Genomic DNA, 72,089 nt, shown 5'->3' on the forward strand with positions numbered 1-72,089 from the left:
GGCACTACAAGCATGTAACAGCACAGAGTAAGACGCCAATGTGAAAGTGCATACCCACAACCAATCTGAACACAGTCACAGTCACATTATGGTAAACCTAAGTAATATTACAGTATATAGAATGTGTGAACAAAACCACCCTCATATGAGCCACTCACACAGTAACCCTACATATACTGGGCCAATACACAGTGTAGTCTGATGCCTGACTGTGGTATAGGACATGTGTCAGTCTGGTCCTACAAACATGTACGCTGATAGGGTACCATAAACTGGAGCAGCATGCAGCATCAGATAGAACAGGACCAAGAACAATGACATCTACCAGAGTTTGTACACAGGCCAAGTAACATATTCACAATACACACTCTGTCAACAATCACTGTAAGTACAAAGACCTCACTCCTGTACATACTACAAGAGAATGTCCAGGTTTTGTCCTCAAGTATAAGGCCTACTATACATAACATGTCTAGCAGTCTGATATCTCACTGGCTTGTTATCAGGTATGATGTCAGTAAATAATGATGTACTGTACATATGCACCTCTTACTGCATGACATATGGAAAAAAAGGGTGACAGATTTGGGGGACGGAGGCACAAGCACAGGGCCCCAATATTGACATATTTCTGTGATAAACAGAAATTTCCTCGTGTAACAGGGTCTGTTGTGACATATCTCTTCTGAGGGATATGAAGTCAGTAACTCAGATGGATGTCACCATGTACTGACTGCAATCATCAGAGTATGCTACTGCATATCTAAAGATAGCAAATGTGTGACTAACACAACACATGTAAGACTCAAAACTCTGGACAATCTGCAGATAGCCCTACAGGTGAGAGTTTCCTCATCCATATAACACTGTCATGCCAGACTTTAAATCATGTAGAGCAGCCATATCCACACAAACCCTGTTAAACCAACATTACTTCAAATGTAGAACAACAATACTTACATTCTATCCCCATGTCTGGAACATCCCCCTTTTGTTTGTTGGCCTGTCTCCACAGTGTATGTTGTAAGAGGTATTTCCAACTACCCTCTGTGATGCCGTTTGTCAAACACCTACATGACGTCCTGATCACAGTGAATGAAAAGGGCCAACATCCACATGAAGTGCTTAGTTATAGGAGTGTGTTTCCATGCAATTGCCTCTAGGAATTATACCACAGCTGTTCCACATGCAATTATCAAGTGGGGGACAGCAATTCATGCACACGTCATCAGCTGAGCATGAGCATTCCTTACAAAACTCAAGCTGCTGCCTATGCAAAACAGATGTACTTTTCCACATCCACCAGAGAAAGAGAGAGAGAGAAAGAGAGACAGAGACAAAGTAAGACAGGAGAGTAAGAGCCAAGCATGTTTGTGTATGATCTGTGGGTGGATAGTGGTATCTGGGTATTATAACAGTTCCCTATATTCCTTACTAATCCATACTTTCACATAGTAATTGCACTTGGCTGTACACATTTATGGCTGAGGATTGTCTACAACAACCTCCACAGTTTTGAAAATTGTTGACCTTGTAATGTGGACAATGGGACATATAGGTCCTCAATATAATGATGTAGCAAAACCCACACTGCAATGAATCCTATCAGTACACAATCACCCGAACACCCACACAGGATATTGATGACACACACACACAAACACACACTTACCAGTACTGAGTTTCAAACCCCTACCTGACTACGTATTGCTATTACAGTGTTATACAGTTGTTGCATGTGCCATGGAGCTTACATGGTAGAGAGCTGTGCAAAAGTATCTTTGAAGGTGAGTGACATCAGCAACAGTGCTAAAGGAGGGATAAGGGAAGTGTAGTATGTGTGAATGTCCACAAAAGCAAGTGTCAACAGAGACACACACACACACTCTCTCAGGGAAACAGACACATTATCACAGTTGACAGGATCAAGATTAGAACTCTTGCTTACCTAGTTTGCTACACTACAGTATTACACAGTTATCACAAGTGCCACACAGCTTATATGCCTGATACATGGTCAAAGGGTTATTTCAAGGTGAATGACATCAGCAGGCATGCTAAAGTAGAGCAATGGGAGGTGTAGTGATTGTGAATGGCTTTAACATCATTAATCTCCACACACACACACACACACACACACACACACACACACACACACACACACACACACACACACACACACACACACACACACACACTTGCCAGTAGTGAGATGCATAGGTTCATTGCTTCACAGGTGTGTAGTAGGTGAATGGGCCTGACAGCTGTACAAGGCTAGGCAAAGGGAATACCTTGGCATCAGGCCACATGACAATAGTCTTCAGTGTGACTCAGGGGTGTAGTCCCTGGAGTGGTCCACACAGGTGGGTATTGTATTCACCATCCACTCATCTGGGTTACTATTGTGGGTGGCCAGTGCTGTGCACTGCTTCCCATGTATGTGATCTATATTCCATAAATAGGACAGTGTCTGGGTTATGCACATGTCCCACACACATGTTCTTTGACATGTGGAAGTGTGCTTGAGGTCTCTGGGGCATGTTGTGTGTACAGATTGTTATCTTCTGATGTAGCATTCCTGACCTCATTTGGGGAGAACTGGCTATGGAACCGAGGTTATGCTTGCCCCTACATTGATAGCATGATACAGGTATTGAGTGGAGTTAGTGGCGTCTGTCCATACAGGGCATGTGTATAAGGCATGGTATTCGCTTTGTGGGTTACATTTGCAGACTCTGCAGTTGTTGCAGGAATCCAGTGAGGAACTTAGCAAAAGGTCCACTGTAAGCATTTATTTGCCTACTGTAGGGACATCATGTCCTTTTACTTGCTGGATAACACATAGTCAGGAGATGTAACACATCACAGTACTTTCTGATATCAGTGGCACTGTTGGGGTCAACAGGCAGGTAGTCCACTGCAATCACACCACGGTTACTATCTGTGAGGCAATATGCAGGGAACTAGCAGTATAGTGGTTGTTGCCTAGCCAAGTGTGTCTGTGTATGAGACATGGGTGGACAGTGTTCTCTGAGTAATACAAGGGTTGCCTATATTGTTCACCAATCCATAATGTCACATGTAGGGCTATGGATTGACACCAGCCTCTGTGGTGTTTGAAATCTGTTGTTTTTGTAAGGTGGACATTGTGACATATACTAGATCTTCAATATAATAATTTAGCAAAACCTGCTCCACAATGCATCTTGTTATTGCACAATCACAGCAACCTCCACATAAGATACTGATGACAGACACACACACATACACACACACACACACACACACACACACACACACACACACACACACACACACACACACACACACACACACACACACACAAACACACACTTGCCACTACTGAGATTCAACCCCCTACCCAGCTATGTATTGCTACTACAGTGTACCACATTTATCACATGCACCATGGAGCTTACAAGAAGGATGTTGTCCCAAGTTACTTCTAAGGTGAGAAACATCACCATCCCTTATAAATACTGGCATTGGGTGATGTAGTGGGTGAGATACCAAAAATAAGTTTACCCTAAACACACATTTACATTTTCCAGGGGTGAGGTTCAAACCTCTATCTACCAATCATTATGGACCATTATATTACATATTTCCCACATGCACCACTGACCTGAAATGGTTTAGGGTTGGCAACAGGTACTTGTAATGTGGATGATAGCTGCAGGACTGCTAAAGTCAAGCTCTGAGATGTGTACTGGGTGTAAATGGGACCATATCTTTGGGATACACCCATACATATGTACACACACACACACACACACACACACACACACACACACACACAAACTTGCCACAGATGAGATTGAAACCCATACTTGTGTAGCTACTGCTACTACATTGTTCTGCATTTATGGCATATGTCATGGAGCTTATAGTGATAGACCTTGTCCACAGGGGTATTTCAAGGTGACTGACATCAGCAGGTGAATGGCCTCAGAATCATTGATCTCTGTACACACAGACACACAGACACACACACACACACACACACACACACACACACACACACACACACACAGTTTCACAGTTGCCATGTCTGGGATTAGAACTACTACCTAACTAGTATGTTACACTATAGCATTCCACAGTTATCGCACACACCATGGAACTTATAGGGCTGGCTGTTCTCCAAAGGGGTGTTTCAAGGTGACTGACAGCAGGCTTGCTAAAGTAGGGCAATGGGAGGTGTAGTGACTGTGAACGGCTTCAAAATCATTAATCTGTACACACACACACACACACACACACACACACACACACACACAAAATTTCACAGTTTCCATGTCTGGGATTAAAACTCCTACCTAACTAGTCTGTTACATTATAGCATTACACAGTTATCACATGCACCACAGAGATTATGGGGCTGAGAATTGGCCAGAGGGTTATTTCAAGGTGACTGACATCAGCATGAGTGCTAACATGGGCTATGGGAAGTGCAATGTGTGTGAATGAGCCATAAACCATTCCTCTGGAAACACACACACAACTTTACATTTGACAGGACTGGGTATACAGATGCTAGATGAATACTGATTTGTGCTATCATGTTACACCATTTACATCCAATTGGTCGCGCGACCGAAGGTCGATCCAGTGGAATTCTGAACCGAATTTTCGAATCTTGGACTCGCGAATGCTCATAATGCCATGCGCAACATTGAATTCAAAAGTCCTGATCGCACACCCGCCACAACAAGTGCTACCATGGGTCGAGAGGGGGGGTATAGTAGCCTGGCTGGCAGTTGGTAATCTTGGGTTCGATGTCCGCAGCTTCAACATTTCGCAGTCCTGGCATTTTGCTTTCATCATTTTCCTGTTCGGTCATCAGCCATACGTGCAAATGCATGTACACCATGTTACACAGTTATCACAAGCACCGCAGATACTATAGGGCTGAAGGCTACCAAAAGCAAATTTCTACAGTGATTGACATTGGCGCATCATGTGATATTGGCCAATTGGGTGTGTGGTGGGTGGGACAGGCCTCATGATGGCAATCTCTTTGTCACTGTCTGCCTCTCTCTTCCTCACATCTCTGTGTGTGCACGTTTGACCTATTATAGTGGTTGGCCTTGGATATGTTTGAGTATTCCTATCCAATCTGTGTGCAAAGCATGAATGGTGTGCAATATGGTGTGTGTGCACAGACATCTGCGACTGACAAATATGTATAGTCCACTGTTGTTGTCAGACATGGGCTTCATTTCTCTATGTGAAGGAGCATGCCCAGTATGACTTTCTCTACTGACTGTGTGAATCTATTCCAGGTAGGTTGTACTCCAGTGCAATATTTTGTGTTCTACACCTACAGCTAGCAGCCTGTTTCTGCAGGATATCTGTAGATAGGTTGACAATATGGAGTCACAATGGGTGAAAGATAGTGGGATACTGTAACTATTGTGTCTGTGCTGCTTGTGTTACATGGTTGGTGTTAGCACAGATATTCAGACATATGTACTGTTTTACACTGTGATGTATTATGTCATCAGCTACTGACAGATATACTTATTTGCTCACAGTTATTTCCTGGGAAATACAAGATGAATGAAGCTGTGTCCAATATTGTGGTCTGTAGGCTATATATTCTTGCACATTCATGCCATTCTGAAGGGGTAGCTTCAGACACTGCTGATGGGTCTGTGTAAATGGTCCAACACCTTGGTACTGTGGTGGCTGAGGATCCCCTGCTTGTGCATCTATCGACATAACAGAATGGCAATATCCTGCTGTGGCCATACCTCTCAGCTGTACAGATTCACCCAGGTTACCCAGAGGCAGGGCTCATATATCTGGTCGGTTCTCCTTTACATTGTGGTTTACAAGTGGGTTTGTAGCCACCCATTACTGGGTTTACAGGCAGGAGTAGTATGGGCACACATCAGAGTTTCAGACTTCACACACTCCATAGCATCCATGCTTCTACAACCCCCACTCTGTTATTCTATACTTTTCCTAACATTATGCAAGTGATATCTGCAAAGTAGCCCTATAGTTGTCCCTTCATCCCAGCATTATTTAGGGGTTGGTCCACAGTTCATGTAGTAGGACATGGTGGACATGCTACTGGGATTTGATGACATGGCCTTGCATTTGTGTTCTGTTGACTGTGTTATGTTGTTAGTTGGGACCCCATGAGATAACATACATTGGCAGTATGAGTGAAGCACAGTCCTTTGACAGAGGACTGTAGGGCATTTGGTAGTGATGTAGGCCATCTGTAGCAGGCCAGTGCATTCTGTCACTCCTACAGTCCCAGGCTGTGAGCCACTGGATTCCCCTGGAGTGACAGGGTAAGTGTTCGAGGTGTTAAAGGCAATAATTCCTGTCCATGTTAATCCATTGTTCTGGATGCTGGCAGGGTGCTGCTTACAGGTAGGGACACACCTACATGAGACACCTCGTCAGCATGGTGCATTTTGTGGGTTCTCCCATACAGAAGTTGGGGTCATACTGTACTCATTCCCAACAGCAGGGATATGACCTGTGATAAACCTGTGGCTGATGGAGGGGTGAGCTGAGTGCATGTGTGATATGGAAGCTTCTTGCAACTGACTCATAGATATACCTGGGGAATTCCCCTTATGCTGCCTTGTGCGGGGACATAGGCAGTCTCTCATTACTTCATAACTGTGCCTTTTGTGGTCTGCCAATTAATGGCCAGAATACATCAGTATTCTATACTACACAGACAACTAATGTGCTGCTAACCTGTATGTACAATTCCAAAGGTGTGTGCAGTTGACAGTTACACTTTATATACTCTGTCTAGGGTACTTCCATCTATGTTCTGTGTGTTATGTCTGGGCCTGCATTCATGGCATGTCCATCTTTCAGATGGTGACACATATTGACATCTGAACAATGATGACTGCTGAACTGGATTTTGCTGGGATGCATTGTGGTTGGCACTGCAGTTGTCAGAACATGGCCCTGTCATCGACAGTACTGACCATAGGCCACTGGGGCACAACCCTCCATGCCTACATGCTGACCACTTCCACACAATATACAACACACAACAACCTAACACACAGAGCCCTACATATTGTACACATGCAACAATCTATCTTGTAAATTGGGCCAGTTCAGGTAATCTGTGCTCCACTGTTATTAACCCCACTCATACATGTTAATGCAGTTCTGCATAGGATTGTGGGGGGGGGCACACCTGACAACTATAAACATTTGCTATGACTGTACTGGTATTTCAGGTATTCTGTTGGCTTCCATTTCGTTTTGTATCCTGACCTATCATGCAGACTAGAGGCATATCATTAGAGTACAGATATTGGGTTTTATTGACCTACATTTCAGTTTCAGACTTCTTACCCTGCAGAACTAATATCCCACTACCGGACCTGTTGTAGTCTGTCTGTGTAGGTCTGGAGGGGGGGGTGTTCTCCATTGCCATTAATTGGAGGCCTTAGCACAGCCTTTATTTATGGTCATCTACACCTGGCCTGCCGGCTGAGGCTGTTGTTGGCTATGTGAGCCTCGCTGACATCCATGTGTGTGCCCTGTGGACACACATGTGGGCCACCACATGTATTGCAGTGGGATTTGTCACCTTGTCTAGTACTGCCTACTTTGTTGACACCAGTATTTGTTATGGATTTCATGCTGCCCATATAGGTGTCCACTATCTGCTGCCATCCCATTCAGCCACCCGATTCCCTTGCATGCTCACATCCATACCATAGCTACAACTAGCAGAACATACTATTCCATTCAGCAATTGATAGGAAGAGTGACTTATCTTGTGGCTGTGCCAGTATTGAGGATGGCTCTGGAGGGCTGATTATGCCGGATGCACATAGTACACTCCCTATACATGGGAAAGAACAGGTAGTGTCATGTTTGGCATCCCTTTTACTGTATTTGTGAGTCAAAGAGAGGTGTCATTCCCTGGGTTCCTACCATGTCAGTGTATGTGCTATGCATTGCCTCTTTACCAAAGCTTTGGCATACTGGGCATGCCTCCTTCTACCTACATGGGCAAGCTCAGCTTGTTCCTCCTCTGAGTCACTCTGTGCCTGTGCTGGCCTTGGCAATGGTGGGGGGTTGTATGGCCCTTCCCCATGCTGTTTCTGCTGCAGCTGTTTCCGCAGGATCATATTGTGTAGCATGGCACATACAATGACAATTTGTGTACATGTAGCTGGAGCGTACTGCAAGGCTCCACTGGATATGTCCAGGCATCAGAACCGTGAATTGAGCAACCCAAACACATGCTCTATTATGATTCTGGTTTGTACGCGTGCCTCATTATGGAGTTCTTGTTCAGGTGTGTGTGTATTTCTGATGGGTGTCATCAGCCACAGCTCCAGTGTGTAACCAGCATCCCCCACTAGGTAGCCATATGGGATGTTCCCACTGGCAAATCTCTGGTACAGCTGCATCATATGCCAGATGTGGGAGCCGTGATAGCTTCCAGGGCTGCCAGCACACACATTCATTATAATTCCCTGGGCATTGCACATGGCCTGGCAGTTGATGAAGGGGAAGCCCTTGTGGTTTATGTAGACCCTACGCCACTTGCCGGGTGGTGCCTTGATGTGTATGTGTGTGCAGTCTATAGCACCCACTACCTCAGGGTATTCTGCTATTTGGTGGAAGAGATGCATATTGCTGGTCAAAGCCTCATGGGTGTTGAGGAAATATATGTACTCACCGGCATGTGCTGACATGGCATCCAGGAACTGGTGGAGGACCCTGGATGCTGATGCCTGTGAGATCCCCATGATATCTCTAGTTGGCCTTTGGAAGGTACCTGTGGCTAGTATTCTTAAGCCTACACATACCTTGGCATCCACTGGGATGGGTTCCCCTCTGTTGGTTCTTTGTGTGAGGTGTGGCTGGCGCAGCTCAACAATTTGCTTTAGGATGTCCCTGTCCACCCTATAGCGCTCCACTATCTCCAGCTCATGTAGCTCCTACAAGGTTACCATGGGTCTGTACACTCTTCTCCTTCTCCTCACTGTGGGTTGGTCATCAGCATTCTCATCCTCACCACCCTCAGCCTCTTCCACATATTGATGTATGAGAGAGACAGCAGCCCCTATCATTTTGTTAGTTTTGTCAGGTAAAATTTCCTCATCTGTGTACACCGGTGGTGTAGAGTCTGTGGGAAAAACCAGAGTGAAAGGTGTTTGCATAGTTTATAGTAGTGTGTTGGGCTGGACTGCTGCATGAGTAATTGGCTGATTCTGAAACATTTCACCTGCCAACTATGCTAGTTCTCCTTGATTGCCTTCCTACTGCTGTTTTCCCTTCCCATTGCCTTCCCATTTAAGCCCCGAGGCGGACCGCACATACCCAGTGCTCAGATGTGAACAGAGCTGCTATTTACTGTTTTTTTTTGTTTTGTTTTGTTTTGTTTAAAACCCGGTGTGCACTATGCACACCCGTTTAGGCAATGTAAACACTGCTAGGCAGCCTCAGACACACACCCTTCCTTAGCTGTGCTTAGCTAAGGGCAAACATGGGCCACAGAGCTCCAATAAGCTTACAGCATCCATGACACTCCCCCTTATGAGGTCATCTACCTCTTATGTTTATACCATGGTGTTTTTGCACCTACACAGTTGGGTGCAAGCTAACAGTGAAGGGAAATCTGTGAGTCAGTATCAATCTCCTCATTTGCATAAAACTGTCTGCTAATGCATGGTTACAAAACTGACACTCAGCCTTCCCCCTTAGCAACCACTACTCCATGGTATTGTTGTCTTATGCATTCCATTGACTATTATGGCAAAATTAAAAAAGACAAACCTGCCACCAAAGCTTTAGAACTCACTTGTCCTCATAATAAGAAGCAAAACACCAGGACATGGAGATGGCTGTAAAATCCAGTATAAAAATCTTTATTCGACACGAGCACTTTCGTGGGTCATTCCACTATTTCGGATGTCTAATACATTTTAAAAAAACAGCTCTTGGTTTAAAAATACACTATCTTGGGACACATGATTAAAACCAACCAATACATTGAAAGTGCTTGTGCATTTCTCATGCCTCCATTTTGTAATTTGCAGAAATGTATTCGGTTAGTAGCCAAATACATTTCTGCAGGTTACCCTATTCCCGCACAGATGCCTGTCTGCTTTCTGGATCACTAATTCACCTCATTTGCATGGTTTTCACCTGCAAATGGGGTAATTAGCATGCAGAAGCTGTGTCCATGCAGCAATAGTGTAGGAGCGCTCGTGCACATCCCAGGAGCTCATTTCTGGATCGCTCGTTGGCCATATTGCATGCAGCAGCTCTTGTACTATTACTGCACACTGTGCAGAGATTGTTGAATCCTGGTGAAGATCTTAATGAGAAACAGAAAGATTAAGGGACATTTTTGATCATTTGGAATGGATGGATGAAGAAATGCAGGTGCATTATCAAGTAGATAATTTTGTGAGTAGTACAGCATGGTCATAGTATCTTTATGGTCATGACAGCCTGATGAAGTTTATATCATATGTCTGGACCAGCAATCGAAAAGGCATGGCAGTATTGTGTCATGATGAAAAAATGTCTTTGGACCAGTCTACCAACCTGATTAGCAAATACATAAGTAAGCAATAAATAAATAACTCCTGGGAAGACTTTATCATGGTACTGAAAAAGGAATGGTGGATAGTGAATGGGGCTGTTAACTTATCAAGAGTGAAAAGTAGAGAAAATCTGTTGACAAGTAGAGGACAAAAATTCATGTGAAGCAGTTTAAAGACCTGTTTAATAATAAAAAATTGCCTTCCTGTTGGGAGAGAAGAATGAATAATATGATTTTATGCTGCATGGTTTGTAAATGTGTACTATTAGTAGAAGTCAAAGCAATTTTAAGTAGCCCATATTACAGCTGCACAGTAAATATTTATTTGCAAGAGCAATTCATGCCTCAAATCAAGTGTAGCATCATGAGATGTTTATCAGATTTAGTTAGCATTTAATTATTATGGGTATTGAATGAGTTAATAATCTAATGAAAATCAATGTAATTTAATGATCAATTCAACTGTAAAATGCAATAGAAAGCAACATTACAATTTTGAGCTGCATTGCTTAGAAGTGGAGTTATGTTAAAAATGAAGTGTTCTAGTTTTACTAGTGAATAGGGATAGCTAGCCTGATGTAAATCAACCTTCTGTTGCACAAGGTCATATTATAGTTGCAAACAGATAGTGGGATGGTCTGGGCCAGATTAAAAGAGAGCAAAATCATGTATATAAAGGATAGCTTGCAATTTTGGAATCTGGATAAAAATACATTTCCAGTGAAAAGAGAATTAATACTAGTAGGTATTACAGAGACTTCTGGGCATGGTAAAATTAATGTTAAATTGAGAGAAACATATACTACTAGCATTTATGCTACACTGGAATTTTGATACACAGCCACTAAATTACTGTCTGCTTTCCTAATTAGGTTTTAAAAAAGGCTCTAGTGAGATTGAGGAAAAAGTACAGTTGGATAAGTAAAACTTACAATTACAGTAGATCTTCGAATTATCATTCCTCTAGTATCCTTAGGTATATGCCTTATATCTTGCCAAAGATATAACAGCTGGCCAGCTTCTAAATATTCAGGGTACCTTCCATGCACCCAAACTGTCAGGCAGCTCAAGCTGAGCTGACTATACGACAAGTTTCGGCCAAAGCCCCTCAGAGCTTTCCTGACAGCAAAGAGAGAGAGGGAGGCTAAGCCCTGAAAGGACAATTCTAGGAACAACAAAAATCAGTGTCCACAACCTGGCATTAAAAAAAACATAAAAAAGCAAGGGAGATGGAGGCAGGGATGGAGCTACTACTGCAACAGAGATCATTCAAACAACTACTGTTATAGTAAGTCACAACTGTACTATGGTCATCATACTGATCACCACTGCAGTAACATTATCTGCAGGGGTAAAGTAATTTAACTAACTGGGTTTGAGAGGTGGAAGGAGAAGAGTCCAGGAGCCCCTTGAGAATGTTCCCAGCAAAGCTTAATTTGGACTTAGTGAAGGAGTCAAGCGTATAGTGCTTTGTAAAAGTATATACAAAGGACCAAATAGCAGCTTCTAGAATATATATATATAATCCACTCCTTTCCAAAATGCCATAGATAAATCCAGGGCCCAGGTACAGTGAGTATTGACCCTGTCTGCAACAGTTTTGTTACAGTGATTATAAAAATGGTTCTAGCCTTAGACAGCCATTTAGAAATAATCTTGTTTTGACACAAGTTGTCCCTTCTTATTACCTTCACAAGAAATTAACAAGTGATCCAAAGATCTGAAAGATTTAGTTCTGTCAAGATAGTACCTGAGTTGTCTGTAGGCATCCAAGGTATGGAATATACTTTCACCCTTTCAGGAGAAAATGGGTAGATGGATAGTTTGGCTTAAAATTCATAGGTTCATAGGTAGGTATTAGGCTATCAGTCCTAGGGCCTATATAAGCCTAGCCAAAAAGGTACCCTGGCATTCACCACCCAAGAAAACTATTTTCCTGTGCCCCTGTTGAGCACAGCCACAGAGGTGATCCCTGGGGTGAATTTCCTATTTCCCATACAATCATCAAGATTTTTCTTGGAGAGTGCTAATGAGGAACTTTGTTTGATATAGATAGGTAGTTTGTTCCAGAGTATGTGAAGTCACTGGGACAGGAATCTATCCCTCCAGCATGTTCTGTTTATTGTGGTGAGAAGGTTTAGGTCCCTAGAACATGTAGCTCAGAGGGATTGAGATTTCTTTAAGTGGAGCATGCCCAACAGCTCTGGGTTTGACATAGCTTTGTATGTTAGGCAGAGATCGTCTCTGAGTAGACGATATGTGATGGAGTAAACCTGGAGTTTCTTGAGACGGTCTGAGTAGGGCATCTGTTTGAGGCTGGTAATCCTCGTTGTGAGGTATTTCTGTGGCCTTTCCAGGTGTTTTAGATGTCTTGTGAGGTAAAAACCAAAAGGGGCACTGTACTCTATAATGAGTCTAATGAGTGACAAGTAGAGGGGAACAATGACCTCTTTTTTCCTAGATGAGAAACCTTTTGTGATGCCACGTAGAAGGATTTCCTGACTACTGTGAAGATGTGATTATCAAAGGAGAGACTACTGTCCACCTGTGTCCCAAGGTCTCTTATCACACTTTCAGTGTTAAGTAGACTACCACCTATGTGGTAGCTCATGGGTACAGAGTTTTTACCAAAGGGGATGACAATGAACTTTTTGGCATTGAGCTTGAGGTCATGGCTTTGACACCAGGCATCTGTTTCAGTGAGGCTCTTTTGTAGGATATCCACATCGTTAGGAGTTTCAATTATGGCTCCTAGTTTGCAGTAATCTTCGAACTTCATTTGCCAAAGACCTTCTGTGTTAGCCTGTACTTCAGAAAAATAGATACCAAACAGCAGAGGACGCAGGACTGAACCATGTGGTACTCCACTTGTCACTGGTCTGAAGTCGGATTTGGAGTCTGCTACTTTCACAGTGTGGGTCCTGTCAGTAAGCCAGTTGGCAACCCATCTTGTGACATAGGGATTTATACCTAGTTTAGTGAGTTTATATATAATTCCAGAGTGGAGGATGGTGTCAAAAGCCTTGGCGAGATCTAGATAGGCTGTATAAAACACCTTATCCTTGTCTACGGCTTTGGTGACTGCTTCAAAGAAGTCTATCAGGTTTAGGAGACATGATCTGCCTTTTACAAACCTGAACTTGGTGGGTCCAGAGTTTGAAGATTACCAATGTCTTTGTTTATAAGTTCCATGATGATACATTCCATGGCCTTGCAGACCAGGCTCATTAGGCTAATGGGGCAGTAGTTCCCAGGGTCCGTGGTGGCTTCCCCTTTGTGGAGTGGGATAACCATCACTGTGTGCCATTCAGTGGGCACAAAGCCTGAGGTGAGGCTATGATTGAACATAGTGCTTAGGTGTGGTGCCAGTTCATTGTGTAGTTCATGTAGAATGCAGCCTGAGATGTCAGGTCCCATGGATGCTGTGTTCTTGGTTTGGAGAGTGCGGTTTTTACCTGTGCAGCCATGATTACGGAAACTTTGTATTCTTCCAGTATAGACATGGGGGTGAGGGGGGTAATGCAAGCACTGAATAAATCTGCCAGGATGTTGGCAATATCAGTTGGTTCTGTATATTTAGTGCCATTGTGCTGTAACTCAGAGCAGATCTGAGTGTTGCCATTGAGATTCTTGACATAGCTATAGAATGCTTTGTGGTTGTCTTTAGACTTAGTGGCGATTTTTTTTGTAACTAGCTTTGGAGGATTTCATGAGGGATCTCAGCTTCTTACTGAGGCTGACCAGGGAGTTCCTCCAATCATGGGATTTTACTCTTTTTTGCAACAGTTTCTTTCTTCTGTTATAGAGTTTGTTTATGGCAGGGGACCACCAGATTGGCTTCCTTTTTTTGGAGGATAGCAACTTGGTACTGCTAGGGATAACATGATCCATTCACTTCTGTAAGTGCTTATAAAGTGCATTTGTGTAGGATTCAGCAGTCGTACCTCTATTGTCCGTCTGCATGGGTGTTGTGATGTTTGCTACTTCTGTCTTAAGAAGTATGAAGTTGACTTTGGAGAAATGTTTTATGGCGGTTTCTCTAATGGTGGGTGGGGCTGGGATGTGGATGTCTAGACTGATTAGCCTGCGGTCGGATATGACCAACAAGGAATTGACCTCTGGTGTGGAACACTGGTCACCCATGTTGGTAATGACCAGGTCTAGGATATTGCTGCCCCTGGTAGGGGTGTGGATAAGTTGATCCAAGGCGTTGGAATTTATGAATTCCAGAAAACTTTGAGCAGAAGAGTTGGTACATGAGTAGTTTTCCCAGTTAATGGTGGGGTAGTTGAAATTGCCTATTACTGTGGTGTTGGGGTGAACCCTAATATTTTCCAGTGTATCAAGAAATGAGGAGTGGGAATCCTGGGGCATGGTGGGGGATCTGCAGCAAGTTACAATATGGATTGCGGTCTTGCCCAGAGTTAGTTGCACTTGGATAATCTCGGCTGCATTATGCTGAGCAACTAGCCTGGAGGTGTGGATATCCTTAATGAATATGGGCACACCTCCACCTTTAGTGTTTCCATCCAGGTTAGTTGGCTGAAAGGTGTGGTATGAATTATAGCCTGGTACTGCAGGGGTGCTCTCTGTAGCCTTGAACCTGGTCTCTGTCACTGTACAGATGTCGATGTTCTCCATTTTAAGGAGTACCTCGAGTGAATGCATTTTGAGGTTTAGACTTCTAGCACTGAGTAGCATTATCCTCAGATTTTGCTTGCTTGTACCTGTTACGGTGGTGAATTTGTCATTTGAACCTTGCCTAAAAAAGACACTATAGGAGTGGCAAGATCCTTAGCCAGTATCCAGAATCCCAAGAGCAACAGGTGCAGGCCATCTCTGGCAAAGCATCGTGGTCTGTCGATCATGTCATCCCAGGCAGACAGATACTGGATCCCCTTAGAATGACACCAGAAGCTTAGCCAATTGTTGAAGTCAATCATTTTGTCCTTGTACTGTGGTATCATTCTGGCTGTTGGCAGGTTGTTAGTCAGGGCTAGGGTCATACCTGCCTGGGCTACAAGATCAGAGAGCTCCTCCATGTCTCTTTTCTTGTAGTCCAGGGAGGTATGTCTCAGGTCATTCACACCAACATGGACAATGACAGAGTCGTATTTGTACTTGTTTTGGAGTGACCTGAGTGCATGCATTATGTGGCAGATCCTGGCACCCGACAAGTAGCTGACAGTAACTTTCTCCTTGTTTAGCCTGGTGAGTGGAACATCAGTGTGCCTGACTATAAAGTCACCTATGACTAGAGTGTTGGTTTCGTTGTTATGCCTTATGGGCTGTGGTTGAGTGGCAAGCTGAGTTTGTGGGCTATGTGTCATTTGGGTTGTGTCGGGGAGTAGAGGTTGCTTTCATTTCTGCTTTGGAGGTCTTTGTTGCTTGAGCTGATTCTTATTGAAAGCCTCTGTGAATGTAGGTGTGCGTTTTGTGTTCTTATGTGTGCATTTTGGATCCCACTTTAGGCATAAATGAAAAATTAGTTCTCAAAGAAACTCAGTCCCTACGGAAAATGAGATAGGGCTGACTCACCATAAGAGCCTGCAACTCAAGATGCCATTATTTCACAGGTCAAAGCAATCAGTAAAACTGTTTTCCATATCAATAACATCAAGTAAGCCAGATTAGCTGGTTCAAATGGAGCAAGTGTTAACTTCTCTAGTACAAAATTAAGATCCCAAGGAGGGGCCACCAGTTTTCTTGGAGGTCTCTTATGCAAACCCCCTTTCAAGAACATTTTGATATGAGACTGCATTAAAAGAGGAAGATCCATGGCTAGACAAGCTGAAATGGCTAATAAATGAACCTTGATAGTGGAATAAGAAAGGCCATAAGATGGCAATTCACACAAATATTATAGAAACAGAGGACAGCCAGCTCTGAATGTGTGCTGGTTATGTTGTTGGCACCAACAAGAAAACCTTTTCCGTTTGCTAATATGTAATTTTTTAGTTGGAGACATTCTTGCCTCCATTAGTACTTGCTGCCAGAGCAGGATGCAGCACTGGTGACCTAGGCAGTTGCCTAGATTCCACTGGCTGAGAGAGGTCCACTGGCCAAGGGGGCTGCCACAACATTTAATTTTTAATTAAAAAATAAACTACGTCTTCTTTAAGGGTGTTTTTCTTTAAGAATGCCTTCTGTGTCTGCACATCCTTGTATGTGTCAATGCACACACCTGCTGTTGCTTCCTTTTTCTTTTCTGCATCTGCACATTTTATTTAAACATGCCTGCTCTGCTTCTTCTGACAGTGGCAAAAACAAATGTTCTATAAGTAAGAGTATAAGCTGTGCTCTGTCATTGGATGAAACAAAAGTTCCATTGGTAAGAGTATAAACTGTGTGCTGTCCATAGGATGAAAGGAACATTCTATCAGGATGGTGGGGCAGTTAATTTGTTCAGGCTCAAACCCTGTACATTCATTACAGGAGACAAGCCTGAATCCTCTGCGCCAACTACCAGGCTACTCAATAATATGACTTTCAGTCCATTTTCAAAGAATTATGAGCATCAGTGCATTTTCAAGGAACTGTGAGCTTCAGTGTATTTTTCAAGAAATTGTGAGCTTCACGGGAACAGAAGTCTCTTTAATGAAGAATTATTTTTATGGCTTTTACTTTGCATTGATTGTGCATATTGACTGATATTGGTGGATTGTAATGACAGAAGTTTGATGGACTTTTATGGCTGAAATGTTCTGAAATGGGTAATTTTGTCATTATTGGTTCATGTGTTTTGTTTCATTGCTTACTGGAAGAAACATTCAAAACTACAAATTTAAAACAAACTGTAACAAGTGGGTGCTGTATTATATTAGGAATATAATCAGGAGCGGCCTTAGGTCAACTGGTGCCCTAGGCAAAAGGGCACCATGGCACCCCCCACCACACCACCCAGTGCCCCCATCCTGGTCTACCTACACCAAATAAATACTGGAAAAGTGCCCCTACTAAAGTGGCTCCCTAGGCAGCCGCCTAGTTGGCCTATGCTTAAGGCTGGCTATGAATATAATTTAATACATTTGGGAAGGTGAATCAAATAGCACTTGTATGTATGCATGGTGCTAAAAATGTGTGCAAGGGACCTATTTAATCTGCCACTGGCTAGATTCATTTTCTTTGAATGTGGGTTTCAATGCTGTTTCAGTGAATGTCAGTTTCAAGGGCAGAGACGTTGACTGTTAATGCTAACTGTGTTCTCATTGTGAGACTGTTTTGTTTTCTTTAGCAAATGTATATCAGTGTTTGTGCTATAAAATTTGAAATAAAAGTTTTAAATGAAATCCAAGTATTTGTAATCATTGTAGAAGTAAAGAAGAAAATCATGTGCATGCTAACAGGTTTGAACAGTTCTTATGGTAACTGGAGAGAAATAGCCAAGTAATGGGACACTCTGTGGGTGGAGGGAAGCTGCTTCTGGGAGGTGGATGCTGTGTGTGTGTGTGTGTGTGTGTGTGTGTGTGTGTGTGTGTGTGTGTGTGTGTGTGTGTGTGTGTGTGTGTGGGAGTGCCTTGATCCATTACCATGCCTAGTGCCCCATTTGACCATGATCCAGCTCCGCTTGCTGGAATCCTCAGTAAACAGGTCTCTAAAAGGAATTATACCATATCATTTATGCAGTCAATTGATGTCAGGGTATATCAAACACCCTGTTCATGTGTGAGTAGATCTAGTCTGCAAGGAAGTTTGTGACAGTTGAGGAAGTTTGGGCAGTTGCCCCTGGCCATTTCAAAAAAGGGAAACCACTATAGCCTGGGCAAAAAGGGAGTCAACACAGTGAACTTGGAGGATTCCTTCTGAATCTTCACAAGTACCCTGGATATTAGTGGAAAGGGTAGAAAAGCATACAAGAACATTTCTGTTCAAGGAACTGAAAATAAAAGAAAAGAAAAGGCATATGCTTTCCAGGCCTTCTTGAATGGAGTCCTGAAAAAGAATCTTGCCAGTTGATTGTTCACAGAGGAGGCAAAGAGGTATATTGGAGGAACTCTGCACAGAAACCTTGGAAGACATCCTGATCTGGATTCCATTTATAAAGGTCTGCCCTGGTCCTTCTCAGCTTGTTTGCCACACAGTTTTATTCTGTTGGAATGCAGGATGCCTGTAGAGTGAGATTGTGCTGTGAAGCGAAATCCCAAGCTAACATGGCTAGTCTGCAAAGGGGATATTACCTAGCTTCCCCTTGCTTATTGCTATACCATATGACTAAGGTATTGTCTGGTAACCACTTGAAGAGGTCCCAGGGATGGTTCACTGAGCTGACTAACTTCATCAGGGCAAGCATCTTTTTGATATTTATGTGCTTGCATCTGTCCTTGGTGTCCCACACCCCCTGCACTTTTACACTTTCTGAAAGTGCAATGAAAGCAAAGTCTGAAGCATCTGTGGTGACTGACTGCTTTGAAGCAGGGAGGGAGAAAGGGAGACCTGGATCTGAGCATATCTGTTGTCTCCACCAAAAGATTTCTCTTCTGACAAATGCCAGCACTGGGAGTTGAAAAGATAAAGGGTGTTGATTCTGAGACCAAAGATATTTCAAATACCACTGTATCTTTCTATTGTGGAGTCTTGCCAGGGTAGCACGAGAATTATAGATGCCATGAGACCCAAAATCCTGAGGTATTCAAATGCAATGTCCAAAGTCTCAGTGGAAAACAGACATAGGCCTAGATAAAGATCTATTTGTTTTTCCTGTGGAAGAAACCTCTTGGAACTGAGTGTCAAGCTGACATCCCAGGAACACAATCCTATGTGAAGGAGTCAAGAAAGACTACTGAATGTTGTTTTGGAATCCCAGAGTGTGTAAAGGATCTCTCGCCCAAGACAGATATTCTAAACACTTTGAAAAAAGAAGCTGAAAAGATAAGCAAGTCATATAAATATGGAAAAATATGGATACCCTGTAGCTTGCATATGGCTACAACTGGAGCTAGCCACTTTGTGAACCCTCTTTGTGCAGTGGATTGTCCAGTCGGTAAAGCAGAGAACTGATAATGTGAAACAAACTCACAAAACCTTGAAAAACATCTGAATTCTGGGTGACAGGGCATCTTTTAAATCTAGAATTCCCAGAAAACTTGAAAGAGGAAGAAGAGGTAACAGGTTGTAAAGTGACATCATTTTGAATCTGGGCACCATCACAAACAGGTTTAAGAAAAAAGATCCAGAACTGGCCTTCAAGAATTTTCCTTCTTTGGTGCTAGAAATATACTTAAATAAAAACCCTTCTCAGTTGGAAAGAAGGAACAGGCTCTATCCCTGCTTGGGACAGGATATGGTAAAGAACCAATGGATACAAAACAGCCTGATTTGGAGGACTGAAATGACCCACTGGAAAGGAGTAATTTTCTACCTCTGCCATCTGTAACATCGATGAATAATTTTCAGAACCCATTTGTCTGAAACTATCTGTTGCCAAAGGCAAAAATAGAGATTTATTTTTGAAGAAAAAAGAGGCCACAGTTGGAGGGGTTCATGACATTTCCCAAACAGTCATTCACACTTTTTGGACTGTCCTTGGTCTGGGGGGGGGTTTAGACTTTTTTTTTTGGAACCCCCTTGACATTTCTTCTTAAACATCTGTTTACCTGTATTTTACTGAGGCTGTTTATTCAAGTTTTTTTTTTTGTTTGTTTTTTTTTTGTCAAAATTGGAAGATGAGATAAAAATCTCTTGGAAAACTTGGAAAAGGAGGGCTGAACAATCTTAAGAGATTATATGAACCACTCGTACCAAGAAGAAAAACAAACCACAAAGACCAGAAACTCATGCCTCCTTGTTTCTGAAACTCAAATCCATTTATTGAGTAACAGTACTTTTATAAAAAAATAGCAGCAAAACAATTCCAAAAAGCACTGGATAGCAGCACAAAAGTCTCTTGCAATGTCTAATATGGTTAAAAATGAATAGCAGCAAACCAATCTTGCTTGAAAGAAACAATGAACAGCAACACTATAATCTCTTAGCACCTCGGCTTAAGCAGCCTTTACAGAGTAATTTCTATTTGAAAAAACACAGTTTCATATAAAACTCAAACATTAATTAATCTATTAATTACACACCTTTAAAAAAATGCAATCAATTAAGTTAAAACCTTACATTTTTTTAAAGTAACAGTTTTAAATAAAACTTCTCCAATTATATTCTTTATTCAAAACTCTCGGTTGTAGTGTATTGTATTTAATATAAAAATTGATTCTTTTTTCCTGAGTAGATATTTTATTCTTTCTTCACTTAGAAAACTAAAATTGATTTGTTCCAAAACAGAAACGTGTAAATTACTAAAATCTCCACCGTGTTTCTTGTTAAAGTGCTCTGCTACTGGACTTATTACTTTATTATTTCTAATATCTTGCATGTTCTTTTATTCTTTCCCCTAAACTTCTTTTAGTTTCACCAATATAAAAACTATTGAACCCACATTTGATGGCATAAACCATACCAATACTTCTATAAGTATAGTTTGCTTTTGTGTGAAATATTTTGCCATTTATCTGATCAAATGTACTTACTATATATTGACATATTGTGCATTTTCAACAAGGTACAGTGCTTAGTTCTGGTGTTATATCTGTTATTATTTCCATTGGTCTTTTTATGCACCAAAAAATCCTTTAAACTCCAACCCCTTTGATAAGAAAATTTAAGCTTAATTTCTGAAAGTGAAGAAACTTCCCTTCTAGTTGTGCCTTTCGGCTTTTCCTGGTTTGGGGTCGCCACTGTGAAACTCCGGTCCGCTAATGATTGGCAGTAGATTTTTACATGCCGAGTCTCCAGCCCCGATGCACAACTTTCAACGAAGGTACGCCCATTCACCCATGTCTCCAGACAGAAGACGCTCTAGCTCAGAATAGAACGGGACAACGTCTTACTGTGAGAAACGTCCCTTCTAGTAACATTCCAAAAATCTTCTAACAGTTTTTGTAACTTATTTGAAAATAATGTATATTTAGATACAAAGACTATTGTTTGTTCCAAATCCAATTCTTTTTCTTTCACTGTGTGATTGTTGCCATGTATTTTATTTCTAGAATTTGTCCGAGTATTCTCAAATATTCTCATATAACTATCCTTCACAGTTTTTTCTCCATATCCCCTATCTACAAACATATCCATTACTTTATTAGTCTCACTTTTAGCATCCTGCATGTCACTACACAATCTCTTGATCCTAAGGATCTCTCCATAAGGAATGGCAGTTAAAGTGTGTATTGGATGGCAGATAGACGCATGAAGCATATGACTAGGCTGCTCAAACTTTCTATAAATTTGAGTTTTTATTCTACCATTCTGAGAACCTTCTAGGGTCAAATCTAAGTAATTTACTCTTATGCCTTCATATAGTCCATCATATTTAATTTGAAATCTATTGTTATTCAAATACTTGACCAGATATGACCATACTTCATCTCTTCCCCCTTTAAAAATAAATACAAGGTCATCTATAAACCTGAAATATCCTCTTACAAAATTCCTATAAAATTTACTTATATATATATATATATATATATATATGGCTAAATTCTACAAGCCCTATAAACAAATTTGCATACATGAGGGCGAAAGCCACCCCCATGGCTGTACCTTGCAACTATCTATATAGTGTACCATTCACTAAGCAAAAATGTACTAACTCTTTTATATAGCATGCTTTAGGTTTATCACCCATAAACTCAATGCCTCCATACCAAAAGTTATGTTGTATGCTTGTGTACAAACTAGTAACATCTAGTACCAGAAAATACATATTTGTTTTCCAGTGTATACCTCCCAATTTTTTAACAAGTCAAATGAATCTTTGATATACGGAGGCAATTTCACCACTTATTTTAATAAACATTCATGTAGGAAACATCCCAAATTATGCGTAAAATAGCCACTAGCTGAAATTATAGTACGACCTGGGGGGTATGTAATATTTTTGTGTATTTTTGAAACACAGTAAAATTTAGCCATTCTACTTTCTTTACTAGAAAGTGCCTTCACTGAAGGTTGGGCGTCGGGCTGGCAACTCGGCACCATAAAAATCGACTGCCAATCATTAGCGGACCGGAGTTCTGCTGTGGCGACCCCTAACCAGGAGAAGCTGAAAAGACAAACAAACAAACAACTTTCTTTACTAGAAAATTTATCAGTAATATCTGATTTAGATAAATAATTTAGGCGTACTCCTTTATTTAATAGTTGTTCATTTTCTCTAATAGCTTGAAAGTATCTCTGCTCATTGACCATGCAATAAACTTCTTTATTAGCTAAATGTTCCATACACATTTTATGGTAATCCAAAGATTTCATAATCACCAACTTTCCCCTCTTATCAGAAGGTTTGAAAATTAACTGGCCATTTTCACTGAGATGTTTCAATGTTAACCATTCCTGCTTAGATAAATTATACAATTTTGTTTCTTTATTAAAGTCATACAATTCTTTTTCTAATATTAGATTAAACGCTGTGTGAAATCATTGAATATTTTTCATTTCTAAATGGAGGCATAAATGTGCTTTTCACTGTTATTTTACTAGTATCTAATTTACTATAGGCATTACTCTCCATATCAGACTCACAAGAATAAAAACTGTAACCTGTAGAAGAATCCATAGCATCATTTAACATACTACTTTCTACTTTGTTTAAGTTATAAAAGTACTCTTTAATATACATTGTACATACCAGTTTGAAAATTTAACATTTTAATTCATATGATTTAGGCAAAACTGAGGGTATAAATATCACACCCTTTGGTAACACATACATTTCAGTATCATTCAACACATAACCTGACAAATTTACTACATAAGAGTCTTTATCAATTGTATGTACCTTATCAATTTGTCCATTTGCTTAGTTTATTATACGGCCCATAACTTTGTTCCCTGGTTGTTCCATGCCCATACCAAGTATGTTTTTTGGTTCCATTTTTTGGCCCTGTCTGTTCTCAAAATGTTTTCCGAAAGGATTCCCCATTTTTCGGACATGGCAGTCTAGGAAAATGCTCCTTTTCTTTGCCTTCGTCCATTGAGGACTCCGCGCTTTCCCCCGATGTGTAATAGCTGGACTGCTGTCCCAACACTTCCTAATCTCTCTAAAACCTTATGCGATTACATGGAAGTTGATGATTGGTAGATACCTGGAATGCCTTCTTCCTATCATAATCACGCAGGTCTCTTTGAAGTTTGTTTTTTTTTCTCGGTTGAGTAATTCTTTTTCGTAGAATGAAAGTCTTTCATTCATACTGCCCAAAAAGGACTCAAGGGCAGTATTAGATGTTTGTTTCACTACATCTACACATACCTTTTTAGTTTCTTCTTTGAGTTGGTTCCTTTTAAGCATATCCCTTTCAATCAGAATCATAACTCATTCACTGCTGCAATGGTGAGCTGCAGCTACCCATCTATCATGAAATAAGTGATCATGCTCCTCTGTTAATTTGAAAGGGGTAGATGGACTTTTGATAGCCTGGAGTCCTCGGGGTGTAATTTTTAGCTCTTGATATCTTTGTAAACTATGTAAATTATAAAATACAGCTGTTTCTTTGAATATCAATTTCTCCATTTGGTTACAAAGTTCTTGTACTGCTGGCAAGGTTGACAATTCTGTCTGTTTACCCACAGCAGCAAATAAATTGGAGGTAATTTGTGTTCTATCCTCCTCCCATTTCTTGAATACACTGGATTGTGTATCCAATGAATTACTTACAGATGCACCCAAGTTTTCCATATCAGGGTTTAGCACAGTCTTAGTCCCCTGTTGCACATTAACTTTGCCAGTACATTGTGATAAATCCATCCCCACTTCCTGAAAAATGTGAGGTAAGGAGATAAATGAGTCACTGGTCATGAATACTACATGCACCACTCATACCAAGAAGAAAAATAAACCACAAAGACCAGAAACTCATGCCTCCTTGTTTCTGAAACTCAAATCCATTTATTGAGTAACAGTACTTTTATAAACAAATAGCAGCAAAGCAATTCCAAAAGCACTGGATAGCAGCACAAAAGTCTCTTGCAATGTCAAATATGGTTAAAAATGAATTGCAGCAAACCAATCTTGCTTGAAAGAAACAACGAACAGCAACACAAAAATCTCTTAGCGGCTCGGCTTAAGCAGCCTTTACAGAGTAATTTCTATTGGAAAAAACACATCTTTTTATATAAAACACAAACACCAATTAATCTATTAATTACACACCTTTTAAAAAATGCAATCAGTTAAGTAAAACTTTACATTTTTTAAAGTAACAGTTTTCAATAAAATATCTCCAATTTATTTATCTTTATTCAACCTTCTCGGTTGTAGTGTATTGTATTTTAATATATATTTTTTTCCTGAGTAGATATTTTATTCTTTCTTCACTTAGAAAACTAAAATTGATTTGTTCCAAAATGGAAACTTGTAAATTACTAAAATTTCCACCGTGTTTCTTGTTAAAGTGCTCTGCTACTGGACTTATTACTTTATTATTTCTAATATGTCTTACATGTTCTTTTATTCTTTCCCCTAAACTTCTTTTAGTTTCACCAATATAAAAACTATTGCACCCACATTTGATGGCATAAACTATACCAACATCTCTACAAGTATAGTTTCCTTTTGTTTGAAATATTTTGCCATTTATTTGATCAAATGTACTTACTATATATTGACATATTGTGTATTTTCCACAAGGTACAGTACCTAGTGTTGATGTTATATCTGTTATTATTTCCATTGGTCTGGACGTCTTAAGAGATTCCCTGGATCAGCTTGTCCCTTTTATCACATGTTTGATCACCTCTGTAGCACAGGGGCCAAACACTAAATCACTATCCGAGGTAGAATTTAAAAATCTCATTTTTAACATAATCCGGAAGGTTCTGAGAATGCAGCCATGCAAACCTCCTCAAAACAGTACCAGTGGCCACAACTCTGGAAGAAGTATCAACAGAGCCATATACACACTGTAATCAATGAGTGATGACCTGTGCAATAGAAGAAACTAGGTTATTTAAAGCAGATTTTCCTCACAAGAAGAAACTGCAGATAAAAAATTCCTCATACTTTCATAATCTGACAGATCAAAATTCTAAAAATCAAAGTTGCAGAAGTATACACTTTTCCAATACCTATCAATAACTTTTCTATCCTTACCAGAAATAGTAGAATTGGAATTAATTGCATGCTTAGCAGCAGTGGGATAAACTAATAGGTGCTGGCTCAGGTTCAGGAGTAGTGTATAAAATTTAAAAAACTGAGTAACTTTATTCATCCTAGCTACTTATTTAGGGCCAGCTGGCTGACTATCAGGAAAATTGCAGGCAGTAACATATACACCCTCTAATGCCGACAGAATAGAAGTATGAGTTTGGGTTCTGGAAAATCCCTCTGTATCTACTCATAGTATTTTCTGAGGGATTGAGAAAACTCATTATGTTCTCACTGAAAACATTGACAGATTCTAGAGACAGACTCGGAGAAAGATAAACAATAACATGGGGAAGCAGAGAATGAGCTCTCATCTGAATCCGAATCAGAAATCTGAAGAAAAAAATGCTATAGCCTTCCCTGCATCTTCCTACTCAGATTCATAATTTTGAATCTTTTCAGGAAAAGACAAATCCATATTTCCTTTACCAGAAACTACTTTACAAGAAGGATCAATAGTCTGAGTTAAGCCCTGATCCAGACCCAATAAACCACTTCTATCCAAAGAAAATTGAGAAGGAGTAAATACGTGCTTGGTTTTCCGTTTCTTTTTGACAGTAAAAATTGGTCCAGCCATGTTACTAATGGTAGCAGCAACTTCCCCAAGGACGGATACAGCATCCTGTCAGAACAGAGAAATCTTCCCTGTTCCTTCTTCAAGGACTGACAGAAGTGGCTCTTCCTTGCCCACTGAGAGGACCCAAACAGCAACAGAGGACATGACTAACCCCAGTCCATAGTGGCCATAGGTGCTACACCACAGGATCCAGGGTAAAAGATGAGTGGTCTGAGGTACAATAAATGGCCACATTCACCCTCCGGTGGCAGAAGCAAATTGCTAGCCTGCTGTGGTGGCAAAAGTTGTTTCCTTATTATTTTTTTCTTTTTGTGGCTAGAAGAAGGACCAACAAAGGACCGGTAGCATGTTCCAGGATCAAGCATCAAATGCTAATAAATACTTCCAGTCCATAAAAGTTACTTTTCTGACAGAAAATGTAGTACAAAAAAGCACTTTAAAACACTATAGTAGCCCCCACAAAAGGAAAATAAACACAATTTATTCACAGAAAGAAAATATTCAGTTACTTTACACCACTTTAAAACTGACAGAAAAAATGCATGCTCCATTTAAAAAATGTTACAGTCTCGAAACAGTCCATTAAAAATACAACTACCTTTTAAATAACTTTGCAAAAGAAGAAACTAATAAAACATCAATAAAATTAAGAAAATGGAATTTTTTTCCCAAAAGAAACTTGTCTGCCTAGGAAAGGAAAGCACAAACCAACCGTCAATGCTTGAAATCCTAAGAGGAGCATAATCTTAAGTGGCAGTAAAGCTCTGAAGGGCTTTGCACCCAAACTTGTGTTTAGTCAGCTCAGCTTGAGATACCTGACAATTTGGATGTGTAGATGGTACCCTGAAGCTTTGGAAGCCAACAGTGTGTTATATTCTTGGCAGAATATGAGGCTACTGCAACAGTGATCAATATGATGAACATCTGTTATTTTACTGAATTCTAGTTTATAATTTGCAGTATTGTTGGTAGTTATGAAAACTGTAACACAATTAGAACATTCCCAGAGGTCGTGCTATAGTGAGATAAGAAGGTTGAACATATTTAAATGTAATTTTAGTTCTATGGAAGTAAACGATCTGAGCATTTTAGATTGTGGAATATATTGAGATTGTCCGGTAGTTATTAAAAGGTGGAATAATTCCACTCTTTTGGAATGTGAGATAAGATGTATGACTTCCATAAGCATAGGTTTATAGGTGTTTACTGGGCCAATGATCACAAGGGACTTTTTTAGCCATGCATCCCGAATTTCTGACAAGTTCTGATACCCTTAATAAATGTAAGCACAGGCATGGGAGATGAACCATTTACAGGTTACCTGTGTCAGTTAGAGACATAGATGCCAAACCAGGGATGAATTTCTGTTTTTTCATCCAATTGTCCAAGTTGCACTTGAACTGGGTTAGGGAGGAACTCTGCTTCACATGGATGGGGAGCCTGTTCCATAGATGGAGTAGTCTTTGGGATACATACCTATCTCTCCAGCATGTCCTATTTATATCACAGGCAAGTTTAAGTCTTTAGAATGGGTAATTCTGGTGCTGCTTGTTTTGTGGATATGCAGGAGGTCAATCAGAGTGGGGTCGGACAATGCCCTGTATGCCAGGCATAGATCTTCCCTCAAAAGCCTGTAGGAGACAAAATACAGGGATAGGACCTTGAGGCAGTCTGCAAAGGACATTTTACTTATGCCCTGTATTCTTTTAGTGAGGAACCTCTGTGGACGTTCCAGTTGTTGGATATGCCTTGTTAGGTACATACCACAGGGGGCATTGTACTCAGTGATAGGTCTGATGAAGGCCAAATACAGTAGTACAATTGACTTCCATGGACTTAGATGCCATAACTTTGCTTATAAGTTGTGTAATATAGAATGTTTTCCTCACCACCGTAGATGCATGATGGTCAACGGCTAGATTACTATCTATGTGTGTCCCTAAGTCCCTGACTATTGGGTCAACTCTAAGGGGTGCATTGTCAATATGATAGTTACCATGGATGGATGACTTCTGAAAGGATACTATTATGCATTTATTGGCATTTAGTTTTAGTCCACAGCTCTGACACTAGTTGTTTGTGTGAGCTACTGCTTGAGAACATTTGTGTCAGTGTGAGATTCAATGACAGGTGCTAATTTGCAATCATCTGCAAATTTAGTCAGCCAGAGACCACTGATATTGGCCTTGACTTCTGAGAAGTAAATTCCAAAAAGAACTGGTCCAAGGACTGATTCCTGAGGGACTCCACTTGTGACTGGCCTCTTTGTAGAACTCCCCAGTTCTAACTTCCTGTGTCCTGTCTATGAGCCAGTTGGATATCCACCGGGTGGCATATGGGTTTGTCCCTAACCTCTCAAGTTGGTGAACAATGCTCTAGTGAGGTATTGTGTCAAATGCCTTGACCAGGTCAAGGTAGGCAGTTTGAATGATTTTGCCCTCATCCATTGCTTTGGTGACCTTCTCAAAGAAGTCCACTAGGTTGAGTAGGCATGATCTGCCCTTGACGAAACCAAATAGGGTTGGGTCCAGTGTCTTGCATGGCCTTGAAATTAAGAATTTTCTAGACCATATACTACATGATGACTAAATTACCATTTTGTCATGACGGTTTAGTGTAGGCCTTCACTTTATCTTCAGGTTGGTCCCAATAGAGCTAGAGTTACTCTTAATCACTTGTTTCTAAGTATTCCAAGAAGGGGCAGTTCCACCACAGTGAAGTACTAATATCTCATTATATTTTGAGGGCTGTGAAGGAAATGTATGCACAGAAATGTATAGTAAGTCCTCATTATTCAGAAGACATGAGTGCATAGTAAACAGGATATAGGGGTGGCAGAACTCATACCAAATGTATTGTGGCATAACTACAGTTTTACCTTATCCCAGCTCTGTCCACCATGCAAACAATTACAGAGATTACAGCAATCTTGGAATCATGGTGTGTGCCATAACCTATGAGTAGCTAAGCTGTGTAGAAAAGGTTCTGAAATACACTTTAAGAAGACACATGATGCAAGATCTCAAATGCTATGTTAAGTGTTATATATTGATTTGTAGATATTATTTTTCTGAGAATGGGCTTGCTACTGCCATTTATGTCTGACAGTAATCAGGGTATTTGTACTGTGACATGGGACACTAATATGACTGAGTCCCTCCTCTTGAAAGGAATACTCACTCTGCCACTCTCCTTGCAAAATTCCTAATGCAAGTCATGCTGAAGCATATGTTTCCTTCCTTACCTTTCACGACTTTATTATTAATGATCAGCATTAGAGTCGGGCTAGGCACTGAAAATAATATTGCCTTGATTAAGTTACAGCTCATACTTTGAGGACTAGGAATGCAAGAAAAGCTACTGGACACCTATTTTTAATGTAGCTCACTCTATCAGTACATATCTCCATTAGACACTGTTAACTAATATTGACTAGATATGTAATTTTTCTCAAAATCTGAGGCCAAAGGATCTTGCATGGCTGTACTACCATTAATTCCTACTTCAAGTTCAGAAGGGCTTCTCCTGAGGGTACATTACCATAAACAGTCTGTTCTCCAATTACAGTAATACCTTAGGGACAAAACTCTAAATCAAATGTTACCCGACACATGCACAATACTATGCCCTTTTTCTCCTGTGAGATTGTCAGTATTCTGGGAAAATTACATGCAATTTTGCTATCCCTGGAAGGTTATGTGGCAGAAAATCCAGCAAGCTCAAATCTGCCTTATCTGATACTGAGAAGAAGGACACTGAAACGCCTACAAACCTAAACACTGACAACAGGGAAAGAGTTCATTACTGATACCCTACAATATCCTGACCCTGAATCTGGACTACTCTAACTACACCATTCAGTTGCTCAGCAAGAGCAATACAGAGTTTGGTGCATTTTGATGTCTGATAATGTTTTGCCCACTAGAAGGTGTTAAAGAGCCAGTGTTCTGCTACCTACTCTTTTCCTGAATGGCGATGTGTCCCTTATGAATGTGTCTAAACAACACAATCTGAAAATCCCATCAAAGGACTGCCAGATACATTGCTAACTTTGACAGAACAGACCACCAATGGAACTCACTAAGGGCCCTCCACTGTCTGAAATCAGTAATGCATTTACCATTCACTTCTCACCTGCAGCCTATTAGCAAATGCGCAAATACCTATCTGGCATAACAAATTGCTGTTAAAGTACTACAGATGTCCAATTCTTAAATTCAATTTTGCTGTCAGCCCCCACAATGCATAACATCAGTACTTTCAGCAATGCCTTTCCCAGCTCTAAAATTCCCTAACTTCAACACAGGCTACTTTCCGAACAAACAAACCTTTCAAAATAGCCCTCAACTCCTAACTCAGAGCAACTACCATGTGAATATGCTTCAGAGTAATTTAACAATTTTACTAGGTATCACAGAGGTTCTTTAACATACTGCACCGACATGCCTAATCTGCTTCCAGGGAAGTCAACCAGTGAGTATACTGAATTATTATTCCATTTATGAATGAACAAATTAAAAACAGAGTGCATTCCTGTACTGTACATATTCCTATATCTCCTATTTAATCACTGTCAATATATGCAGTACCTTGTCTTTGCAATCAGTTTATGTCACATCATGACCTGTGCTTCATGTTTCTTGATATTATGTCAATTTCCTACCTCATCTCAGTCATTGCTAAATGCTATGTCATTAATCCAATGCTCACGTTTCTCTTCTTCTTCTTCTCCCTGATTAAGGGATAGATAGGATTTGGTTTTCCATATATAAATTAATTAATTCTAAAAAACTGAATGAAGATATATTTTTTGTCACTAATTCATCCTGATGAGTAGCTGTCTATTAGAATATCTATGAATCTGTATTTTTCTGAGGTTGCTGTATAACTTGCAACTTTGCAAACCTGTGTTTGTTACATTAAGTATGAGAGATGGATGGGCACTAACCTATATGCATGGGAATGTGAAAGGGAGAGTGAAGTCCCATACAGATCTCAATGAAGTGCTCTATAGTCAATCAAACTTTACCATGCAATTTGATATGGTTTATTTTTACCCACACACGGTTTCTTTCAGTTGCTCATATCTGGCCTCTCATTTTAATTTGCTCAAGTGTGCACTGTTTTTCTTATTGGTTTACTCAATACTCATTGAAGCGATGTATAAGCCTTCAAATTTTTGCTGTACAGTTTACACCAAGATTACAATATCTTGAAGAAAAAGCAAGACATTGCTTTTTGTGTTTTAAGTGATCCCTTGATCCCTCTTTATCTGAAATGGTGTGATCTTGAAATGCGAATTATAAACTAATTGAGGTAAAGGGTGGATTAAACATTTTATTTAATTCTATACTTTTCATATTTGAACAAAACTAGTTTACTAAAGAATACATGTGTGTTAAGATGCTATGTGTACTCAAGGAATTAGTAGTATGCAATATTCGCCAAATATTTCTGATAAGAGAAATGTTGTTTAGAGGTATAATAGTGGAAACTATATTGATACCATATACTGCGGTGGTGGTGCTGAGGTAGCGTTGTCGCCTCACAGTAAGACACTGTCCTGTTCGATTCTCAGTTAGAGCGTCTTCTGCGTGGAGACATGCGTGAACAGGCGTAACTTCGTTGAAGGTTGTGTGTCAGAGCTGGCAACTCAGCGCATAAAAATCTATTGCCAATCATTAGCGGACCGGAGTTCCACAGTGGCGACCCCTAACCGGGAAAAGCCAAAAGACACAAAAACAACATATTGATACCATGTCTCTCTTGTAAAATGTACTAGATTATTGAGATAACAAGAACAGCAAGTGAAATACAGTAAACTCTCAGTTAACCAGAACTCTCAGGCAACCTGAAAAAAAATGGAAGAAATACAGTACAGTATGAACAATTCAGTTTTTCATGTGTTGCACTTTGTCCACCCCCAGAAAAATACCTTACGTTTTTAGAGTTTTAGAGTTTTAAAAAGGAAGATACAAATAAATTACCTGTATCCCCAACCTGAGAACAAGTCAAACCAAACAAGTCAAATCACTAAAATCTCAACACTCACTCCATACTCACTCAGTCAGTTTGCATCATATGGCACATTTTTCTCTAATCTCTCACACACAGAGACTCTTCAGCTTTCATACATCTCTCTTCAGCTTTCATACATCTCTTTGATCTCTCACACACTTTCGCTTCTGCTTTCATACATGCATTCACTCACTCTTTCTGTCTCTGATCTCTCATACGCACTCTCTTCAGCTATCATGTATCTCTCCGATCTCTCACACACAGTCACTTCTGCTTTCATACAAGCATTCAGTCTCTCTCTCTGTGTCTATATTCAATTCATTTAATTCCAATCCACTCAGTGTGCCACTGAAAACCATTCCGCATACCATGCTTTCTAATGGAAATATAAGTTTAAAATATTATTATTCCAGCCAGGCTTTTAATTATTGTATTTCAGTATTAAAATCAAATCAATACAATTCTTATGGCATGGTATAGTATAGGATGCAGTATTTGTCAAGTCTACTGATGTAAATAGTAACTCTCAAGCAACTAGAAAATACATTTATCCAGCATCCACCAATCCCCATGGTTGCCGGTTAACTGAGAGTTTACTGTATATAAGTTCATTCAAACTGCATCAAATTTACAAGGTACAAGGCAGAAATTGAAGAGCTTTTGGTGTGAGTAATTAGATTCATCACTTCTGAAAGAGTGCACTTAAAGAAAAGCTTAATTATCTTATTTAGTAAGATTACAGCATGCAATATTCTTTTAGAAAGAGGATTAGCAGGATATACAGCAATTTATTTTCAGTAATCCAGTCAAATAAAGAGTGCTTGCTTAAGGTAGGGTTTGGTCTTCCCTAAGTCATTTCGCAAGTTTAATCCTACAATGTGAACTATGCCAGGCAGATTAGATACCTCCCTCAAAAGGTCTGCTCACAGCTGCAGATACACTGTAGTTAAGAGTACACATTATATTCCACATCTTAAAAGCAAAGATGACTACTAGAGAATATAAAAATTTGAAATTCAATCCAGAGTGTGAAAATGACCACTTCTGCTTCTGAATCACGCATCTAGTTTACTTTGAATGTGTAACACTGGATATCCTTTTTTTTTTTAGTATTGGCTTACAAGTACAGCACTCTGGGTATCACAAGAGCTTGAGTGACCACTGCTTGAGCAGAACAGCTTCAGCTGGCAGTTACTAATGTGGTATTGCATGCTTTCCATGGGAGCAAGATCATATTACTTGAAAAGCAGTACTTAGTGGATAGTCTGATAATTTGGTCTTACAGCCTCACACAAAAAGAGAGACAGGTTTTGTATTGCTTTCAATTATTACTCTTTCTCCAAGGTATTGTGATCACAGATTGAGACCAATAAGCTATGGGAGTATAAGGTTGAAATCTCCCACACTGGGCAGTGGAGCTTGCTCCACTTCAAAAAACGTTTTGCTTTTTTTTATATTTTTATTTTCTTGTAACTTGACATATTACAGCAAATGTGCTATGATCACTGCTTGCTTTTGAATTCTGTTATGAGCATTTCTTACTGGGCAATTGTGTTTCAAGGTCTGATACCCTGATAATTTGTGGTGCTGCTGATCACACATGAATGCAAAAGATACCTGCTACACTCTATGTCTATGTCCTGAGCCATCAAATTGAAGTCACATGATGCTCTACTTTCACACAGCTAGTCCTTAATAAAAAAGCAAATCCACTGCCCAGAGACAAAACAATATAATTATCCTTTTTTATAATAAAAAGTTCCAGCTTAGGATACACAAAACCTGCAGCAGTTTCAAGAACATTGCACAATAAGTATGAGTCCAGTGTCATGATTCCCGAATTCTAGCCACTCCATGGCATCAAGGGATAAAGCCCTTACTATGTCACTGACATCTTGAATGTGAATACTAGTTTGGATGGCTGTAGGAGCTTGAAGAAGAAGATTTGAGTGACAGTCCACTGCCTACTCATCTATATTAATATAATGGAGGCGGCTGTAGCTTGCCACATGGGTGACACCTAGTGACAGCACCAGGTGTCTAATCCATGAAGCTCAAGTCCATTGAGCCTATGTTGCCATATGCAAGTTACAGTGGTAGCTGACAGGAAAACACAGAGGACAATGCCAAAGAGCAGCCACAGGGGATGAGGGTGCTATGAAGGGGAAGAGGGTTGTCCACCCAAAGCTGGCCCAGTCCCTATCACCTGTCTCTTGACACAAGTGAATAAACTAATGGGAAATTCACACAGAGCAGCAAGTAGGTTGTAGGGCTGTCACCTACCTGGGAATCTTTGGCTCCCTTAACTCCAGAACGAATGGGCAGATTTAATTCAGGAAAGAGTCAATGGTCCTGGTCCTAAATGGATGCAAAAAAAAATATATATATATATATATATATATATATATATATATATATATATATATATATATGTGTGTGTGTGTGTGTGTGTGTGTGTGTGTATATATGAGTTCCCTTCAGAAATTTGAGTATTCAGAAACTCAAAATTCATATAATCAAGATGATATGATCGAATTTCTGAAAACTCAAACCTTTTGAAGGGAGAATTCGGAACAGTGCAGATCATAAAGTTTACCCTTTTACCCAATGTACTGCAATCTCGGATTTGGTATTTATCATATGCAGGGGGTGTGGGGGCACAGCCCCCCACATGGAAGGGTGCAGAGGGACTTTCCCCCCTGCAAAAACATAAAAATGTAGATGTGTGTTGTTTTTTGACATTCTAGTTTTCGAAAACCTGATCATGTCATGTCAAAAATATCAGTTTCAAGTTTCTGAGAACTCTAAGCTTCTGACATAGACCCATATGTATGTATGTATATGTGTATATATATATATATATATATATATATATATATATATATATATATATATATATATATGTGTGTGGTTTACTATCACAATTATGGGTGAAGGTTCGGAGACCACGAGATGTCAAATTCCGCTTGGGTGACTCTTGTGTCACTGAATCTTCATGTGTGTGAGGTCACGGTCAGCGAATCCACTGTGCATTCTCTTATATGTGGTTGATGTTGTAAGTAGAGATCACAGCATAGTGTGGATCAGGAAATTTCCCCCTTTCTCCACTGTAGTGCAATCTCAGAGTTGGAATATATAATTTGCAGGGGGTCTGGTGGGCCCAGCTCGGGGGCTGGATAGGGGCTTGTTACCTGAAAAAACATGTAGTCTAGTGTTGTGCAGTACATTCATACTGCTCCCAGACAGAACTACAGTTACTATTCTTACAGGTGTGGGGTGAACGGTATGTCGAATTATACCAATTCAAATTATCAGCATGTTATTCGACATACTGACTTGATTAGTGTTCCATGCTTGGTCATGTTTTTCAGTGTATTGGACTTGTTTGTTTTGTTTGTTGCTCATATGATAGTAAACCTATATATATATATATATATATATATATATATATATATATATATATATATCATCGAACTGTCATTACATCGACGCCACCTCTTTGACCACGAAAACATTCATATCACAACACATACACTTCAAATCAACGGGTAAACGATTCTCCCCTCACCCCTGGTAGCACACCCCTTGGTGTTACTTTTGTATGGTTGGTTCACGTACCTACAATTAATTTCCCACAACAATTTAATTTTTAATTTAAATAATAATACGAGTGCCACCATGGTCCCATGTAGGGGGAGGGGGAGGATCGTCATTTCGATGATATGAAGAGTCGATGTTTTCGTGTTGAAGAGGGTGTGAGGTGATGTAATAACACAGTGATGATGAACTCATAGGAACCCATATATATATATATATATATATATATATATATAGATAGATAGATATATTTATTTAGTTATTTCCTGAATGCTGATTGGATGACTGTTTCACATCCTTCAAGTAAGAAAATATAAGCATTTTAAAATAAAATATTATGTGACATTGCAGAAAAACACTCAACTTGCTGATATAACATGAAGATGTAATTTGAAAATGGGCATTTATCAATATGTGTTGATGGGGAAGACTGGAAGACTTTAGAGGCATGCAGTGTTTGAAGATGGATTCCTCTACAAAATCATGATGCACACCCCAGAGCTCACAGCACATTGTGCACAAAATTCATCACAACTAAGTATGACAAACCAAATTCAAATAACATAAAAGCAAATACAAACACAAAGCAAAATATAAACAATTTATGTAAACATACTAAAAATTACAAAACAGATATTTTTGCAGCTGTTGGTCTCTTGCACTTTGTGCGAAGGGGGCCTCAAATCCACCCACCCCATTACTCTATTCTTTTCACTCTGAGATCATTCCCCTTCAGAAAAAGAACAATAATAGAAAAAAATAAAAAAATATGTCGAAGTCCACAACACCAAATAAAAAGAAAAAAAGGCTTATGAACTGCTATTCAATGAAGAAAAATAGAAAAAAAATATATAGGGATTTCATTAAATAATTAAATTAAATAAAAGCTAATGTGCTCCAGGAAATGTGAAATGAGAAATCCCACCTTAGGCACTAGTGGGAATCTCAACTTCATCTTTATTATATAATTTATAATCTAAGATCTTTACTCAAAAGAAGAAGCAAGCTGTACAAAAAATTAATAAAATTAAATATGAAAATAATAAGAATAAGAAATGCTTTACATTATGCCAATAACCTAAGCAATTTAAATGTATTAAATATATATAAATAAATTACAAAGAAGAGGGTTTTTTTACAAAAATTAAAGTGCTACATTATTAACTATAAAATTTTAAAAACTGATTAATAAATATCAGTCCAACAATTATCTAGAAAGATTGACAATATCATATCATTAAACGGCAACAGATCCTCAGGAGAAAACTCCAAACAATTTATAAAACTCATAAACCAAGAGTTTTATGAATCATGCAACAGCCCTGCAATGATCTTGAAGACTGTGTAATGCATAAAACAGCAAAATAAATTTCACATTTATAGCATAATAAAATACCCTTGCTGATGAAATAGGCATCCAAACTCTAAATCAGAAATGAAGTAAGGGACTTGCATGAGTCAATCAGAAAATGTCACCAAAAAACCCTCAACAAAATAAAATTACAAAAAGCTGCATTCCTCAGAGTATGGTATACAATAACATTTCACAAAATCAAAGAAACAAAGCCACTGGTTGATTTCAGTTACATCTCAGAATACATGGCCCAACAACAACATCCACTCCATATCAATCGTAAGTATATCGGTCCATCTCCTTCCCTAAAATTCTCCATTTCTCAAATTTGACCAAATATTTCACTCATTAAAAGAGTGCTGTTTCAAAAAATATTGCTCATATTGGAGGAAATAAAATAGAGAAAACATGGACCACAATCTGTCCACTGTCAGGAACACTGCCGCCATCTTCAGACATACATAGGAAAAGAAAATATGATTTTCCTTAAAGTTTGTCTAACAAAGGTTAACATCAGAATGGTATAAACAATCTAATGGTTAGAATGCATTTTATTTAAATGTTGATCAACATCAAATTAATTTTACAGAGTGTGATGCACTGGTGTTCCAGACTGTGACAAGCAAATAATCTACAATCTTAACTGAGACATATTTGAAACTTAATATAAGTTTTTGCCAGACTTTGCTTTTATGGATAGAATCCAGTAAAGTGTCAGTATTAGGGTAGAGGTAGCTATAGGAGCATCATGTTCTCTTTTTAATATAAGTAACTTTGAGGTCACATAACCACAAGCAATTTGAAAATGATATTGATGGGTGTGGAAGTGGATTAATACCACTGCCACTAAATGTGATGCTGCACTAGTATTGCTGCTACCAACTGTCAGGAGGAGCCGAAACCACTGGCCCTAAATGTGATGGCATGAATGCGCCACTGCCAGCAATGTGGCAAGGATGGCAAGATGCCACTCACTGACATCAAGGTATCTGGAAATGATAGGGTTTAAACCCCACTACTACCAACAATATATGAAGTAAAAGAAAGAAACTTCACAAAAGTCTGTTTCAATAACTAGTTTACAAAGTACAACCTGGCCTCAAAAGCATAAAGAGAATATTCTTTTCTGTCTAGGGTATCTGCTTCCAACATCTGAACACACACTGCACTGCATACAGGCCACTTACAGAGCTATATAGATTCAACATATCTACTTTAGATACTTCTAAGATACTATTAAATTATAACATAAATAATTCCTAAGTTTTTGTAGTCACCTCAAAACCCTAGACTGAGCCTGTGGCATCATGTAAGACATTCTAAACCATGTGTGCTTAGCATCCTAGGTATGTTCCTGTATTGTGAAGTGGTACCTGTTAAGCAATTTCACATTAGTTAGATACACACTACTATACTGTATGAAAGTTTATAAGTGAAGAAGTCAGAATTAAACTATCTGCATGACCAGAGCACACACTGCCAACTTTTCCTGATGCTTAATGCAGGTGCTTCTCAAGCAATTCAGTTTCCAAACATTCCAAAGTGACTTATTTTTATGTGAATCTATTTTAAAAAATAAATCTGTTTTTTTTATAATATTTTGGTCACTGTTCTTCATTTGATGACTGCAAAGTCCCCAGCTTCTCTGTGTGGAGTGATTCCTCAGAGTCTTGCCACCCCAAGACACCAAGAAAGGGAAGTTAGAACAATTGGTCACAAAAGTCGCCCATTGGAATTACAAGATTTTTTGAATGCTCCTAACACACTCCCTGTTAGACAGAAAGTGGAGTACAATGTCTGCTATCTTTGGGTTTTAAAAGTGAATATTTCATTACACTCATGCCCCAGCTAAAGAAATTGCACTCCTTAGAAGGCTAATGCCCTCCATGTCTGCAGTGCAAGACTTGCAAACTCAATCCTTCCCATAGGTGGAGCTCTTATGTTGAGACTCCACCATCACCCTTCACCCAGCATGGACATGCCATCATTGGCCACTCAGTTTCATGGTTGAAATGGGAATTATTACCTACCAGGTAAAATTATGAAGTTCTAGTCAATGTCTGATATGTGGGAGCTGTGGAGACTTGGTAATGATGGCTTACTGGATTCAGTATGTGAAATTATCAGTGGCTAAGAGAGAATGCTCTACAAAATACAGTTGATGTGGGCAATTTTAGGACGTTAATGTAACCCACCACAAACTTCAGACATAAAGAGCAAGCAGTAGTCTTAACAGTTGAGTGATGCTGAATGCATATAGAACAGACATTTGTAAGAATGAATGGCTGACTTTATGCAATGACTCTTGCACTATGTGGTGTGATGTAATAATAAAGCATGTTGCAGTTCATCATTTTGTCTCTTCTTAGACTTACAGACCACCACCACCCCAAACACTTTATTGTCCTATTAATTCCTCTCCAGGGTGACATTTAGGCTCATTTATTCTCCAAGTGATGCAAGAGCCCCTTTGCCCAATTGTTACCATAGGGTAACAGCTAGCAGCTTAGATGCTTCCCTTAGAGGTTATGATCAGTCATGACTACTGAGCTGTTATATATGCAGGGCACTACTTTAGAACTGGATATTGGCACTAGTATAATCAGACCTCAGTGAGATAGTTTCTCTGATGTATTGCAAGGGGTTTTCTCAGTGCTGTGATTCAGGTTTTATTTTTTCATTTGTTGGCTGGTTAAGGGAACTGGTCCATGGACCTTTTCAGCTATGACCCAGGTACATTTATATAATTTTGAAATAATTATAGAAGAGTTAGCTTACATGTCATGAACTATTGCATACATAATTTAGAAACGATTGTGAAATAAGTTTACATCTCATAGTAATAAAGTTATATACTGTAGAAAGATTTACATGGTAAAATAATTTTCTTAGAGTTGCAGAGATTGAATATTTTATGTAATGTACATTGCTAACGATTCATAAGAGTAATAACGTTTTACATGCTCATTCATGATATGTTTCCATGTATATTGCTAACAATTCATAAGAGTAATAGAGTTTTATATACTTATTCATAATATAGTCATTGTATTTTAATTTTGTACTTGTATCTGAGATTGAATCAATATTTGTATCTGTACGTTGTATATCTTATCGTTATTTATAAATGTGGAGCTTTTCTCCCCAGGCCTCTGCTGAAAAAGGGCATTTTGTTCAGTTGGATTTTCCTGGTAAACAAATTTTAAATAAATAAACAAATACATAAATATTTCTATGTGTACTTGTATAAATTGTTTTGTTGTAAAGCACACAGAAAGGTAGCTGAGCTATAGTAAAGGGACATCTTGATATTCTAATAAGGACGATACACTGTTTGTTTTTGAATTAAGCGATGGAGAAGAAGATGAAAAGAGTGAAAGACTGACACTTGTAAAGAAGCTTAGAACAGGGAGAATTTGATTGTTGTAGAGGGGGGAAGATGAGAGGGTGGATTTGCTTGGAAACAAAAGTGAGATTCCCAGATTTGTGCTTAGATTCTTACTTCTCCATATTTTTTTATTGTTGCAGTAGAGCATTCTAATGAAATGTCAGTCAGGAGTTTATTGGATGAAATATTACAAAAATTAGTCTGTCTGTTGGTCTTGTATAATCCATTTTGGTGTTGGTGGAGTGTCAGTGGGACTGCATCAGTTAGACATTTAAATTACTAGATAGAAACCTGTTTCTCTTTTCCCTGTCTTACTCCTTAGCATGAAGTTATTTACTATGCATACTTGATAGGGTATATGTTGTGTGTTTTATGGAATGAAGCTTTAAATAATTCAGTAGAACAGCTTCAAAAAGGAATTGCACCATATTTTATTTATATTTAATATGTCACTCAGAATTAAAAACTGTATAAAATTATTTTACTATGCCATGCGAATGACTGCAGTCACTTTTCATATCTCAAACTACTGCTTCTTTACACTTCAAATACAGGATGTAAATTTGCTGTATCATGTCACCTTTTATTTACCACATAAATAATTCATTAGCACCATCATACAGTGATAATGGGCAGGATTCACGAAGCCTCCATGTAAGAGATACATGGCTTACATGGAGGCTGCAGTTAAACGGTGTGACATCAGCATGTCATGCATATGCATGAGGGCATGCTGAATCATACCGAAGGCTAAGACAGTCCGTGGAAGACAGTAGGGGGCGTGTTCGTAGGCCGAGCCCTGCAAGCGGACATGCCCCCAGAAGAGTAAAATTGCCCAAAGTAAACACCCACGACAGAGGCCATGGAAATGTGAATAAACACAACACAACACATGCCCCCACAGACTATGAACATAAAATATATAAATGAACATGTTATATATTTTTTTTAAATCATAAAGATGTTTGCCCGTGAGTGCGCTCGTTTGCGCGGGCGTGGCCGTAGCTTAGCCACAGTTAGCAGTCAGTGGAAAAGCATATAAGAACTAAATATGCAAAGTAAGCCAAGAAGCAATAGCGTAGGGAAGGCATTCATGGTTCAAGCCCCAACAACACCAATTTTTATTTTTAGTAAAATAAGCACTAAACAAGTCCCTGACAAACATGTACACATATAAAATCATAGTTTATGTAAAATGTAATGAAATAGTCCATTTAATTTGAAGAAATGTGAGATAACAAAACAATAAAAAATGCGAGATGTGCCTATAGCTGAGCTACAGTTTAACAAGGTGAGTGCATCTGCCCGTAGGTGAGCAGTGGTTTAACAGGTTTAAAATGAGTGCCCGTAGGTGAGCAGTGGTTTAACATGCTGAAACTGTGTGCCCCTAGCTGACCTGAGCATAATATGCATGTTAACAGCCAAATGAAGCGTAAACCAGCGTACCCCGTTTGCGCGAAGCTGCGCACCGCGCCAACAAGCTAACCGACAGGCAACGTTGAGCAAGCCGTATCAAAACTGCCTTTACACAGACACACCCCTCAGCCTGTCTAGACAGTCATAAAAAATAAAAAGCAGTGGCCAGGTTCGAACCAAGCATACTATGCACCATAGTCAAGGTACTGAACCACTAAGCCATGACAGCAGTACCTATAAATGCAGTAATAGCAAATATATAGGAATGAATACAAAGTGGAGCATGACAAAGCAGGTTTTGTGAAGTTGATACAATTCCAAAATGGCCAATCACAGATATGTGCGGGAAAAACGGCATATATAAGCCCCATAGGCGGGAATACACAGCATAAACAATTGTAGAACTAACTTGCAGCCAGAATGTCAGGAGTAGGTGAGGGTAGTTGCTTTCGAGCACAGAGGTGGGGCGTTGAGGAGTCCAGATACATGGTCTGGCTCCTAGTCCACAATCATGAGGCCCAACTCAGCAGGGCCAGATCCTGTGAGGAGCATATAGGGCTGAGGCGTGGGACCGGTTGGCTCATGATCTCACCAGTGCCACAGGGATTCCAAGGACTGGTGAGCAGGTTCGGCACCACCATGCGGACCTGAAGAGACGCAAGCAGGACCAATTGAACCTTTGGATCCAGGAGGCCCAGCAAATGCCCAACGCCCCACTGCTGAGTAAGTTACATTTAATTATGTATGTAAGAAATTAAACTAGCTGATATTATGGAGATGTGTATTCCAATATTACTTCATTTATATTACAGCTGCAGGTGTCCGTTCTGCGAACCGCAGAGCCTATGGCGATAGGCTGGTGCGGTTGCACCACCAGGCAGGTCAGTAATCCTCTCCCAGTAACTGTAAAGAAATATAAAAGTATGGCAGTTAGCAAAATAATGCAGTGTAGTCACTAAGTAATAGAATGAGCAAGTAACAGTGTAAGAGTGTTTGCAAGTATTGCTTGATTACAAAAGTGTGTTGCAGTCTGTAATCCAAACAGTAAATGAAAATGTCTGAAATAAAGTCTGAAATAATGATGCCCCACCTGTAATATAATAATACACAACCTGCAGCAGGCTGAAAAGTACTGCTGCAGAAGATGAGCAAATCACATGTGTGAAATATACCCCTGTTGAAATACTGAAACATGGCAGAAGTGAGATTGCTGGAAAGGATTGTAATAACTACAGGTAAAACATGTCAATAAAGCCTAGAAGTAAGTACCATCCTGAATAGTAAAATGAAGACAAGTGAGAGACTGTGAGAAAGAGTTATGAATCCACCAATAAAGTAGTAATAACCCCTGAATAAAGTATACTGCAGTCAGTACAGAATGAAATGAATGTGAGAAGCAAAACCAAACAGCGAAATCTGTTCAAAGTGTTGCTGTAGCTGGAATGTGTATCCCAAAATCAGGATATGTTGCTCTCAGTCTGCAATATGCAGATAGTATGATTGTCTGACATACCAAACATCCACAGTTGTCTATAGCTATATAAAGCAAATGTAGCAGGATGATGTAGCTGAACAAAGCCAGATATGAATGTGTATGAAGAACAACACAATGTATATTGATGTAGCAGTAACAGTCCTATCATCAAATTGAAGTAGTTATCATATAGGAAACTGTAGTTAGAACAGTAGTGTGTATATAACTGTAGCTATTAGAAATGTACAGCATATGTATTGGTATTCGAAGGTGTTAATATTATTTTCTTCACCCCACCCTATAACCACATATAACCCATTCCACATGAAAATGGTATGTGCAATCACAATTAACACCCCTGGACATTTGTCCTGTTGGGTCATAAATATTTGCATGTCCATTGATGCATCTGCCTTGTTCATATATCCAAACCTGATGGCCTGTTGCCATCAATCAACCCAGCATGTTGTTGGACTGTGTATTGCTGTTCAGATTATGCATGTGTTATGCTCGCTGTTCAATGGTGTGAATATCTGGGTGTTTGGTTAATGGGAATACTAATGCATGCTGTTACAACTAATTGCGAATGGTATTATATGTTACTAACCCAAACTGTCATGACATAATGCAAAACATTGGACGACAGGGAAGGAGGGTTCCAGCGGACCCACCTCTCCCACCTCAGCTGGCGAGTGCACCTGGCACTAGTGCCCAGTCTGGACCCTCCTCCAGTGGCCCTGTGCCACCTGTGGGTGGAAGCACGGCAGGGGATGGGGCCCACCCCCCTCTGCAAGTGTGGCCGGAGGAGAACCACCACTCACCCTCCGTAACGTCCGGACTGTGGTGTGTAGGGAGATCCGGGACTCTGTTCTTGGGCCCCTACGCCAGCTTGAGGCACATATGGCACAACTTACGGGCATGCCTGTTGCCTGGCCTACACAGCCCCCAGCACAGCCCCATCCTGGGCAGTGAAGGAACAGTGGCAACTGCCCATGGGTGGGGATATCAGTTCCACTGTTGCCATCTGTGGGCTCATGGGCTCTGGATATCCAAACATCTGTCCCCGTCAATTGTGTAACCCCCCCACACGTGTCATACACCGCCCCTGTATGTGACTTGTTTGTCTTGTCTGTTGACATACCCAACCTACCTCCCCAGCTATACTGACTTCCTTCACCTGACATACCACTCTCACCTGAAAAAAAAAAAAAAAAAAAGGGCACTCTGTACCCACAAAAAAATTACGCCCCATACATAGCTGCCCATTCCGCACACATGTCTGCTGGACATGGAAACTATCAATTACAATTGGCTGTACAACAAGTATTATTGTTGTCCTGACACCTCTCTCAGGGGTGGAAGGTTTCAAATGTCACAACAAATTAGATACATATGCACAGCTGTTGCTGATGATGAAATGGGCAGCTATGGGCCTTACCTACATCCCTCCTGCAAAACCCAAGCTTGTTTTCCTACTGTCTTACCCTCTTTGTGACCCCTTTTTCACCACTCTCCTGTCTCCCCATTTTCATTTCTTTCAAAGAAAATAGTGCGGGTGTGCGCCAGAGTAAGCACTGTTAAGCGGTTGTAAGTGGGTGTGCGCGGAGCTGAATGCCAGTGCGCATGCAGGAGCTTCACGCAAACCAGCGCTAACCCGGTTACAACTGCTTAAAAGTGCCTTAGTCACTATGATTGACAGGTACTTTAGTCAGTTTAAAAGCAAAATAAAATCCCACTGTCAGTCCCGAACCCAGGACCTTGGAAACAGTAGTCTGTATGACCTACCACTAAGCCATGACTGACTTTTATACAAGAACATTGTGCTAAAATCAATATATCATGTAATAGTAGGAATGAATGTAAAGGGAATATAGGATGTGTAGTACACAAAGCATGTCATTTAGAATTACTGTCAAAACTAGTGGATTTCCATAATAGTAGTGTGTGAACAGAAACAGCCATGCTAGCTGTTAGCTAGTAGGTAATAATGTCAGTTAATGTACATATATAAATGTATGTATATTTACATATATATATATATATATATATATATATATATATATATATATATATATATATAGTTGTAGGTGTCAGTGTGCATACACACTTACTACAGGAAACAGGAGAGAGGAATGGAGAAATGTGAATCTACAACACAGTCTGAATCATGAGAGAGACACTAACCTTTACACTCAGAGAACAGTGTCCACAGCATACCAGCATGGTCCTCGTCCTTACAATCTGAAAGGGCAACACCTATCTCACATACCCTTTTATAGCACTGTCCTGAAATCACAGTGAGAACTGCAATCAGTACACAACTGGCTGCATGCAATTAGCAAATGCTGGCTTACAACTGGTGCAGAGGCCATCACATGGACTTATGCAGATACCTACAAAATCATCCTGTACTCACACTCCACACATGCAATACGTTCATTGCACTGTCTGGAGGCAGACAGAGAGAGAGAGAGAGACAGACAGAGACAGAGAGAGAGAGAGAAAAAAAAAACACACGGTACACACACTGAGTCTAAGCTGTCAGCAGTGACAGTAGCAAGCCGTGCCAGCAGCAGCAGGAAGCAGTAGTAGTGGTAACGCAACCAGCTGTGACAAACACAGGTAATGTAAAGTAGCAGGTTAATAGTCTGCATACTGTGAACCCTCCATATGTGTCATAGGTCTGTATCTATAGGTATGTCCATGTGATATGCTGTGTGCACGTAGTTCCACCAAAAGGGGATGACTATACATTACATGTCAGTCAGTGTTAGGCCATGATCCTGGCAGAAGTTTTCTGTTGCAGTGTGGCCTGTCTGTAAGATGTGTGTGTCAGCTGGTGTAATGACTATGGCGCTTAGTTAGCAGTCATCTGGGAACATTGTCATCCACAACCCACACATGTTCGCTTTTACATCTGAGAAATAAATGCCAAACAAGAGGGGTCCTAGGACAGAGGCCTGTGGGATACCACATGGGACTGGCATTGAGTTTGACATGGCTCCTACAATATCGATATTATGGATTCTGTATGTCAACCAGTGTGCAACCCATCATGTGACATATGTAGTAACATGTAAGCTAATGAGCTTGTCTATGATGCCTGAGTGGAGTACTGTGTTGAAGGCCTTAGGCAAGTCCAGGTAGGCTGTATGGATTGCGTTGCCCTCATCAATGGCTGTAGTGACTGTTTTGAAAGGTCAACCAGGTTCAAAAGGTTCAAGTGTTCAGGTACATATCCTGTAGTACGGCCAAGGTTAAATATCAGTCTTATATGCGGTTGTATGTCCTCTTGGAGTTCACGTAGCACACATCGACGGATACCATCAGGTCACATTGATGCTATGTGTTCTGCTTTGCTAAGGGCGGCCCTCACCTGGACATGTGAGATGATAGGGAGGTGGACACATGCACACAGCAATGCTGGGTCTGTGCTGTCATTGGAACGCCCCAGGAGACCACGTGCACATGGCTCTAGACAGTTCCAACAGGGACCTGTGTCCAGTCAACACACTCCCGCTTCTGATGACAGTACCCAGTCTGGCTTAGTACTGGATACGGTCCATAGCACCCCTGCCAGGCACAGGTACTGTGTCTGTGCCCACAGACACTGATCTGCATGACCTGCCAGGTGCAGTCTGTGGCTGTCCACAAACCCCTGTATACGGCAGCCATGAGGTAGAACTCTGTGCGTGCATACACACTTGCGAAATGTTAACACCTAGGGCTACCACATACATGCACACAGTGCACCAACAGTGCCCCACCCTGTACTGCTGTCCCTCACCAACACACATACACACACATGTCAATTGGTGGTATCAGTAGCAGACACAGGCATACCTAATACACACCCTGTGCATATGATGAAACTGTGCCACCTCCTGCAATCTCCAACATCAGTGCAGGAACAGGTAAACACGTTGCTGATGCACAGGGGGACTACATAGAAGTGTATTAGTAGTATCATGTTGGTAACAGTACAGTGTGCTGATATGACTGTGTGTATATCCCAGCATGCCTGTTGCAGTAACCGTATGACTGTCCTGAATTGTTTTCTGCACCCATAGTACGTACCAAAGTGTAACAGCTGCACATTATTGCATACCGGTGGTAAGGATGTCAACAGATAGCCACATACATGGGTAGCACAGGGGGGAAACTAATGCAAGTAATGATACGCAATGATGGACATGTACAGTAATGGTGGCAAGTTGCCCACAACGACTATGCAATGTGGATGTTTGCGCATGTTGATATGTGTGCAGTACCAATGTAATCCAAATCACAATTAACTAGGACATAATATAATCTACCATGGGCATCTGCGCTGTGCATTCCTGGGTACATGTTGATAGTGCCTACATATTTGCACTGTTACCTACTGTTAGTGTTACCCCTTCTTTGTTGTACAATGGACTACTTCCAGCCCTGCTTACTGTAGCTTTGTTTGCATGCATGTTTGCTTGGGGTTCCCTGGAACACTGCTTCCACCTGCAATGCAGAGTTACAGTGCTTCTGTGGACTCCTAGTGACATCTGCATAGCGTACGATACATATGTCAAGTTTACACATGACAGAACGTCACTGTCTGTCCTGTTCGCATGCACGTTGCCTGTGACACATTGCACATGTCTTACCTGGCATTTCCCATGTGTGCAGTCATATATGCCAGTGCTATGAAATCAGTAGCAGTACACCCACACATACACACCTTCAGTATGTTGTTCCCCATTGGCCCTATGTGTTGGTAATCACCATGGCAATCACACTACTAGGGTAGTATGTGCAAAGGTAACCTGTGAATCTCCTCTATGGTCCAGTTGTGGTTTATGTGAGTCATGTGGCAATGTCACAGCTGCCACATGTATGCAGTCAACCATCACCCCTGGCCAGGAATGTACAACACATGTGTGGGATTCCACCACATAGCCAATCTGGGGACTGAGCACTCTGAACCCAGTAATGCCATACCCTGTCAGGTGGCATGACATACTACAGTGACTACAATACCAGTCAGACATAGACCCACACTGACAGCAATCTGAACACACTGGGGCATACTTGGAGACTCAGAATAGCATCCTGCCTGAGCATCACACACCTCCACAGCTGGCACACAGGCATACGTTACATCGGAACAGAGCACATGCCACACATGGCACACACATCCCATGTGCCACACACTCACAGCCTGTAGGGCTACACAACACACCTGCTACCAATGTGTCAGGTACCTCTCTTGGCCACTGCAGTGGGGTCCTGCTCAACAGGCTGTACATGGTGAAAGTCACAGTGATATGCCTGTGGGGCACTATGGTCCACCACAAAACACATGCATACAGGTCAAGTCAGAGGCATGGACACATATGACTCAGTCATTCACCATGCCACTATGGATGACCCGAGACATACCTCCCTGGACTACATGATAGGGAACATAGAAGGGATCTCTCAGCATGTGGCATGGGCCAGTATGAGCCTAATCTTGGTTGCCATCATACCATCACCAGGTATGCTACCACTATATGTAGGAAGGGTGTTCCATGTCTACATTCTGCTCAATCTCCAATGTCATTCATAGGGTACACACTGGCTGTCAATGTGTGCTTACATGCTAGGGAAGCCACAATGATTGGTGAGGGGCAGCTTGCACGTGACACCCATGGGCCAATGTATATTGGTGAAGCCCCTTGATACACACATAGTGCCTTATGCTGCAGTACACGGATTACATAGCCACCTCCGCGGGTATCACACAGGATAGGACACTAACAGTGATGCTACACAACACCAGCAGTGTACACCGCAAGATGCATGCACTGGACACTGTCCTCAGCACGGTGAACTGCAATGTCTGTGCAGTACCAGAGTCCTGATTCACAGCTCACAGGTGCAACCCATCACTGCCAGGTTATACCTCATACCATGCTGTTCGTCCCCTACACATGTAACACACATGGGCAGGGGGGTGGTATCCCAAGGCACCACAGATACACATACCTCCAGGTTGTTGGCACAGCACAAAGCATCAGGGCCTATTCATGTGCAGCTAACAGTGTGTTGGACTGCCTTCTGGTTCATAGCCTGGCACACACAACCATCCCATATACAGGAAACCCACCTATCCTCCATAACAACAATGGCAATATGACAGTCTCAAGAACTGTCTTTATATGGCTGGACTGCATCCAGCCAAACATTGTGCGTGAGCATTACTGTAGCTACAACACACTAGTTGAAGGGTTCCCAGCATGTGGTCACTGAATTGCAGTGGAATAACATGTTACCATTCCCACAACAGGTGGGAACATGCAGCACCTGTACATCGACTACATGTAGACTATATGGCCCAGACCAGATGTGTATCCCCTGCTGTAGGTATTTTACCATATACATCCACACTGTATAGACACATACTGCGTGCAGCCCCTTCACAGTAAGACACAATCATATTGTTATGCATTGCAAATACCATTTATCCACTCAAGGCATGTGTCAGACATGGTAACTACAGCAGGTCACAGGTATTTATGTGTATGTGTCACACACATACATCATGTGTGCATTGCCATTGCTGGTTTAGGCAATGGCATGCATTGTTATGCACAAAGACCCACACAAGGTCATAATGTGTGACACAACCACAAGTGGCAGTTGTGGGTTTGCAAAACATACCTATCTGTACTCTGACAATGGTAATAGACCCAGTAGCAGAGCGCACTATTGGCATTACTGGCCAACTAGCCCTGTTTGGCTGTGCTGATAGTGTGGTGACATCCCCTGTGTTTACTGGGGGAATATGCAGCATCTGGTGTATTGTAGTATTTGCCAAAAGGATATGTTCTCTCACACTTGCAATTACACACACCCTACTACCCCCCCACACGCACACACACACTTGCCATTTGCAGGATTCTTACCCCTACCTAACTATGCCATGACACGTGAGAGAGACGCATTAGTGAAGCACATTATTCGGATTACTAGGAGGTTCCTCTTCTCTGGCTGTACTTATAGGGTGCTGACATCATCAGTGTTTGGAAAGGGTAATGTGCACCATGTAGTGTGATTTCCTGATTGCCAAAACTAACATGTTTTTCATACAGAATTACACACACACAAACTCCCCACATCCAAGAACACACACTTGCCATTTACAGGTTTCAAACTCCTACCTAACTATGTTATGAACCTTGAGAAAGACGCATTAGCAGAGTGCGCTATTCAAATTACTGGGAAGTTTCTCTTCTCCGCTGTACTTATATGGTGCTGACATCATCCGTGCCTCAGCCCAGGACACCATCACATACCTTTGCTGCTGTGTGTTTTGCTTTGCAGATGATGGCTGTTACCTCAGCATCTGCAATGGCAGGTGACCAGCAGTCTGCTGGGATAGATATTTTGCATTCTGGGGGGGGGGGGTTTGCACTGCACCTGTCAGGTTGTATGTTGGCAATATGTGTGTGTGTTTGGTATGTTGTTTGTAATATCTGTGTGATTCGGAGCATATCAGTGGATTCCCGACATGGTTCCTACCATCAGTTAAGTAAGCCTTGTGATTATCCTTAGTGTCCTGTACAATTTGTATCTTCATAGGTTCATGGGTTCATACTAGGCTATCCACCCTTGGGCATTAGTAAGCCAAGCCAGAGTGTGTGTTTCTTTTGCCGCCCCTTGCTATGTTACTATTATGGCCATTTATGATTTTCTTTACTGTGCCTCTGTCTGGACGTGACACAAAGACCCCCAGTGTATATGTACGATCATCCATCCACTTGGCAATATTCCTGTTGAGGGGTGTCAATGAGGGGCTCTGCCTAACATGGATTGGGATCCTGTTTCTGGGTGTGGGAAGCCTCTGGGTTATGTATCTGTCCCTCCAGCACATCCTATTTCATTATGTGTTGAGGCTGACATCTGTCACTCTCACAGCTCCAATGACTTTGATTTCCTGTGGTGGAGCATGTCTATTACTCCTGTGTTGGACATGGCCTTGTACAACAGACATACAATGCCACTGTGTAGGCAGTCTGTGACTGCATTCAGCTGGGGTGTCTACAGCCAGGCAGCATATAACATATATTTGACACCCTTTATCCTCTTGGTGGGGTACCTTTGAGGTCTTCCAAGCCGCTGCAGGTGTCACGTACGGTACATCCTATATGAGTCATTGTACTAAATTATGGGTCTGATAAGGGAACAGTACAGGGGCACAGTGACCTCTGTTGATGTAGATGTGAATCCTTTCATGATACGGTGTCCAATATCGACAATCTTACTAGCCACATTGGCATTGTGAGTGTCACATGACAGATTACTGTCGACTTGTGTCCCTAGGTCCCTGATTACTCCTTGCATACATAATGGTTTAACACCTATGTGGTAATCTGTGAGTACCTTGTCTGGTATTTGGTGGGACATTCATACTGTCCAGTGTCTTCAGGATGTCTGGGTGGAGTTCTTGTGTGTCAGAGTGTGGTCTTTCGCATGCTACAGACTGTACAGCAGTTTTGACTACACTTAGGTGCACATGGGTGGTCTCCACTGCTTTGTGCATTGTCAGTTACCTGGCCATATGTGTGTCTGTGCTGCATATGGATACTCCCCCTCCTTTGATGTTTTGGTCCAGGTGTTGGGGCCATAACGCATGATATGTAGTATAACCTGGTAGTGCTGGTGTGCTATCAGTAGGCTTGCAGCTGGCATCTGTCACTGCACAGACATCGATGTTCTCCATACTGGGAAGTGCCTCAGGGGCATGCATATTGCAGTTTACACATCTGGCATTAGTCAGCATTACCCTTATGTTTCTTACCACTTATGTTTTCTAGGGTGGTGGGTAGTCGTTTTGGCCTTGCCTACGTATGGCTCTATGGAGGTGGCAAAGGCCTTATCCAGTATCCAGACGCCCAGGGTAACAGGTGCAAGCCATCCCTGGAACAGCAGCATGGCTTGTCATGCATGACATCTCAAGCAGACAGACATTAGATCCTCTTGGACTGACAGCTGTAACTGTGCCACCTGTTAAAGATGATCATTCTGTGTTTGTACTGTGGCATCATTCTTGGTGAGGGTTGGATGCAGCAAACGGCCAGTGTCATACCGGCCTGGGGTACATACTCAGAGAGCTCATCCATGTCTCTTTTCATGTAGTCCAGGGAGGTACATCTCAGGTCATTCACACCAGCATGGACAATGAGTGCATCATATTTCTGCTTGCTTTGGGGTGACCTGCGTACTTGTGTTATGTGGCATATTGTGGCAGCCTACAGGCAGCTTACTGTACCCTTTCCCTTGTTCAGTCTGGTGAGTGGGACAGCAGTGTGTCTGCCTTTACAGACACCTATTACAACTGTATCAGGCATGTTGTTTCTCCTTCTGGCCTGTGACTGTTTGGCACACCAGCTTTGTGTACTATGTGTTGCATGTGCTATGTTTGGAGGTTGTGGTTGCTTGTGATCTGCTTTGGAGGCTTCTGTTGGTGTGGTGTGTTTGTAATTAGGGCCTCTGGGAATGTTTTTCTGTGTTTATGTGTGTGGTTTACAGTTGTGATAGGTCTATGTGGGACTGAGTTTGTGGTGTATGTGGTTACCTTCTCCTCCTGACTAGTTTTGACAGTACTGAGTTGGGGGAGCTCAGCCTCCGGTTTGGATAAATGGTTGCATCTCTCACATATATTTGTATTTATTGGGGGGTGTTGTGGGTTGTCTGTGTACTTGGGCCAGGTGTCACATTGCCTCTGGATTCACAGATTCTACTTGTTGTGGCTGGCCTTAGTGGATTGTATGTGTGGACATATTTTATTGCCATACTACTGATCAGTGATTACTTCCCTTTTTATGTTTGCTCTGTCATGTAGTAGCTTCCTCATTCTCTTGCATGGTTTGGTAATGGCTGGAGTCCAGCATGCCAGATGCCTGTGTGTATGGCATTGTGTCTTGTTGTTATTTGTGATTGCATACTCCAAGCATTCCTGGCTGTGTTCATGGAATGCCTGTATAACATGTTCTGTGATGTGTCCCATATTCTGCACTTGCACAGGGCCTTTCGTGGATTCCACATCAGTTTGGAGGGGTGCAACCTATGCTTTACACATGTTTTTCACTGTGGTATTCTGGCCAGGGACTGGGGTCAGGATGTGTATATCCAGTGTGATTACTCTATGGTCTGGTCTTACCAGTGAGGGATACACTTCTCATCTTGCCATCCAGTACACATGTTGCTGATTATCACATCCAGTATGCTTACCCCTCTTGTGGGAGTGGTACGTTGTTCCTGGGCATTTTGGTTTATGGATTCTGGGAACTTTTCTCCTACTGTGTTGGTGCTAGTATAATGCTCCCAGTGTATGTCTGGGTATTTTCAGTCAAGCAATATAATGTGGTTTGGGGGGCTTGATATATTCATGTATTCCAACATAGGCCAGGTGCAGTTCCTGGCAATAGGACAGTAGTCTGCAGCAGGCTATATACTGGGAGGCGGTTTTAGCCATTGGTATTTGACCATGGCTAATCCATGCTGCTTCTTGTTGTGGTACCAACATGGGGTGTGGTTATCCTTGACATTTATTGCTAGTCACCCTCCTTTTGTAGCTTGTTCCATGTTTTGCGGCTGTACAGCACAGTATGAGGTGTGACCTGGTAGTGTTAGGGTGCTGCTGTGAGCCTTGACCCAGTTTTCTATTACAGGACTGATATCTACATTCTCCATACTGTGTGCGTTTACACTGCACACATCTTGCTGTTTAGAATTCTGGCATTGGGTAGCATTACATCTAGGTTCCTATCCCTTGTGGTACCTATGAAGGTGGGTTTGTGTTTTGAGACTTACCTATTCAGGGCATGCTGTGGGTACTGACAGCCTTTTCCAGTATCCATGGGGTCTGGACTGATAGGTGCACGCCACCCCTAGCAGGTGGTGCATCATGTCATGCTCTGCATGTCTTCCCAGGCTGGAACACATTGGCTCCCCTTTGACTAACTGCATTACTTCAGCCAGTTATTGTAATTGATCATCCCATCGTCATTTTGTGGCTTCATGCTTGGTGAGGGTGGATGTTAGTCAGGGTCTTCAGGTGTGCATATACTACATGGTGTTACATTACTTAACACATGGCATTCATGCCTCAGGTGGTGCTGCAGGGCTGCCTCTGTCGGATGCACATATTACACTCCCTGTACATGTTTGTGAGCAGGTCATGTCATTTTAGGCATCCCTGTTATTATTTGAGTGAGTCAGAGGGGGTATTATTCACAGGGTTCCTACTGAGCCATTGTATGTGCTATGCGTTGCCTCTTTGCCAAGGCCAGGGCATACTGGGCATGCCTCCTTCTGCCTACTGGGGCAGGCTCAGGTTGTTCCTCCTCCAAGTCACGCTCTGCCTGGGATGGCCTTGGCAATGGTGGGGGGCTGTTTGGCCCAGCCCTATGCTGGTCCTGCTGCAGCTGTTTTCACAAGATCATATTATGTAGCATAGCACATACCATGACAATTTGGGTACATGTAGTTGGTGTGTACTGCAAGGCTCCACCAGATGTGTCCAGACACCGGAACCGTGACTTGAGCAGCCCAAACACAGGCTCTGTTACATTACGTGTTTGTGCGTGTGTCTCATTATGGCATTCCTGTTCAGGTGTGTGTGCGTTTCTGATGGGTGTCATCAGCCACGGCTCCAGTGCATAACCTGCATCCCCTACTAAGTGTCCGTGTGGGATGTCCCCATTGGCAAATGTCTGGTACAGCTGTGTCAAATGCCAGATGTGGGAATCATTGTAGCTCCCAAGGCAGCCAGCACACACATTCATTATTATGCCCTGGCCATCACACACGACCTGGCAGTTGATGGAGGGGAAGCCCTTGCGGTTCATGTAGGCCCTACCCCGCTCACCGGCTGGTGCTTTGATGCATATGTGCATGCAGTCTATTGCACCCACTACCTCAGGGTATTCCGCTATTTGCTGGAAGAGATGCATATTGCTGGCCAATACCTCACGGGCATTGGGGAAATATACATGATCACCGACATGTGCTGACATGGCATCCAGGAACTGGTGCAGTACCCTGGAGGCTGATGCCTGTGATATCCCCATCATATCACCAGTTGGTCTTTGGAAGGTACCTATTGCTAGTATTCTTAGGCCAACACATACCTTGGTTTCCACTGGGATGGGTTCCCCTCTGTTGGTTCTGTGTGTGAGGCATGGCCTGCACAGCTCAACTATTTGCTGCAGGAACTCTCTGTCCACTCTATAGCTCTACTATCTCCAGCTCATGTAACCCATGGTAGGTGACCCTGGGCCTGTACACTCTTCTCCGTCTCCTCACTGTGGGTTGTCTGGCACCATCTGCATTGTCACCACCCTCAGCAAGTCGCCTATGTCTCATTATGACAGCTATGGCAGCCCCTAACATTTCTGCTCTGAGTTCAGTTTTTCAGTTTTCACTTCTAATAGCTTACTCCTGTCTTGCAGTGTCTCTTGAGAGAAACATCCTGCACTGCTGTTTGCAGAGTTTTAAGTGCTGGGCTGGGCTACTATTCTGCCTGTGTAATTGCCTGCTTCTAATTGTTTTCACCTGCTAGCTCCAGCAGTATTCCCTGCTAGCTTCCTACTAATTCTGTTGCTTCCTTTTTCCTTTCTGTTTCCTCAGGGGGGAGCAGCATGCATACCAGCAGAAACACGCTCACAGTGGCTTACACACACGCACACATGCTTACATGGTTCAGGATCTGCCTATTCAGGTTAAAACGTGCGCACACCAGTGCAAACAGTGTTAAACATCTACCAACATGCTCCCACATGCTCAGTCTGCCTTACACGCGCGCACACTGCCCTACTCATACTTCATGGCGTGCACACGTGCGCATGCACACCCAGCAAGAAACTTTGGTGTAAGTAACAGTGTACACCTTCCATTTCTTGACTTTCCCATGCTTATCTTGTGGCACTCCTCTTTCCCTGATCTGTGTCTGTCATCTGTCATTTTACACTGACCTCCAATGAACTGCATTTCTTTCTACCATTCCCCCCTGTGATGTCACCTATCTCCTACTCTATTCCTCCCCCTTATGTATCTCTTACACTACTCAGACTGTGCTCATTTGCTATGTGACTGTGGGATTCAGTATCCTAACCCTCATTTACATGAGATTGCCTACTAATGCTTAGTTACATGTCTTAGACTCAGCTTCCCCCCCCTTAGCAACCACTACACAGTGGCCATGTTGTTTTTGGTCTGCTGGTCCCTGCATTGTCATTCCATGTATTGCATAAAACCCACATTTGTGGGTTTATAACCTTCATTTTTATGTTTTATACAGAGCAGCCCGTTTGCACGGGGCTGCGCTGCGTTTAAACATCGGCGATCGCCAAAACAAAATATATATATTTTTTAGTTTTTTCATCAGGTTATCTTGCCAATGGCCACATATTTGGCCATTGGCATGCTGCCTGACACATATGCACCCTTTATTTGGAGCTGACATGGCTCCATTGTGATTTTTGCAGAAACGTACTCAGTTGTCAACTGAGTACATTTCTGCAGCTAAAACGTCTCTTACACGGGCTGGTTTCTGCTTTGTGGATCACTAATATACCTCATTTGCATACCTTTCAGCTGCAAGTGAGGTATTTAGCATATCCACGCCCAGTCCGTGTAAGAGACGTTTTAGCTGGTCTCTTACACGGAGTTTAGGGCTGTTCCTGGATCGCGAGGCTTGCATGGAGTATTACACGTCTCTTACACTCCATGCAAGCCTTCGTGAATCCTGCCCAATATGAAGAGAACCACAGGGCCTTTTTTCATGCACAGCCTTGTAAGAGAAGTAATTTGAACAGTGCAAATTTGCAAATGAAAACATGCTGCAGGTTGATAACATGAAAAAAACTGCATCAACTATGATGTGAAACAGTTTGCTCATAAAGGAATTGACAAAAGATTGAATATAATTAACTAGTGGTAATACAAAAATGTTTATGTATTATGTAAGTGTGATAATGCAAGTACTTGTAGATTGTTCAGTAAGGAATTGTCTGTAGGATTTTTAAATCCAGGCACAGTTGTGCATTTTTTCTCTTTTTGTTTTGGTTTGTTTTGCTTTTGTTTTGTTTTGTTTTTTTTTTTTTTTGTAATTCTAGCACTGAGGTCCTTTGAGAAAAACACTAGAAGAGTACCACACACTGTAAAATGAATGATTTTTTTTCACACGTAATCCTAACTCTAAGTGATCCAGAAGCTTATGTGGCCTAAATTTGGTATTTTGAAAATTAAAATACACATACACGGCTTAGTCCTAAGGAGCACTGGTAGCCAATTTGCCCAACCAAGAGTATGGCAGTGGTGCTCCTTTCATGAGCAAACTGTGATAAAATGGCAGACTCTGTTTTCCATATTCTACACTTGGAAGAATGATACCCTTAGCCATTGCTGACCTAGATTTACTTTAGGTAGAAATCCAAGTGTTCTGCATCATGTAGCTACAAAAGCTTGGACTTTAATAAGGATTCCATTAACATGTGCTTTAAAGCTGAGGGCTGGGTCAAGTCATGACATGAAATATTTAAAGAAATTTATCCTTTTAGTGATGCATTCTGGAGGGCATCTCATACAGCAGCCCTCATGTTTAAGTGAAATATTATTAAAGTATCTTATGAATGTTGGTGTAAAAGTATCACAACCCTTGAGAAATTTGAAACATAAGACAGTAAAATCAGTTTGCCTATGGTGATAGCTGAAAACAACTACAATTAGAATGCATACTTATTTTTACTACTGCAGTTTTTCTTCTAAAATCATGACACTGTTATATGTGCTCATTCATATCACCCTGCTCATCTCATGTCTTTACTTACAGTTGCTGGCAAGTATTCATTTTGCACTGTGACAGTTTTGGCAGACAGAGTTACGGTTGTGGATGTAAGATGTGGTATGGATGTATATAGGTTTACAGGAATTTATTTCTTTACTAGAGCAAAATAAATTTGAAGTTTGTTTGATAGCTTAAAATCTTATGTTTTAGTTAATATGAACATAGCATTAGTGAGAGAATGTAATTGTTGTTTAAGAAATAGTAAGCAGAAGAGCAGGATAGATGTAAGGAAGTTAAAAGAAGACAGAATATGGTGGATTAAATTTATGGGGTAATAATCTGTCGGCTTTTAAATCAGGAGATAAAAAAAACTGGGATTTTTATTTTTTATATTCTGAAACAGTTTGTGAGATAAGTGGTGGAGTTTTGAGTAATGTTTTTTTTTTTTTTTCAAATTGTAGCACAATATTGTTACAGTGCAGAAGTAATAAGGAAGGTATTAACAAGATTAGTTTCACGGTTTACTGAAAAGGAGGGTATTAAAAAGGGAAATGGATTTATCCTAGATAGACCATTTTGCTATGAGGGAATTTTATTAATCATGGACAGAGTGGTGGGTTATGTTTAAGGATAAGTACATGACAGTATATTTAGAATTAGAGTTGGAGAGAAAATTGAGAAACTGTTGTACACACAAAATTGCTATTGGAAAGGTAAGAAAGAGGAAGTTTCACCATTGTTGGCTAAGGTGGTAAAAAACTGAAATTGGTATTATGCGAGAAGTTAAGAGCAATATGTTACAAAAATATATGAGAGAGGTGAGAGTAGTAAAAGGGTGAAGCGGGGATTGAAAACTTTACTGATAACATTGCAGAGGGATGGGAAGAAAAATGACATTGCTGAGTTAGATTTAGTGTTACAAAACGTAAATATAGATTAATTGTCAGGGATAGATGGTACAGGGCATGAGGTTTATAAGGATTTTGAAGTACGGTAGGAGTAGCTAATATCAAATGTATTTACGGAATGGTTGTAGGTGGGTGAAGTTACGGAAGAGTTACGTGAGCGGATTATTACATTTATATGTCAAAAAAAGTGTAAAGGTGATTTGGAAAATTAGAGCCCTATTACAGCCAATAATGTTGATTATATTTTTTTATGAAAAGGTTTGATAAAGTTTTAAATAAAATGGGGGGGGGTTGGTGTTAAGGGTAGGTGAGTGAGGATTTATTGATTTTGGTGAGAGAATTAGTGGATGATATATAGGTATGAAAGGTGCTGAATGTTTGGTGATCCGAGATATTCAACAGGCTTTTGATTGTTCAAAATATGAATGTTTGTGATGCATTTTGAAGGAATAAGGGTTAAGGGATAATATTTTGAGTATGCAGTCATCTGTTTATAAGAATGCTAGGGTAAGAGTTTGGAAAATGAATATGTAGGATCTTCTATTGTTAAGAAAAGAGGGGTGAGGCATAAATGCCCTATATCTGGGTTATTTGCATTGATCATAATTGTAGTGGGGCATAAGTTACAAAGCATGTTGGCTGAAGGAGAGTATTATATTAACTCACTCAAGCCTAAAACAATTTTTTGTTCACATCCAGTTTGCACCTATACCTCTATATGCCATCTAGAACTTTTTTGGGTCTGGCTACTTTAGCTAATTGAACCGCAAAAGAGAAAATAAAATGAAAAAAATGGCTCTAAAATTTCTATTGAAATAAATGTTAATAAGAACACAATTACAAACAATATCAAAGTAACTGGTAAGTGCTTTCATTTAAAATAAACTTCATCAGACCAACTTACAAAAACTACTCACACATCTTAAATAGCATAATAAAATCACATGATCACTTCCATCAGTGTCTTAACCCCTTCCTTTTCAGTACAATTTTAAAGTTTTGTTTGTCATTAATACCAAGGAAAACACATGCATCCATTTTAACTTGCCAACAATATTCTTTCTAGTCAAGATCATCCTCAGCATCCCACTTATATTCATAATTCACAACCTGATCTGTCACTGTAAAAGAAAACTTTTTAATTACACTTTCTTGGGCATGATAGGAAGAAAATTTTTTGGGCAAAGTATTATTATTATTATCTTTTTTGTCTATAGCTCTTAAATGCTCATAGATCCTAGAATGCAAACATCTTTTAGTTCTCCCTATATAAAAAGCCGGACACAACTCACATAACCCTAAATACACTACATATTTGGATCTGCAATCAAAATAACTATCTAAATAAAACACATAATTTCTAGCTTGAATTTTAACCGTAGGGCTCAATTTAATGTGTGTGCAAAAATTGCAACTCCCACACCTAAACATCCCCTTGGAAACATTGTCATTAAACCTGTCCATGTTTTTATAAAAATATTCTTTTAAATTTTTTCCCCTCTCAGTGACGAAGACAGGCACCTCACCTATAACTTTGTAAATATCCAGAAAATTGGTCACAAATGTCCAGTTCTTATTCACTATTTGCCTAATACTTTTCTCATCCACTGAATTATTCAGCATGGATGCCAGTGAATAGTCTTTCTTGCACTCTTTCCCATTAACATTAATGTTTTCTATATTATGTCTTTGTGAAATTATCTTATTAAAAACCTCATCGATCCTTTCAACTGAATATCCAATTAATAAACCTGACTTTTAAAACTTCACATTCGGTCTTAAAGAAATCATTGTCTTCTGTCAGCCTACTGTTCCGATCAAACTGGCTATTTACAATATTATTTTTTAATCTAACATTGTGCATATTGTCATAATGTAAATAGCTATTGCTTTGTACCAGCTTTTTGTAAATTTTAGTGCTTAGCTTATTGTTGACTTAAGAGATAATAATAGACAGTATTAAGAAAGGGCAAGGAGTTATCAACAAAATGACACTGAGTGCCTAGGATGTTCTGCAGTGGAGAATTCTTTTGCCACTTATTACTCATATTTTCATATTTATGTTTATATTTTCATAACTGAAAGACCTACATTTCACAGAGGTGCATGATGTGGACAATCACTATATGAGAGGCAGGACAATTCACTGAAAATGTTGGTTTATATCACACTATACTGGAAATACTGCTGGCTGTTTCCATGCAATTATGAAAATAAGTAATGTTTCCATATGTACTTAATACTTCAAAATCCAAGTGACTTACAAAATGTTGGATGACATTAGGTGAAACTTTAGATATCTGAACTGTAAGTTACACATCTTGAGAGATATTAAGTATCATTTGTATTGCTTAATTATACAATTAAACATATCTTTCATACTTCTATAAATATCTCAATAGACATTCACTTACAGTGGAAGTTCTTGTTGCCATGTAAAAGCTTATGTCTGGATAACAAAAATATTCTAACAATATATGTGTAGGTTCTATAGTTTTCAAGATATTAATATATGTTAAAATATAATTTGGGATTTGTGTGCATTGTAATATATTAGAGTATTTATGGAAAAATTATGAATGCATGTACAATTATAACTGGAAATAATATTTGTTACTGATAGCATTGCTATTTGTACATTTTTAATAGTTTTATTCATCTGAAAATATTTACATTTGTTTATCTTATACTTTTTATTTTTCACTAAAATACTCTGGAAAGCAATATGTGTGTTGGCTGTTACAGGCATAACATTCCACACCACATATGTGTTATTGAGTTAAAGAAAGTGTGTATTTTCCAAAATGTATTTCTTATGCAGATGATATTGTTATTATAGCTAAGAATAAAGGGTCTATATTATCATATTGCACGCTCAGAAGAGTGAACGACAGATAATCGACCCCATGTAAGTGAAAGCTTACAACGTCGAAACTTCCGAAACAAAAAAAAAAAAACAGTAAAACATTACTTAATATGGGGGGCTTCACCCCCACACCCACCTACTTAAATATACCAACTCCAAGATCGCACTACAGTGGCGAAAAGGCAAAGTAACAAAAGTAGCTGTATGAATTCTTTCCCTGGGAAAAAATTTGCTGAACAGCCGCTTCACTATTTTGGGCCGGATTCACGAAACCTCTGTGTAAGACTTAATATGTCTTACTCGGAGGCTGCAGTTTAACAGTATGATGTCAGCGTGCCATGAATATTCATGAGGGCATGCTGACTCATCCGTAACTCTTACACGGACTGAGTAGGCAAGCAGGGGGTGTGTCTGACTGCCGAGCAGTCTAAAAGTCCATGCCCCTGCAAGGTTTTAAAAAGCATAATGTCAACAGACAAACGTGAGTCCGCTCAAATGTACTTGCACCCAACACCACACTCCCTGACACTGTAAACCCCCATCAGAGTTATAAAATGGAAAATATTATTATTTTTTTAAATCCACGATATAGCTGCCCGTATTTGCGCTTGTTTGCGCGGGTGTGCCCATTGCTTAACCACAGTTAGCAATTGTGACATTGAAGAGAATATAAGAACTATTTATACAAATTAATCCAAATAGCAATAGTGTAATGGTAGAGCATATGCACAAAGAAAAGGCATTCATGGTTTGAGTCCCACCACTCCCCTTCTTATTTATGTTTTAAATCAGTATTTGAAATAATACCAGACAAATATGATTAAAATTTTATTAAAAGCAGTGACATGGCCAATGTATCAGTGAACAAAATATATATTTTGAAAAGACCCAGATGTATAATAGCCTGCCGTTAAGCAATGTTTTACACAGCTAAACAAAGGTGCCCATAGTTTAATAGCGCTATACCCATCTAAACAGAGGTGCCCATAGTTTAATAGCGCTTTATCCAGCTAAACAGGGTTGCCCATAGTTTAACAGAGCTTCACCCAGCTAAGCAGAGTTGCCCATAGTGTAATAGAGCTTTACCCAGTGCAACAGAGTTGCCCAACATTTGAAAACGCTTTACCCAGCGCAATATATTTGCACGGATATGTGCGCTGCGCCAACCAGGGCACCATAGGGCACAGGGGAGCAAGGTAGAGCTAAGTTGCTTAAATGCAGCCACACCCCCTAGCCTGTCTAGACAGTATTAAAATAAAAGAATAACAAGGTTTGAACCCAGGACCCTTTGCATCATAATCAAAGTACAGAACCATTAAGCCATGACAACAGAGGGGAAACAGCCACTATTAACATTCATAAACTTAGGAATTGTAGTTTAACCATTACTAAGCAGGTCTGCAGTCAGCTGAGAATTTGACAAAATGGCCAATCACAAAAAAGTGCGGGAAATGGAGCATATTTAAGCCCCACAGGCGGGAATACACGCCATAACTGATTGTAGCTCACATCTGCGGTCAGAATGTCTGGTGTTGGAGAGGGAGTGCACTTCCAAGCACAGAGATGGGGCACCAAGGAGTCCAAATACATGGTTTGGCTCCTAATCCACCATCACGAGGCAAGACTCTTGCAGGGCCAGTTCCAAGGGACGGAGTACAAGGCAGGGGCTTGGAACCAGTTAGCTCGTGACCTCACCAGTGCCACAGGCATTCCCTGGACTGGTGAGCAGGTACGTCACCACCATGCGGACCTGAAGAGACGAAAGGAGGACCGCCTGAACCAGTGGATACAGGAGGCCTGTGGGATGCGGGATGCCCCACAACTGAGAATGTAGCCATGGAATGCAGTATGTAAGGATTTAAAATGGAGTATGTATAAAAGATAGGAATGTCTCAATATCCCTTCATTTACTTTACAGCTGCAGGTGGCTGTGTTATGAATCAGCAAGCCTATGCTGATAGGCTGCTAAGGCTGCGCCGCCAGGCAGGTTAGTGATTATTCTGCATGTATTGTTATATAAAATATGGGAGACAGCATGAAAGAAAGTGTTGTAGTCCAATAATACAGCCATAAAATAGGCTGAATAAGTCCTCTCCATGTACTGTCAGATAAAAACATTAGAGAGGCAGAAAAAGAGTCTAGTAACCCATTAAGAAAGGTAACAAATGTCTGGAATAATATCTCTGCAGGCACTGTCATATAAAATAATATGTGAGTGAGCCTGAAAAAAGAGTGTGCTAACCTATTAATAAAGGTATAATATGTCATGAACATGTCTGCCATATATACCGTTAAAACAAATAAAGGAGTGAGCCTGTGGAAAAGTGTGTAATGTCATTAATAAATGTCTAAAACCCAGAGTGTGTCTGTTTCACTTAGTATGAAAGGTTGTTGTACCCTTGCATTATACAAATAGTAATGTGTTAGAAAGTGCTGGCAACCCAGAGTTCTGCAGTCCCATCTAAAGTGGGTGATGGAAGTGCTAGTAGCTGTGAAGAAAATATACAGTCCTCAACAGTCAGTTACTTGCTGGCATGCATAAGTAAATCTGGCACATGAGTAGCATGCTAATATGTTCCCCAGAAATGTAAGTGTGCTTCAATAAATGCAGGGTTGTGTACAATTAGAAGTGAAAAACATCCAGATATGTAGATAAAGAAATATAAATGCAACCATGAAATATGTAGCAGTAACATCTGCATCCTGGACAGTTAGTATGTGAGATATAGGTCAAGTATAGATTGAACTAGCCAAACCCACTACACAACCTAATGCATGGTGGCAAATGTAATAATACATGTAGGGGAATATACACCTGCAGTCACTAGGAATGTAGTGTAGAGTAAAAGTGTTTATAAGATGTTAATGGAGGTTTTTTCTATACCCTACTGTTTGTGCATAAACCATGCAATTCTGCACCTCAATGGGTATGTGTAATCTTAAATATTTGTCGGGATATATGTCCTATCGTTCCATAAATATTTGCACTCATGTTGATGCATGTGCACTGTTCAAACACCATGTTCATGGTGGCTTGTTGCTACCAACCATCCCTGCATGCGGTTGGAATAACCACTGTTGTTCAATATATGCAAGTATTATGTTTGCTGTTCAACTGTTGGAACTGTGGTGTGTTGGGTTAATAGGAATATTACTGCATGCTGTTACAACTAATCTGGAATGCTGTTGTTTATGTTGTAATGAAACACACCGAATCACAGAATGTATAGGAAGGCCGGTCCCAGCGGACCCACCTGTCCCTCCTCAGTTGGCGAGTGCACCTGGCACCAGTGGCTCTGGTGCCCAGCCCAGACTCCACTCCTCCGTTGGTCCTGTGCCACCTTCAGGTGGAAGCACTGCAGGGGATGGGGCTTGTCCCCACCCGTGCAAGCGTGGCTGGAGAAGGGCCACCCGTCACACTTCAAAGGGTCCAGGCTGTGGTGCGTAGGGAGATCCAGCGTTCAGTCGCTGATCCCCTATGCCACCTTGAGGCGAGAGTGGCACGTCTCATGGGTGAGCCTGCCCATCCTACTTAGCCCCCAGCACAGCCACCCCCGGGGCTGTGAAGGTGCAGTGGTGACTGCCCATGGGTAGGGATCTCAGTTCCACTGTTACCATCTGTGGGCTCATGGGCTTGCGATTTCCAAACAACGTTCCCCGTCAATTGTGTTCACCCACCCCATGTGTCAAATTCCAACCCCTGTATGCATCTTGTTTGTCTTGTCTGTTTACCTCCCCAACCTACCTCCCCAAATATACCTATTTCCCCTTCCTCACTTACCACTCTCACCTGAAAAAAAAAAAAAAAAAAAAGGGCAATCTGTACCTGAAAAAAAATTATGCCCCATACATAGCTTCCCATTTTGCACATGTCTATAGGACATGTACACCGATAATTCTAATTGGCAGTGCAACAAACTATGTTGTCCTCATCCCTCTCTCAGGGGTGGAAGGTCTCAAAACTCACTCCAAATTTTCAACATATGCACAGCTGTTGCTGTTAAAGAAATGGGCAGCTATGGGCCTTCCCTACACCCTTCCTGCACATCCCGAGCTTGTTTTCCTATTGTCTGTCCCTCTCTGTGCCCCCTTTTTCACCACTTTCCTATCTCCCCATTTTCTTTTCTTTAAAAGAAATTAGTGCGGGGGTTAGCGGGAGTAAGCACTTTTAAGTTAAGTTTTAGTTAGCGGGGGTGCGCGAGTGGTGTGAGCTTGTGTGCACTTAGCTAAGCATTGCTAAGCATCACGCAAACCCATGCCAACCCGCTTACAACTGCTTAAAAGTGCCTTAGTCACTCTGTTTGACAAGGCCCTTGTATTGCTCAGCAGCAAAATAAAAATACCCTTGTCAGTCTGGAACCCGGGACCTTGGACTCACCAGTCTGCATGAAGTACCACTAAACCACAGCAGATATACAATAACTTAGTGCTGAAAGCTATTTATCATGCATTACCATGAGTGAATGTAAAGGGAAAATAGGAATGGCATAACACAAATCTTGTTCTGTGGGCCTTAACCAGCAGGTGTTGTTGAATTACATGACATGACTGTGAAAAGATAATCAGCCATGCTAGTAGGGAATAAGGTTACAGTAGCAGCTTACAAACCCCACACAGTATCAAAGCAGGATACACACTGGCATATTTGCATAGGTCACAGGCCAGACCTCCCAACAGTGACTGCTCTACAGTAATGACCCTGATTTGTAAACAAATGTTAGCTGTGCCCCTCTGACTCCCTGTGAAATGTACTAACAGTAGGCAGAAAGGTGTTGAATCTCACTTAATAACAAATGTCAATAAGTGAGTGTAGACACCGCTTGCACATCAGAAAAGGTGTAGTAATAGAAATGCTCTGAATCACCCAAAGTCTGAACTGCAAAATGTCTGAACTATATGACAGGTGTATCGCAGTTATATGTACCTTTCCCTGAGGCTGTTCAAATATATACATGAGAATATCTGAGGCATGGAAGAGTCAGAAACACACAGGCATATCAGCTTGTCTGCTGTTACACACTCTGCAAATAGCTGTAGAATGAATCCCACAAGCATGCCCTTATGTAGCAGTACAACACAGAAATAGCAAAGGATGTAGCCATGAACTGCCAGCAACCACCTGTGACAATGCCATTGTTCAGGTGCTGAAAAGACTGCTGTGGTGCACAGTCAAAGAATACTAGGCTGACCTCTGTCTACCATCTGGATATGTCCACAGGTGGGAGCTACTCAGACAGACTACGAGCCTTCATAGACTTACAGGTACACAGCAACTCTGCATGTTCAGTAAGATAAACATCACCCGATAATAAATAATGCACACTGCAGTTCTGCACCCCTACCCAAAGGTACTATATACCCGTGTAGGCAGGCACAACCAAGGGTGTAGGTAGGCATACACAGTACAGAAATATGTCCTGTCATCCTGAGCAGACTGTGCTAATGTCAACACAAACCACAAACTGTTCAGATGTGAGTAATGTACTAATGACAGCATAGCAGTTCACAAACAGTGCATGTGCCTGATATTCATAATTGGTAGTACAACATACTTAGATGTCCTCACCCCTCTCTCAGGGGTGGAAGGTTTCACATATCCCACCTAATGTATTACATATGCACAGCTGTTGCTGGTAAAGAAATGGGCAGCTATGGACCTTCTGCACACCCATCGTGTACATCCCAAGCTAGTTTACCTACTGTCTTCCCCTCTTTGAGCACCCTTTATCACCACATTCCTATCTCCCCGTTTACTTTTTTGTCAAAGACATGAGCACAGGGGTTAGCAGGAGTGAGCACTTGTAAACAGTAGTAAGCTGGTTTGCACCAGTGTGCACATGTGTGCGCCTAGCTTAACATTGCTAAGATATGATAAGCTACGCAAAGCTTAGCTTACTATTGCTAACATAAACTGAGCTAAGCTAAGCTTATCTTAGTATTGCTAAAATACAAAAAGCTCAGCTAAGCATAGCTAAGCATTGCTAAGCATCGCGCAAACCCGCTTACAACTGCTTAAAAGTGCCTTAGTCACTCTGTATGACAAGGCCCTTGTATTGCTCAGCAGCAAAATAAAATACCCTTGTCAGTCTCAAATGCCACACCTTGGACTCACCAGTCTGTATGATGTACCACCAAGCCACAGCAGATATACAATAACTTGGTGCTGAATGACATATAACATGCATTACAAGGAGTGAATGTAAAGGGAAAATAGGAAAGCCATAGGAATACATTGCAATAACTACTGTTGTATGCCAGTTCATTCCCTAATTCCAAATGAAAGTACATACTCCCATGTATCTAGTGTTAGCATTAGGAGGTGTGAGTAAACTTACACACTGAGAAGAGTGTGCTGGAAGAAGCAACAGTCAGGTTTCAGTACAACATGCATTTCACTGGCTACAACCCAGCTTCAGATATGAGACATATACCAACTGTCTGACTGACACAACAGTGTCCACAGCAAACAAGCATGGTCCCCACCTTGCAAAACTGAAAAGCCTATGCCTACCTAACCTATCATTTTATAGCAGTGCTCTGAAATCACAGTGAGAACTGCAATTACCACACAGCAGGCTGCATGCAATTACTAAATGGTGGGCACCAACTGGTGCGGAGGCCATCACATGCACATGTGCAGATACCTACAAAAACAGCCTGTACTTGCTGTCCACACATGCAATAATATCATTGCAGCAACTGGAAAGAGAGAGCGAGCGAGACAGACAGAGAGACAGACAGACAAACAAACAGAGGCAGTTGGAGACACCAACCCAATAAATAACAACAAACAGAGGCAGTTGGAGACACCAACCGCCCAAAAAAAAAAAACAAACATAGGCGGTTGGAGACACCAATCTAATAAAAAAAAAAAAAAAGAAAACATCAACAGGTACAACAGACTGAGGTGAGAAATACAAAGGTAAGGTATGTAACACTGATGTATTTACTGGCATCTGAATGATGTGTCTGAAGGGTACTGTACATACTGTGAACACTCCTTATGTGGTAGCAGTCCATATCTATATGTATATGCAGATGTGCATAGGGCAAGGGACATACTGCAACTGTTAGTGAAGGCTGGACATATATATGCATTTGAAGGTTGCTATGTGCACATATCTATGTAGGTTGTAGTGTGTGGCAATGAAAACAGCAAGCAGTGCAGGTATATGTCATGTGGTGGTTAAATGCTGTGGGACTGAGTTACAGCCAGTGAGGTCTGCTACGGCTATACGGCCTGAGGACAGCAAAATGCATTCTGCACAACACTGTGCTATATTATTACATAATTGTATGTCTCACAACTGTTCCATACTTGATATTCCCACCATGAAAGGTGGGCAGTATATGTGCATGTACATGTACAGCAGTGGATGTTTACAAGTATGTGTGTATATATATATATATATATATATATATATATATATATATATAGGTTCATAGGTTCATACTAGGCTATCTGCCCTGGGGCAATTATAAGCCTAGCCCGATTCTGTATGGCTTACGCCACCCCTTGATTTGAGTATACTGTGCCCTTTTTAAGGTTTAGTTTACTGTGCCTCTGTCTAATATTGACACGGGAGTAATCCCTGGGACAAACCTAAGATCCCCCATCCACCTATCGAGATTCTTCTTGAAGAGATTCAGTGAGGTGCTCTGCCTCGCATGAACTGGAATTCTACTCCAGAGCGAAGGGAGCCTCTGGGTTATGAACCTGTTCCTCCAGCAAGTTCTATTTAATTCTGTGCTGAGATTCAAGTCCCTCGAGCATGTGGCTCTAAGGGATTTAGATTTACTGAGGTGGAGCATGTCCATTAATTCTGGATTTGACATAGCTTTGTATGTCAGGCATAGATCACCTCGAAGTAGGCGGCATGCAACTGAGTAGAGCTGGAGTTTTTTTAACCGAGCAGCATATGGCATCTGTTTGAGACCCTTGATCCTCTTGGTGAGATACTTTTGGGGTCTTTCTAATTGCTGTAGGTGTCCGGTAAGGTACATCCCAAAAGGGGCATTGTATTCTATGATGGGCCTGATGAGGGATGAATAAAGCGGCATGATTACCTCTCTTGATCTAGATGTGAAACCCTTCGTGATGAGGTGGGCTATGTAGAAGGTCTTTCTAACCACTTTGGCAATGTGGTTCTCAAAGGAGAGATTGCTATCAACTTGGGTCCCTAGATCGCTAATAACTTTCTCTGTACGTAATGGGTTTCCGCCTATGTGGTAATTTGTGGGCACATTGTTTTTGCCAAAGGGTATGACTATACATTTTTTGGCATTTAGCTTTAAACCATGGTGCTGGCACCAGTTATCTGTCTCTGTGAGACCTTTTTGAAGGATGTTTGTGTCAGCTGGAGAGTCGATTATGGCGCCCAGTTTGCAATCGTCTGCGAACTTGGCGAGCCATAGTCCTCCCATGTTTGCCTGTACCTCAGAAAAGTATATACCGAACAAGAGTGGTCCCAGGACAGAACCCTGTGGGATGCCACTTGTGACCAGTTTAGAGTCTGACATGGCTCCAACAACTCTCACTCTATGGGTTCTGTCTTTGAGCCAGTTCGCAACCCATCTTGTGACATAGGGGTTTATATTTAAGCTGGATAGCTTATCTATGATGCCCGAGTGGGGTATTGTGTCAAATGCTTTTGCAAAGTCCAGATAGGCTGTGTGGACTACCTTCCCTTCATCTATGGCTTTGGTGACTGTTTCGAAGAAGTCAACCAGGTTCAAAAGGCAGGATCTGCCCTTGACAAAGCCGAACTGGGTAGGATCTAGTGTCTGTAGGTCCCCAATGTCTTTGTTTATGAGCTCCATGATGATCCTCTCCATAGCCTTCCAGACTAAGCTAGTCAGGCTTATGGGGCGATAGTTTCCAGGGTCTGTAGAGGCTCCACCTTTGTGGAGTGGGACCACTGTTGCTGTACACCATTCTGTGGGCACATATCCTGTAGTGAGGCTGAGATTGTATAGCTGTTTTATTTGAGGGATTAGTTCCTCTTGGAGTTCATGTAGGACGCAACCTGGGATGCCATCTGGTCCCATGGAAGCAGTGTTTTTTGCTTTGGAGAGGGCAGCCTTCACCTGAGCATCAGAGATGTTTGGGAGGCAGCCCTCTGCCGGGATATATACTTGCTCTTTTGGGAGGGGAGGGGGTGGAGAAGTTTGCACTGAACCTGTCTGCCAGGATATTGGTGATGTCTGTGGGTTCAGTGTATTTTTTGTCATTTAGAATCAACTCAGAACAAGTCTGGGAGTTGCATCCCAGGTTCCTAACATAACTGAAAAAAGCCTTATGATTGTCTTTGGTGTCCTGTGCAATTTTTCTCTCGAAGCTGGCCTTGGTGGATTTTATGAGGGATCGTAATTTTTTGCTAGTACTGATCAGAGATGCCTTCCCTATTAGGGATTTTGCTCTATCATGTAGTAGCTTCCTCCTTCTGTTGTACTGGATGCCTGCCTTTGGATGATTGGGTCTTGGTTTTGTTTGGGATAGCATGATCCATGCATTCCTGGAGATGTCTGTAAAATGCGTTTGTATAGGATTCTGTGGTTTGGGCCGTAGTTTCCACTGGCCCTGGGGCCTTGAAGGATTCCACTTCGGTTTTGAGAAGTGAGAAGCTTGCTTTTGAGAAGTTTTTCACTGTGGTTTTCTGGGCTGGGGGTGGGGTCAGGATGTGGACATCCAGTGAAATTAATTTATGGTCTGATCTTACCAATGAGGGATATACTTCTGGTGTGGAGCATAGAGTCCCCATGTTAGTAATGATCAGGTCTAGTATGTAGTCCCCTCTTGTGGGAGTGGTGACTAGTTGTTCCATAGCATTTGAGTTTATAATTTCCAGGAACCTTTGTGCTAAGGTGCTGGGGCTTGAATAGTGCTCCCAGTCAATGTTTGGGTAGT

This window comes from Protopterus annectens, chromosome 8.part0 (assembly GCF_019279795.1).
Source record: "Protopterus annectens isolate FY-2018-M chromosome 8.part0, PAN1.0, whole genome shotgun sequence".
Taxonomy (NCBI): Eukaryota; Metazoa; Chordata; order Ceratodontiformes; family Protopteridae; genus Protopterus; species Protopterus annectens.